Here is a 72,089-nt window from a genome sequence, read left to right as displayed (position 1 = left end):
TTCCTGGAATATAGACAGATGGATGGACGGACACAGGTTTTGCAGACGAGTCAAAAGAAACCTTAAACATTTAGAATAGCAGTTTTTGAAAATATTTTAAGTAGATACCTAAAGGCAGATAAACATAGATAGATATTTGTTAATTAATAACAACGTGTCACATTATCAACCGAGAAAGATTTGATTCTGACAAATGATAGTCACGACTGATATTACAGTTTCTGAATTTAAATTTACTCCGACACCGACATATATATTTCACAGACAAAACATCCTCCAGACTGAGCATAGTCGCGGTACCCCCTCTGCCGCGTATACGATAATTTTACTCCCTGTTCGAGTCGAAAGTGTCTCTGTGTGACGTCCGTGTCTTTGAACGGACCAATCACGGCACGGAATTTCGCTCACCTCGTCCCGCGCACCTCCGCATTTTTGGCATCATCGGTTGGATGAAACAATTGCTCTAAACTCGGTCTAAAGGATTCCTAGTCTATGATATACTTATACCAAAGACATATGTAACTTCGTATAAGATGAATAAAGTCTAAGAAAAAAACGTGCCTCGGAAATCAAGAAAAAGTCATTCTCGAATAGATGGCGCCATTACTTTAGCCTATTCTCGGCTAGATGGCGTTGACACCGTTTGATATTTAACAATTTTAACACATATCAGTGAAAGAACATGGGTCAGTATGGAACAATAAAAATTAAAAATCATTTATCGGTATACATATTTTGATTAATCTATACATTTTCAATTTTATTTTAAGTTTTAATCGTGTGTCGATAGATGGTAGTAAATGTACAGTCAAGGAATTTAAATTCCGACCCATTTCGTACTTTGTCACAGTGACAATCAATATGAAAGCCGCTAGAGACCTCATACGGTTGTCACTGTGACAAAGTACGAAATGGGTCGGAATTTAAATTCCTTGACTGTACCGTGGCTACAAAATTTATTATGGCAATAGCCCTCTATACTATCTATTCTCTTTGCTTATACGTATAAGCGCCTAGGAACCCATTCCTCATGAGAAGACACGTGAAACCCAAAACCGTTTCTTTGTTCGGAATTTAGATTCCCGCAACTATCCTCACGTACGGAGGTACCTATAGCGTAAAGCAGTGGTTCCCAACCTCTGGTCTGTGCACAGCTGGTCTATGATAGTTTTTGGTGGAGAATGGTGGGGGTAAGGATAGAATCACAATTACTTACTACTGCTTTAATTAGGTACTAATTACTTATTTTATAGTAACTGGAAAGTCTGAGTTCACTTGCAAAATAATCATAATCATTTTACGGTTAAGTACTTCCCAATTGCTAGGATTCTTTTTCGCCGGATTTACTTTAGGACGTCACAATCCGAATAGGTATAAGAGAATCCAATGCAACAAGAATCCGGGAAATTGGGAACTACGATCCGAGTATAACCAGTTTCTATTATTTCTTTCTACAATATCAACCATGAAACCACGACAATGGCAGGCGTGGCTCACTCCGCGATTTCGTCGCTTTGCTACAGGTAGCTAAAAGTTCATCCATTCGACCCCAATTTTGGGGTTTGCCATAAGCCGCGCGTGGCGCTGTCGCCGCCTAGCGGCCATATCTGTGCTGATCGTGACAGACGCGTTTTGTTAGAGAGTGAGTCTTCTGTACCTAGTAGGTACTATTATTTATTCTGTGACAATGGTCCGCTATTAGTTCATTATATTAATTATACATACAAATATACTGATTGACTACGCGTTCCTTGAGGTTTCTATTATATTAAATGAATATATAAGTACAAAGTGCAACTCATATAACACTTCTAATCTTTTACAAAAATCAGTACACATATTTCGATAAAACATAAAATTATTTTGAAAAGATATCCTAAGAAATATCTCAAGTAGTCATTGACAGAAATAGTTTGGCAAACGCATAACGCAACCCCGCGACGAATTTTCTAATCGCGTCCGCAGGGTGGGAAACATCATATTTCACACCAAGGGGCGGAGATGAGTTTTTTACGCATTACTGCTACACACGGAACCAAATTGAACGAATACGTCGCACTAATAAATTCTAATTCCGATTATTTGTAAGGGTTTTTGTTAGCGTCAGCAGGGTTATGAGATTTCGGAATGAGATTTCCTGGAAAATGGTGGCGATTATCATGAAATGTAATGTAAGTCCCAGGCATTTTCTTAGTATAATAAAGTTCACAAGGAATTGCTTAATCCGAAATAGGTACGAAATAAACAACAACGGATCATGTCGCAGGCTGATACTGATACCTAATATAAAAATCAAATGCGCTAAGTTTTACGTATGTATGTAAAATATATACGTACGTTTATTTTAAAACAACACTCTTTTTGTGCAGCCAAAAACACTAAGTAAACCAACAAACAACATGGTATGACGCATGAAACAAAAATTTAAACGACATTTTCTTTCACAATTTCCAAGCAACATTGCCCCTCATTTCTTTGCATTGCGATAATGTAGGCATAAATCAGAGCGAGTCCGGCGAAGGATCAAAGCCTCTATATATCAGGCTAATGCTGATATGATATGTTAAATAAATAGCGCCGCCCACAGGATATTGGGTCTGCCCGGGAATCGAAAATGAATGTGACGCGTAAACAAAGTGGGTATCGGAAAAATGAGAGTTTTTCGTTGTGTTAACTATGCGTCGTGAGCGTGTGACGTACTTTGTCACTTTAATCATTTCTCTGGCCCGCAGAGTAATGAAATTATTATAAAGGTGATTTTAAACACAATTAAAGAGCCTATAAACATTTTGTTAAGCCGTCGTACTGCTGAGTAGAAACGCTGTTAAGAATTCAATAAGTATAGAAATTCAAAGTGGTACTTAATTAAATAATTATTCCTATGCATACCTTTAAGGGCCACTCCACACTAGCGTCTTTCGAGCATCGTCATCTTGCCAGAGCCCGCGCAACAGCGACGCAACTTTTGCGTTGCGTCAACGTAGTTTCGGCGCGATGGCAGCAGCGTTTATCGAGCGCCAGCATCCCATCAGCGTCCACGCAACGTCGACGCGACGTCTCTAGCGTCTTTCGAATGTCGGCGTCTTGCCAGCGTCTTGTCAGCGCCCGCGTCAGGGCAAGAACGCTGTGCAAAACGCTAGCTGGCCCTAACTAAATGTGTCTCTATTAATTACATTTATGTAACATTGCTTAAGTACTTACGTAATTATTATTACAAAACATTATTAAAATGATTACGAAAACGTATTCACGAGCCGATAGAAAACCGGCGGATACACGACATCAGAATATATTCCCTACCCAGGTACCTAATCTAGTTTAGTATGTGAGGTGTGCCTCAGGATGGATGTGTTGGTTTTGCGCCCCTGATAAGTAGGCCTCCCTAATATTTCGTTCTGAAATGCTAAATAAATTGAATTTTCTGTAGCGGGGTTAAGTTTCAATGGGACGTCGGGGTAGTTTTCTTAAAATGTTCTCATTATAACAGTCATATATCGCTTTCATTACGATAAAGTTGATATTGTAAGTTACAAGCAGAGTGCTAGCTCATAAAACATAATATTTTATGTTAATGTGTGTTTGTTTAATTAACACGACTACTCTTCCCGTGGTTGGCACCCGTAATATGGCTATTGATACAAGTAAATTAATTAATACTTAATAATTTATTCTAAGGCCTGATTCGAAACAAATTTGACAAATTCAGAGTGATTTTTCTTGGATATTTTCTAGCTTACTTTATATATACACTACGACATTATAATTATCAGAATCACAAAATTATTATACCAAAAAAATTTTTTTTTATCAATTCTAAGATGATCAAAAAAATCAAATAAACGCCGCCGTCTTTTTAATTAGGCGCCAAATTGCTGTCAAAAACTTGATAAGTATGGAAGAAACTTGCACATAACTAATTTCCAACATAACCTGTTACCTAATATTATACCAATACTGAAAGGTAATTTCATTGCAATATCCATGAAACAATGAGGATCTAGACATATCTTCAAATATCTGGCGTATCAGGAATTTCGTCGATGTGGTGTCAGTTACCGGGCATTGGTTACTTTTCGACAGAGAAATCGACACCAACATCACTAAAAGAAACGGTTCGCAGCTTTAGTTTAATAATGCGGATTTCCAATATTACTTTGATAATATTTGGAGATGATCCACGATGTTTATGAGGCAATCAGCATGCTTAAGCCAGTACCCTCGAAATCGGACCAAAAAACTTGATTCAACAAAGTCCCACAGTATTGACCTATTGAACGGTATGGAGTGGAGTGTCCAAGGAATTAGTTCGTTAAAACAACAAAAACTATATGCAATATAATATTTCAAAATAAACATTGTTCTTGATAGGACTCAAACTAAGAAACTGTCAAAAAACACTGTCGGATGTATGATGGAGGGCATACAACAAAACTAACGACAGGAGCGGGAAGAAATGGAAAATGATGAATTTACTTATAAATAACAATTTTTAAACAAATTTTCAATAAATTATGGAAAAACAAATCTTGATTCAGCTAGCTTCAGTACCATTAATAGGGTTTTCAATTTGGCAGATTGAATTCGAATCAGGCCTTAAGTAATACCTATTAAAAGATTCTTCAATATTATTATGATTATAGCGGCAAATTACTATAAATATTACAATATTTACATAGCCAAGCCAATGCTCCGATCATTATGGTGTGATTATAGTTCAAAGGTCTTTATTTTCTTTTCCAAAATGTACTACTAAACCTTATTCAGACAACTTAGTAAACTTTGTAAAATTTTGCTCTCTTCTAACAAACACAAATTTCAAAACGACAGATGAGGACAAACGATGATCAAAGGCTTGTTAAACTTGACATGCGTTTATGAATAACGCCATTAGTGTTTTACATACTGAATTTTCCCTTTAAAATTCAAAACTATTCCAAAAATATTACACGTCAACACAACGCCTTACGTAGAATAAAACAATAGTTACCCAGCCAGGGCGCTCCACCTTTTAGTGTCAAAAGTGTGAGAAGAATATGGGTAAACAAATCCTCCAATTTCCATCACATTTATTCGAGGCTGACGTCACCCTACCTCCCCCCACCCCGTTATAGAGAGGAACGTGTAATTTCTTTGTAGATAGTGTGAACCGGCACACCCCATTGGCCCCGGTGTACATACTTATAAAGATAGCAAATATGTTGTCAACGGTAGATGGATCTGTGGGCCAAATTGTTGTATGTCTTTAGTGTAAAGCCATCGATTTCATGTGGGTTAAGGGGTATTAAACTGTTGTGATTATAAAGAAAACATCGTCAGAAAAAGTCTTTAGGCCAATAAGTTTTTGTTGTGGTTGATATTAAATTTAATACCTATAGACAATCGTTGTCGATCTTGCATGAGCTATATTTTACTACAGTTAAACATCATTAGGAAATATACTTACTAATTATAACTAATAAGCTGCTAATAGTTATAAGAAATTCTTGAATTTATAGTGCATAACTGTGAATAATATAGCTCAATTAGTTAATAATGATACCTAATTAATAAGCAATAATAATGATTACAATTAATAAATAAAAACCGGGCAAGCGCGAGTCGGACACGCGCACGAAGGGTTCCGTACCATAATGCAAAAAAAAATGGAAAAAAAGCAAAAAAACGGTCACCTATCCAAGTACTGACCACGCCCGACGTTGCTTAACTTTGGTCAAAAATCATGTTTGTTGTATGGGAGCCCCATTTAAATCTTTATTTTATTCTGTTTTTAGTATTTGTTGTAATAGCGGCAACAGAAATACATCATCTGTGAAAATTTCAACTGTCTAGCTATCACGGTTCGTGAGATACAGCCTGGTGACAGACGGACGGACGGACGGACGGACAGCGAAGTCTTAGTAATAGGGTCCCGTTTTACCCTTTGGGTACGGAACCCTAAAAAGCCTCCGAATAATCAGATAATCAGCTTTTTCTGAACTTTATTTTCGGAATACAACGGTATACGAGTAACCTAACTAATAACGTCCACTAATGTCTTTGCTTGATCATACTCATAATTCTAAGCACCAATTCACTAAAAGCTTATACATATCAAGATTCCATAATCACAACTCAAGGAAGGCATATTTCACGGCAACCAAGAATTGCGAATCTACAAAAAACAGCACATAAAACGTTATATTTACTATAACATACGTAATATTATCCAGTAAATTTAGGAAAAGGAAAGGACTTAATGGAAAGGCCGGTCCAAGCTTATCTAAGAAAGCGTAAAATTTATGTTAATGACACCCCAAGAAGGAAATAACGTAACGTTAAACCAAAGGAGAAGAAAGCATATTCCGTCGATAACGTGTCCCCGTTAAATGAGCATGAAAGTGACTATTCTCAAGGATAGGTGACATTTGGGATAATTTAATCTAGTGCACTAGAATTTACAGTTTAAGGGGCCAATTCGAACTTCTATTTCGATATGACAATAATGTCATTTTGCTATCAATCTTGCGTGCATATGCCTCGTACTTGTTCATATAGGTACATTATTTTGATATAATAATTTTAATATCGAATTGGCCTCTAAGTCGAAAATTAAGTGATCGGAGTGCGATATTTGTTTCGAAAGCAATTATTTATAACTATCATATTTATGTAGGTAAATAATTTCGAATGCTTATGGAAATTGGTTTTATATTAGCCTATGTCAAATAAGATTTGACATATGATGGAAGTCTCTCAAAAAAATGGAAGCAGGTACGTATATTTGCAATCTCTATGAAATATAAATCACTGGAAAATTAATGAAAATAGTTTCGGTGTGAAGATATTATTCGTATTATACATATTTAATTGTACGTATGTATATTGTTGGTTTAAGGTGGTTTAAACGCATAGGTTAGACAATTTAATGAGATTACTTTGAGGAAAAAAAACCGGGCAAGTGCGAGTCGGACTCGCGCACGAAGAGTTCCGTACCATAATGCAAATAAGGCAAAAAAAACGGTCACCTATCCAAGTACTGACCCCGCCCTACGTTGCTTAACTTCGGTCAAAAATTACGTTTGTTGTATGGGAGCCCCACTTAAATCTTTATTGTATTATGTTTTTAGTATTTGTTGTTATAGCGGCAACAGAAATACATCATCTGTGAAAATTTCAACTGTCTAGCTATCACGGTTCGTGAGATACAGCCTGGTGACAGACGGACGGACGGACGGACAGCAGAGTCTTAGTAATAGGGTCCCGTTTTACCCTGTGAGTACGGAACCCTAAAAAACGAATTTACTTCTAATTTATAGGTAGTGATATCATGTGGACTATAAGGTTCGGCCACGAAAGCCATAAAGCAAAGTTAAACTAAATGCATGAATTTCTAGCTCAACGAATGTAGCTTTTAAAATTCTTAACTTAACTACTGTTGCATCTCAGCAAACTGGTTTGTTTTTGTCATATCGATTGATATGAAGATAACCCCCAAAAACTAGAAGAGCACGCAAAAAACGTAGCTCGAAGCGACCAATTCATTCGTTCCCATATCCGGTTATCGCCGGTTTATCATACGCCCGGGGGCCCACTCTGACTCCACGCGAGATTATTTTAAGCTTCAACCCTTAACGTTTTGATTAAACTGCCATTTCGGGGGAACCTTTTACAGTGGCCGTTGCTGGGAATTAGGTATAAAAGAGAATGAGGTAGCTAAGTGGCAGGTTTTCCGGATTTTCTTTGGATGACACAAGGAAGATTATAGTTTATATATGTAGTTTAAAAAAAAATTTTAATTGGTTTTTTATCGTTCTTGCAGTTTGAAAACAAATTATTTAACACTGTACGAGTACTCAATTTGAAGCAAGTGTATGCTGTTTTTTTAGTGTTAAAGTATAGGTATCAATTTTTTTTAACTTTGACCACAGTAGGTAAGTTTTGATGTTTTCCACCCCTAAAAAAACTGTTTTTTTTTTCGATATACCGCTGTTTTTTTTTTCAATAAGATTTTCTTAAAAAGCAGAACGCAGCGGACTTACGATATGTTCATATACATATATAGATAGAACGACACTAAACAGCGGTTATTCACATAATTAATACCAAAAGACTAAGTTAAATATTTTAATGTATGGCTGCCTACAATTACATATTACACAGAAGTGTTATTGTTTTCTTAACCGTATTTTAAAAATATCTTCACTTTATCTCCATATATGCGAGCAAGCCATGGCAGTTACCTGAATTTAAAATTAATAGCTTTCCTTGTTTCACAACGAGAGCAATCATGCGAGGAGTCGTATTTCGAAACATGTGTTTGAATTTACACAAAGGTACTCAAAACGAATTGTGTGCATGTACTCACTCGCTCTAATGCTCGACATACATGGGTGCAAATGTAATCTGATACACGTTGAATTGGTATAGTGTTTGGGATGATTTTTTGTTCCTGAATACGACTCGGCTCGCAAGAGAAGGTCTCATTTTCTCTCTTTCCTTTATAATTGACGACCGGTCTGGCCTAGTGGGTAGTGACCCTGCCTGCGAAGCCGATGGTCCTGGGTTCGAATCCCAGTAAGGGCATTTATTTGTATGATGATACAGATATTTGTTCCTGAGTCATGGGTGTTTTCTATGTATTTAAGTATGTATTTGTATATTATATATATCGTTGTCTGAGTACCCACAACACAAGCCTTCTTGAGCTTACTGTGGGACTTAGTCAATCTGTGTAAGAATGTCCTAAAATATTTATTTATTTTTATTTATTTAATTTTCTCGCCCCACGGCGGGTCGCGGAAAAATGCAGAGCGCGTTAAGAGGGCGTAGAGGAGGGTAAATTTTCAGATTCTGTCAAATTACCCCATTTCACACACAAACGCAGCTCACGCACACTACCTCAATTTACTGGGACAGGTCAGTGACCCCTAATGTTTTTTTAAAGGTGCTGTTTCGAGTTTAGTGTTAACTACTAACCTTCTTTGAGGAATTCAAACTGTCACAGCTTTCCTTTGTGAGAAGACAGAGAAAAAACACTTTTTTATATATAGCTTTCCTTGTTTGTTCATGTCATGTCATAGGTATGTGACGTATTAGGTAATTAATTATTTTCGTTGTTGACTTTTGTATTAAGATAGGTTCAAAACGGCGACCCTCTTAACTGTCCATCGGTGGACCTTATGCCTTTTGTAATAAGGTTTACGGACTGTCAGTTAATAGTGTGGTGGTGGGCAATGGTAGGTATGCGGTTTGTAGACAGACCGAATTAAACCTAGGAGTTTTATTATTAAAGATATAAGAAATCATCTACTTTACCTACTCGAAAAAAGTGGACTATAACTAAAATTATCCCGTTATTAGTTATAGGTCTTGTAACATATTTTTTTACAACTAAAGACGCTTATTATATTTCACTTATAACTTAATTTTTAAAGCTCTGTTAATAATAAAGCTTTAAAAACATCTAATAAAATTCAGGTACTACACTTATACTTTTGTAAGTCAGTAAGTGATGCTTACTTAAAACTTATTGGGAAATCAAATAACTCATAATTATAGGTAATTATGAGTTATTAAAATATATAAATTTACTATTTCATCTCATTTCATCCCAATCCGCATTGGGCTAGCGTGGGGACTATAGCCCAAGCCCTCTCACGCATGAGACGAGGCCTGTGCTCAGCAGTGGAGCGTATATAGGCCGAAATGATGATGATGATTTCATCTCATACGTTCAATAAGGCCCAGGACCGGGCCTTGTCACCCGCACTGACAGAGGGCCTTTTTAGCCCTACATAATATTAAAGAGCTGTGTCCCGGATAGTATTTTTTTCTGTTAGTTAGTTAGTTCTGGTCCATGACGCGTCCTGAAGTAACTTATACAGTGTGTAATCGTTAAGTGTAGCCAGGCTATAATTCCGTAAATATAACAGATATCAGAAAACTTCAAATTGATATCAAAAGTGCATTACCCAATGAGTAAAATTACATTTATAACTTTTTTTAAATAAAAGTAGAAATATCTCAAACATTAACTTCAAACCCTCCCATACATTTAGTACGACGACTCACCCCTCAAAGAACGTCGGTGTCGTAAGAGACAAAACTGCTTGTCTATTAATATTAATATTAATGTATTTTACTCATTGGATTACGCGCTCTCTATATCAATTCGAAATTTTCTGATATCTGTTATATTTACGGAATTATAGCCTGACTACACTTAACGATTACACCCTGTATATCATTATATAGTTTATAGCCTATATCGATAGAATATATCGTTCTTATGAGCGTATTTGGTGGGCATACCTTATTAGTAAAAAGGTCTACTGCTTTATACTCGGAGTAATTAACAATGGAGCCGCCATTAACAGGCGTTCCCCTCTGTCGAAAATAGGCGGCCAATGGTCAACCACATGTCAACCATATGTATGGACTGATGTTTGGCTGACTTGACGTACCTATACATTTGATGTGCCCCTCCCCCGCAAAAAACGGCAGACTATTTTGTACCGAAAATTTTAGACATGGCGTCTCCGTTGGTTATATCCTCTAAGGCTTTATAATAGGGTGGCACTGGTGGCAGAAACTCATTTCATTTGTAAAATTATCACCTGTAATTTATCTGTAAAATATAAAAACATTGTATTCACACTTTTCAAATGCCAGATGATTATTTTATTTTATTTTATTTCAATATTTAATGTTTGACTTGCCACGTGCGGTGCCACAATTATTATTCAGAAAAAATATATGAGTGCCTATTTTAAAGTGATACTTTTTAGAATGGAGAATAAATGAGCAAAATTTAACAATTTTTTTATTTAGTACAAATCACCACACTGTGATTGTAAAAAAATACATATAATATTCATTTATTGTGCAAAAATCAGTTTATTTGTATGAATCGTTATGCATACCTATAACGATTATTTAAAAACTGAATTCCTCGTCCCTAGATTACACAAAAATGATATATAACTTGCCCTAGTTGCTAAGAGCATGAAGAAATATAGCATAGATTGGACCGGGGAGCCGACCATTTCCCCTCTTCCCTTATTTTTGGTATACGGTACGATCTCGTTGCTACCGGACCTTATCAGCCCATTATTTGGTAATAACGGTATGCAAGGCATCTAACACAACTAATAAAACCTCCATGAACAGAAATGGGTGACATATTTTATAAGATTTGACAGTATTCAAGACGAATCTTCAGATTCAGAATCATTAAACGGCAATTAAGCCACTAGTATTGGGTTGCCTATAATCATTTTTCTGTGAATGTACTCGTAAACCTCTATCCGTTAGTATGCGATTCATTAATGGACGCACCATGGCCCAAATCGGGACACAGTTCTTTAACACGTAATGTTAATAATCAGTGAACATTATTAATTACGCTCAAATGCTTAAGTTTCAGTACAGGTAAAAGTACATATGAGCTGTACTTTTAATTGTTAGTACAATCGGCATCAAATAGATAGTGACGGCCAAAGTGACCAAATATAGTTATAGGATCTAAATGTGAACGAATAAGGTCAGGTGAGGCATATAATAAGGCCCACCTTTATATTAACTGAAATAGTTTTATTAATAATCAGGATATAATGACCAAACCAATTCAATATATATTTCTCATTTGTTCATGTTTCTTACACTGTTACTGTTACTGTTACCGACACAAACACCAGAGAGGAGGAGATCAAAATACGCATCCAAAACGCCCTGCGGTGCAGTGCAGCCCTCCACAAAGTGTTGGTGTCCGGGCTTCTCAGCAAACATACAAAGTTACGGATATATAAAACCGTTATACGGCCTATCCTAATGTATGGCTGTGAGGCCTGGTCCCTAACACTAAAAGAAGAAGGTCAGCTCCTGGTAGCAGAGAGAAAAGTTTATCGCAAGATCCTGGGACCTATTCAGAGAGATAACGGCACCTGGAGGATCTGGAAAAATGCCAAGATCGAGGAGTTAGTGGCCGAACCCAATATCATCGGCGAAACGAAAGCGCACAGACTTCGCTGGTTCGGTCACCTACTCTGAATGGGAGAGGATCGGGCTGTCAAGAAGGCGTTCTTGGGACGACCGACTGGTAGCCGTCCGGTGGGTCGGCCCAGGTATCGCTGGGAAGACAGTGTGGCGGCGGATCTACTTCAGCTTCGCGTCAGTAACTGGCAGGAAGTTGCGCAGGATCGGGACAGGTGGCACGCTCTCGTTTCGGAGGCCAAGACTCTCTTTGGATCGCTGAGCCAAAATAGTTAGTTAGTTCATGTTTCTTAATATACCAAAATAGTTATAAAAATATTCCGGCGCTTTTAAAAAATCAATTTTATAAAAAAAACATACCATGTTGGTTCGGGTTCGGAACCGGGCCTTGTTACTGGCACTGACAGTGGGCCTTCTTACAATTAGTCATAGTACAAGTTCAAGAATAACAGAAAATACTACCGGGCCTTATTAGCTTTTATCATGAATTAATTTCATCTTAAATTTAAAATGGTCTATAGTAAAATACGGCCTACATGAGTCATGGAAAAACAAATTGTATTTTATTTAGTACCTATATGTTGTTCAAAATCTTCAGTAAGCTAACTTATAAGAGTCTATCTATTGTAATTAATCTAGATTGACAGTTTACTTAGCAAATTGTACTTTTACCTTTAGGTTTTATGTCGGAAATATTTCACCCAATTTGTACTGAAACATAAGCATTTGAGCGTAATTAATGATGTTTACTGATTGTTAATCTTAAATATACCTATTATGTAGGGCACTTAAATTATTTTAGCGGACCAAGCGGATGTGTATGTTTGTGGACCACTTTTTTATTTAAATAATTAAATTGTAATTCATTCAAAAAAAGTTATTACAACTAGGGATTTAGATACCTCACCTACCTTATTACAAAGCATTACAAAAATGTCCAAAGGCCAAAGCCACGCCGATAAGACTTAAGACCTCATAAACGACTTCATAAATATAAAAGTTCACTGAAAAAACCCAAATTCATTTCTGATAATTTTATTTCGTTACTGAGTTATCGTTTTGCACCGAATATCAATGAAATAAAAGCACGTTGTTGTTTGATAGATACATTTATATAAACATCGTCACATGAAACCAATATAGGTACTCGTAAACCAGACCACTGCGATGCTACTGGCTTTAAATATCTTTCTTTCAACTGATGATATAGCCACAAAAACCCGCTGAAACTGCAGGTCGAGTCTTGATTTCAATTTCTTGATGATATATCATTGCATTAACTTTCAAAGCACATGATAGCTCTTAGAATAGCAACAAAACTGGTTGAAACTAAGAATTTTATTGCTGAAATTATGTGAACAATATTGCTTCGTCTTCATAAATAAAATTTTAATAGTTTATATTGTTTAGGCTAAAATGTGAAGAATTTTGTTGATAAATTGTTTATCTAGTATATTGACATTATGTCATATATGTTTTTAAAATGACGTAATATGAATACCAGCACAATGAAAATTTATTCCAATAAGAAATAACAAATCTTCAAACTTTTTTCATTTTAAGTGAATTAGGAAGAAGCTAATTACACTGATTTGGTTGTATTAATATATTTTATTAAATAATTTGTCATATGTTTTAAGTATTATGACTTGTGAATAAAAATAAATCGAAATTTTAATGACTCTAGATCTCCGTGTGACGTTATTTATTTACCCTATTTATTTTGAACACAGTTTTTCACTGGTATCATCATTCGTATACGGACATGAATTTCTGTCAATATATATGCCAAATCGAACTGTCAACTTGGGAGAAAGAAGTACGCGTCCGCTTCCAACGGCCCACAGCGGGCATCTGAGGAGAAGGAGAATTTGACAGATATGGCGGATGTATGGAAATTATACGAAAGTTTACGTTTACGATTGAATTTCTCTGTAGCCTTTAAGAGGAAAAATAGGAAAAGCCTGATTCGTTGTAGTCCAGTTATCTGGCTTTCGAAATCACTCGATTTTATAGCATGAGCATCGATTTTTTTATACAAATTTTACTAAACGCTGACACTCGTTCATCACGTTTTAGGTACAACTTTGCATTAGTGTATTTATTATATTGTAAAACATTTCAGATTTTCAAGGGTGATTCGTTGTAAACACACTCTTTGGGATAATAATGACATTTATTATAATTTTTTTTATCAAGAGATGTGAACGCTAGCGACTAAACGGTGACTGCCTTTTTCGCTGATTTTGCTCGATGCAGTCTTAAGGCGCGTTGCAATTTTTACATGTTAGACGTATGGGATGAGCCTAGCCTTTTGTATTAGGTTTCGTGTTTAGAATTAAGTTGAATATTTGACAGGGGCGACCGGCAAAGACGTGAAAAGAGTTTTATCTTTACAAAAGTCGTTGGGTCTCGACAGTTTTCAGTCTGTTTTAAGTATGTTACTGCCAAAGTATAAGACCAAGCACATATGTTTTTAGGTGGCCAATATAAGTAATGGATAGCTGATGAATTTTAATATTGTTAATACGGTCATATTAAATTGTCTTTCAAATTTTAGTGTTTGTTCCTTTTTAATTTTATCAAAGGTTAGCTGTACGGATATGATAGTCGTTCTTGATGTCTACGACATCAGCATGTTAAAACGGTGTCCGTCACTTTCTACCCTACGCGGGGTTAAAAAGTGACAGTTATTTTATCACGTGGATAAAGCCATCCATAATACCTACGCCTGCTGGAAAATCCCTTCTCTCTTTTAGTGATAATTTACTTCCATCTTTTACTTTGTCTACTTTATGTAAACTTGTTGCTGTGCAATAAAGTGATACATACCTACATATTTTCACCATACCTACCTGCTTTATACGTTTAGGCTCCTCTTCACGTTGGGCCAACACCAACACCAACGAGGGACGCATTTATGCGTTAGAGGGAGCAAGTGATATTGCTATCTCATTCTACCGCATGGCTGCGTCCCTCGTTGGCGTTGGCGTTGGCCCAACGTGAAGAGGAGCCTTTTAAGACCACCACGCTTGTACAATAAAAGATAAACAAACAAATCCGAAAATGTCATCAAGGCCCCCCTAGAATTCTAAAAGGATGTCCACAATCCCGTAAAAGCAACCTCACACTTAATGATCCCAAACGGGCTACAGGAGAATACTTCCATTGATTTATACCACTAACATCCAGTCTCAAGCCATTTGCAATCCGAACTATTCCAAATAAAAAGGAATTCCACGTACAAAAACCTGGGGGAGAGAAATAAAAAATACAATAATTCATAATGGTGCCTGGCACTTAATAACTGCCTGACACCATTGGGAAATATAATTTAATTTTTCTTTCACTCCATCTTACTTTTTCGCATTGGAAAACGTTCCGCGATCTCTTTCGAACATTTTAGCCCCCCTCTTCCCTGGAAAGTTCGGTCCTTGGGTTCTGGACAAGAGATTATGATTATGCATTATATGATTTATATATATGGTAGTAAGGTTGAGTTTATTGCTTATACGCCGATTGGAAAGGATTTTTACTATTATTTAAAGGTAGGTACCTAATTAAATAGTTCTTTTCCATCCCAGATTTTTGTTTTGTGTAAAGTTTGTAGCGTACCTAGCTTGTTAATGTATTTCATTTTTATTTTTTTAACTATGTTATATGTAGGTATATAATTTTATTTTGTTTTGTAGATGTAATATGGGTTCTTAAGACCCATTAATTATTTTTATGGGTCTTAAAAACCCTTGTTTATGGGTCTTGAAATAAATGATTTTAATTTAATTTTTTTTAAACTCGTCATTTTAACGTTGTTCAAAAAATTCATTTTCGTTGGTAAGGATATCATAGATAGACAAAAGGTTAACATTTCTTGATACTACTAATCGACGCATACCTATGACTAAAGACAAAATCTAGTTAGCCCCAAGCAACGTACGTATATAAAATATAATAATATATCGTATATCCAAGCCATCTCCAAATATTCCCATCCTAAACATATTCAGATACCAACAATTTCCGCTAGCAATCATTCAACATACCTTAACGAAGATATACATTTCTACCGATATGTAGTTTTATGTAGGGAGAAGGTGGGGTTATATTATTATGGATGGCGGGTCGCTCTTACCAACATTAGAATATTACGCTCGCACCTGGTCCCAGGCGACCCCGTAAATATATGTAGTTTTTGTCTAGTTTTACGGATATCTATATCGCTAACAGCAAAGTGAGATTTTTGCTTACAAATACAGATTCTAGGCGAGATTGTAGGGATTACGTAACTGTGTACTGGAAATGCACCAAGGATTCAAATTAAAAGGCACAAAATAATATTAATGTGATATGGCAGACAAGGTACAGTCAACGTTAAAAGACGCAGATCAATCAGAGTACCTAACCTACGCGTCAAAAGTATAGAGCTACTATTTTCAAACCGCTTATCAAAAAAGAATTATATCTCTAATCTCTCAATGCAGAACGATTATAGTGAATCTAATTTATAAATTCGACAGGGGGTCCCTTTGTTTCCCATAAAGTTGGATTTTCGTAAGATCATTCTATAGATGGGTTAGGTTAGGTTTGTTTTATGGCAATCCTGAAAAGTTACGCGTTTATGAGAAAAACCAATTATGACTAACGAAAATCGGACAAACAATACATTATGACTTAAAACTATTTGGGAAACAATAGAGACCCGACAGTAATAGAGACTTTTGAACTCGAACCGTGTAGATTTATTTCTAATAATATATAAAAAATGTCAATAATCCTAATATGAATGCACCTAGCACCATTTAGAGTGTAAAGAAACATGACAGTAAATATAATAATAATAATAATAAGTGTCAAAAGGGCCTCTACGTGTTGGCTTCGGCTCCGCGCACGCCTCCCAAAGGTCCGGAACACCATTGTTCCGTGATGGGAAAGACATACAATAATAATAATAAGGCCCTCACGGGACCCGATGTGGACCTGCTCGCGTCGGTGAACTGGTTACGATTCGGGGACCTCTTCGGAGAAACCGCGGGTTTTGCCTGTGCAATTGCAGACGAAGTGATGATGACGAACAACTATCGGAAATATATCCTGAAGGACGGTACGGTCGACATTTGTCGGGCATGCCGCCGTCCCGGAGAGTCACTCAGGCATATCATTTCCGGTTGTTCTCATCTTGCTAACGGCGAGTACTTGCACAGACATAATCTCGTAGCCAGGATTATTCACCAGCAACTTGCTCTTCTATATGGCCTTGTGGACTGCGAAGTACCGTACTACAAGTACTCACCTGCGCCTGTTCTCGAGAATGGTCGTGCCACGCTCTATTGGGATCGATCTATCATCACTGACAGGACTATTGTAGCCAATAAGCCTGATATTGTGATAATAGATCGATCGCAACGTCGGGCCATGCTCGTTGACATCACCATCCCCCATGATGAGAATCTCGTGAAGGCCGAGAAGGACAAGTCCAGTAAGTACCTAGACTTGGCTCACGAGATAACCACCATGTGGGATGTTGATTCGACGATCATTGTCCCGATAGTCGTTTCAGTGAACGGTTTAATAGCGAAGAGTCTCGACCAACATCTCGAGAGACTCTCGCTAGGTGGTTGGATCAAGGGACAGATGCAGAAGGCGGTGATCTTGGACACGGCGCGGATAGTACGTCGGTTCCTCTCTCTGCAGCCCTGACCACCGGTAGCTTGGGCCTTGCCCCGCTGCTGGCGGCACCCTAGGTTAGGTTTTTTATAATGTGTTTATATGTATTTTTATTGTTTTGTAAGTGTTTTTATATTTTACTTTTATATTCATATTATAAAAATACCTAACCTAAGACGATAAATAAATAAAGAGAAAATAACCCCGCGGGGGCAGCTTGTGGCGAGCTGACGGTGAGTGGCGACACCGCGGACCCCTATTCCAGAAGGCCCTGTCATCTGGCCCTCGCCTCTGTGCTTGCCTTGATTGGCCGGCCAGAGTGGAGTCGCAAGAGCGGGACCTATGCTCCAGGTTGGAAGTGTAAAATGTCATAACGCCGGCGGCCCTTGAACGGATTACCGGGATCTGGCTACCGCAGACTCACCTCTCAACAACTTCATAGCCACTCCAAAGTGTTGCCCTGTTGTCGCACTGTGCGTGCGGCCATTGCGGGGCCCACTCAATGAGTAGGCGAGTCACCACCTGTCTTACACAATTTTGAGACTGATTGTCACGGCAGGTGTCCGCTAGTCTCTCCCATAGCCCATTATCCAGTCCATCCAACTTTCAAATCTATAGCCTATGACCTTAGTTCCCATCGCAGCACAAAAGTGCTGTACTGCACCTGGCGGGGACCATCTCCGGATGTATCACATTGTGCGTTCGGGGATGGTATCCGCCACGTGTATCCCTTGCTTTTAGATTAAAGTGTCTTAAAGGGCCTCTGCGCTGTTGGCTTCGGCCCCACGTACGCCTCCCAAAGGTCCGGGACCCCATGGTCCCGAGATATGGAAAAGACATACAAATAATAATAATATATTCTTTATTGTGCACCACATAATGAAAAGGAATACAGAAAAAGAACAGATATTACATTAGGTAACAACAGGCGGTCTTATCGCTCAAAAGCGATCTCTTCCAGACAACCTTTGGGTAGCAGGAAACCAATAACTTACAACAATGAACGGGTAGTGCAGATACGAGATTACGTAGAATACTAATAGAATAGCCTCACATATCAAGAATAAATATAAAAGATATATTAAAGAATTATTCTAAGTAAATACAATAAATATATAAAATACATATATATATATATATATATATATATATATATATACATATATACATACATAAATAAATAAAGGCAAATTAAGGCAATGACAGATAATGGGATTTTAAAAGGTTTTTAAATATGGAAAGCGATTTGGCGCATCTTATATCCGACGGCAAAGCATTCCACAATCGAACAGCCCGAAAAGTGAAGGAGGTATTATAAAATTTAGAAGAAGAAGAAGGAGGAGCAAGGAGATGCTTCTCCGCACACCGCGCAGAAGAGAGATATTTAAAACGTTCTTTAAGGTAAGGGGGGGTAGTGGGGTTGAAGAGAATGAAATGAAATATTAAAGCAATACATTTTTAAACTTTCAATATTTTCATGGCAAATTGTTTTGCTCATGATTTATTACATACGTTTATACGATAAGTACAACCCGGTAATTTTGATGGATCGTTCTCCAAATTTCATAAGTAAGGTGTATTCGGGTAATACCGAATGTCGGATAATTCCGAAATTCAGATGAAAATCACCCTTAATTCCATCATAATAAAAGTCTCTTTTCGGAATCATACGACAGTTTTCGACATTCGGAATTACCCGAGTAAACCCTACACAATAAAAGCGCTAGAAATCTCTACTATAGAACTGTTAGGTTAAATATACCTACTTAAAAATTAACTCTAAACGAACTACTTACTACTTCTCATAGCACTGAATGCGTTTAGCTATATGAATTACAAATTCGTTTATTTTTAAAATATACGCCACCTAGCGGACATTTGATGAACTTATAGAACGCGGTAACTGTTAATAACTAACTAGTTGAGTTCTCTAGGTGAGGTGCGTTATTGCAGATTGCAGGTCTTTTGACTAGATGGCGCTAATATTAAGATATCGTTTTCCATACTTATCAATGTAGGAATTAATTAGGGTTCCGTACCCAAAGGGTAAAACGGGACCCTATTACTAAGACTTCGCTGTCCGTCCGTCTATCCGTCTGTCTGTCACCAGGCTGTATCTCACGAACCGTGATAGCTAGACAGTTGAAATTTTCACAGATGATGTATTTCTGTTGCCGCTATAACAACAAATACTAAAAACAGAATAAAATTAAGATTTAAATGGGGCTCCCATACAACAAACCTGATTTTTGACCAAAGTTAAGCAACGTCGGGAGTGGTCAGTACTTGGATGGGTGACCGTTTTTTTTTCGTTTTTTTTTTAATTATGGTACGGAACCCTTCGTGCGCGAGTCTGACTCGCACTTGCCCGGTTTTTAAAAGTTTTAACCTATGATGAAAAATGTAATTATTTACTTCGCAGCTCGCACAAGTTTTCTTGAAATAATGATACCATTTTATACTTCAGTAGATAGTATCTTCATCATTCATTTTCATAAATTATGTACTTACACTTATTGAACCTTTTTTTCTTGTTTTTTTTTACGGTTACATAGCCAAAATGGCAAAAAGAGGCCAGTCTTTTTACTCGGTGACTATGATTCTTTAACACACAAAAGAAATATCAACGGTAGGTGTTTGGCACTACGACGATTAGGCACTTGTCCCACCAAGCGCGAGTAAGCGATTAATTATCGGCGATTTTCTCGCCCAAGAAACGAACAAAAGATTAGGATCCTGTGTTAGTAAAAGAGACATAGGGTACATCGCCAATTACTAGCCACCCCCCAATTACTGGCCACTTAATTTGATTTCTATTTATAGGTGAACAAAGTTCATTTTAGTATATAAGGTACGAAAATCCAATTATTAGCCAGTTTTCAATTACTGGCCACCTATTCCAAAAATGAATTCTATTTACAGATAAATAAAACTCATTTTCAGTATAAGGAAAATGGCCAGTAACTGAAATTTATCCACAACCCACTCGTTCAATAACTGGCCGCCTCTTACAAAAATGAGTTCTATTCACCTATACACAGAATTCATTTTAGTATAGGTGGCCAGTAATTGAAAACTGGCTAATAATTGGCGATGTACCCTATATATTAATAGTTCATCGCTGGCTGTTCACACTGCCGGCGAGAACACTCGCTCTACTAGTTTGTCGCCGTGATAAGATAAAACTAGCTCAGCGGTACTCGCTCGGCGATGCTCGCTTCGTAGTTTGAACAATTACCTATGCGACGTCTGCGTGTTCGGCTACACTGCACCGCCCGAGCGAGTGACGCGAGTAATAGCCCGTTGCACTCGAACACTCGCCTATAGCCGAGCGCCAAAACTATTGGAGCTAACACTCGCTTCTCGCTGCTCGCCCACTCGTTTCTAGTTTATCGTTCTACTCGCTTATTGCTCACCGTCGGCGGTGGGACAAGTGCCTTATGATTATTATGAATAACATCGTGAATGTGTTTCGAAGAATTTTGGATCCGAAAAAAAAATTCCTCATAATTCGAAATAAAATTCTTCTACTTCTACTCTTAAATGGCCCCCCATTTAATCCCATTGCTAGGTCACAAAATAGATAAGTACAGAAGTCAATCACATGTATGTACTTTACTTTTCATACCTACGCTCGGCGGTCGCTCTAGGGTTGCGATTGTTGCGAACTATGACTTATGCACAAAAAACTATCGTGGTAGTGGCACTCGTATCTATCATATCGTATCTCGTATTTAGTTGTTTGATTTATTGTAGAGGATGAAACGGGAAGAATGGAAATATAAATTAATAATAACATTAATAACTCAAATAGGTATTTTAATTTTAATGTCATTGTTATATTAAAAATTTGCCACAGATAATATCTTGCGATGATTCCGAGATTGGCGAAATACACGATTATTATATTTTTATGTGTAATAAATTCGCATTCTCATGTACAATGTAATAAATTCGCATACGCATTCTCTCTAAAACCACTGGTAGCTTAAAAAAACGGCAATTCACCGTTTAAGGTGGTTCGCCTAGGTTACTCAAAACTTAACTCTCGCTAGATGGCACCACTTTTGCAAAATTTCAGATTTTATTTTTTTGTGAAATGGTCTTGGTATTTGTATACTTAAAAGTATGTTTCGCGCACTCTTTAAGTAAATATTGAACTATTAAAATAAACATTGAATACTTCATTGTGCAAAAACCACCTTTTTAATTCGACGGAGTGTTGCTGTCACGCTTTTTCCTACTATTACTCACACATGCAAACAGTGTTTCCGTCATCCTTGTAGTAGACAATTTCACACAACGTAAGTATGTTGCAATAGCGTAACGGTATGTTCGTGGAAATACGTGCAAGAGGATTGGGGTTCAAGACTGGTGCGAGTAGGTAATTTCTTTTTGTTTCTCCTTTGTGTTATCTTACCTTTAAACGAGCAATTATTAGATATATAATTATTTATTTATATATTTGGATGGTATCAGAAACGGCTCTAACGATTTCGATGAAATTTGCTATAAGGGGTTTGATCTCTTAGCTAGGTCTATGAGAAAACGCGCATTTTTGGGTTTTTATGTTTTGTAAGCTTTGGTCGGTCTCCCAGATATTCAATCTCCGCTTGGCAACTAATCCCAGAATTGGCATGCGCACTAGTTTTTACGAAATCGACTGCCCTGACCTACCAACCCAGAGAGTAAACTTATTTGGATTAGTCCGGTTTCCTCACATTGTTTTCTTTCACCGAAAAATAGGTATCGGTGTATAAATAGGTAGGTATCAAATGCTATTTCGTACAAAAGTTCGAAAAATCATTGGTACGAGCCGGGGTTAGAACCCGCGACCTCCGAATTGCTTTCCGCTAGGCCAGCAGCGCTTCCCCCACATACTCAGTGTTATCAGGTTTTTTAAAAATCAAAAACGATTACTTATGAAAGCAGAAGAATATAAATGATCGTATTAGATTTATAATTGTTACATATTTGCCGTAACTTATTTTTAATATGTGTTTTTCAATTAAAAGACACGTCAAGATTCCATTATTTTTAACCACAGGAAATTTTATACACTTCTTTTTAGGGTTCCGTACCCAAAGGGTAAAACGGGACCCTATTACTAAGACTTCGCTGTCCGTCCGTCCGTCCGTCTGTCACCAGGCTGTATCTCACGAACCGTGATAGCGTAGCGTTCACAGATAACGTATTTCTGTTGCCGCTATAACAACAAATACTAAAAACAGAATAAAATAAAGATTTAAGTGGGGCTCCCATACAACAAACGTGATTTTTGACCAAAGTTAAGCAACGTCGGGCGGGGTCAGTACTTGGATGGGTGACCGTTTTCTTTTTGCATTTTGTCCGTTTTTTTTTTGCTTTATGGTACGGAACCCTTCGTGCGCGAGTCCGACTCGCACTTGCCCGTTTTTTTTTTGCTTTTTTTTGTTTTTTTTTGCATTATGGCACGGAACGGAACCCTTCGTGCGCGAGTCCGACTCGCACTTGCCCGGTTTTTATTGCAGTGAGGATGTCCTGATTGTAAAAATCAGAGAGATTAGGTAGAGTATAATTTCTAATTATCTTTGTAAAAATAAAACAATACGTGTAGCCCATACTTAATAATCGATTTATGATAATAAGAAAAATTAAATAAAAAAAAAAACAATACGAAATTTAGGTGTAACAAAAATACAAAAAGTTATGTTCCATCATACAATTACTGGGGATCGAACCGGGAATCTTCCGTTTGCAAGCAAAAAAGCGACTGCTTGCATAACACGCCATGATAGTTCTTAGCTAAGCTGACGAACTTCTCGCTTAGGTCAATTAACTACCTGTCAAATATCAGTGTCAATAAAATTGCACTAAACATGACGGCACTCCAAATTCGAGCCGTGGTCAGCCCGGCAACGTCGGAAATGGTATGGCAACGTCGCAAATGTATCTGTACACGACATTTGTGACACACACATACGTAAAATTGATGAAAAGTTAACTATGATTTTTGCATGATTTCTGTATGAAACATTGTTTTCCTGTTAATTTCGCGCAAACGAATATTCGAAAGAAGATAAATGCGGAAATATTTGTGTACTAATAGTGTGTAGTTACTTAATGAGCTTTGATTGAATTTTGTATGAAAAGCGAACCACCTTAATGTTGAATTTAAACAACCGTCCACTGTACAGTTATAATAACTTTTTGTTTTGTTTCTCCATTATTGCACAAAAAAGTTCACAGACGCGTGTCTCAAGCGGATGGCACTCGCGCTCGCACTGGTCCCAACTGGTCCGAGATATCGTGACCGTGAGCAGTGTCTATGTGTGCGTTGCTCGAGCGCGCTTTGTATGTAGGTTGATTTCTGTACCTATCTGTTTTGTGGCTAGGTACCTAAAATCTAGCAACTATCTTCACAGGCACAATGATATTAATTAGCATTACTTTTATTTGTTTGAATATTATTTGACGTAATATTACACTACCGTGAATTAAATAAGAACGACTAATAAGCCTTTAAGATAAGATTATTTGCTTCCATTTAGTCTAAAAACAATTGTTGTCTCTCAATTTCATTGCTTCAAAAGTTACCTACATACGTATCGAGTTTACTTACCTTAAAAACGTGTATTTTCGATTTTTGTATAGACGATTAACAATACATATAAAATATATTAAGAACGGGTCACTCACATATGTTACCCCGTGAGTGACCCGTTCTTAATATATATAATATCAAATATGTCTGTGTCTCACTGAATTTTTGTTATGAAGATTAACAATATTTTTTATGATCTATAGGTATTATAAACGACTTTAGGTAACTCACGCTACATTGCTGCAGTCTTCGATAGTTCGATATAGCTAGAGTTAGACCAAGTTAAGTTAGCAGCGATATTGACGGCCCAGACTGTGCAAGTATTATTTTAAACGTCAAACTTACTTAATTATGACGTTTAAATAACACTCGGGCAGTCTGTGCTATGAAAATCGCTGCCATTTTAGCTTGGTCGGACTCTAGTATGTTTTGGCAAGCAATATAAACAGCAAACTGTAGTGTATTTGCCATAAGATTGAAGTGAAATCCAGCTTTATCTCTTATATCTCCTTTATTAGGTATTGTTAGACGCACTGATAATAACTATTTGAACCGGGACGTTTTACAAGAAACACGTTTACCAGTTTAAAGCAAAAATGAAGAACAGCACCTTGGTGTACCCTATTTATTTCAATGTGGCGGAATACGGCCTGTTTGGTATAATTTTGGGTGGAATAGTGGCAATTGTTATATATTTTAATGTTGTTAATAGAAAAAATAAGACGGTGGCCGGGTTTCTGTTTGGCGGGAAAAATATGTCGATCTTCTCTGTTTCGTTGGCTCTTATTGCGAGGTAAGTTTTTAAAATGACAAGATATTTATTTGAACTGCTATATTTCTTCAGCTCCTGAGACACAGAGATGAATTGTTTTTGGAGTATTTTAGTCAATAAAAGTTCGATTTAGATTTTGGAGTAGGTATGTACAAAAAACCGGGCAAGTGCGAGTCGGACTCGCGCACGAAGGGTTCCGTACCATAATGCAACAAAAAAAAAAGGCAAAAAGAACGGTCACCCATCTAAATACTGACCACTCCCGACGTTGCTTAACTTTGGTTAAAAATCACGTTTGTTGTATGGGAGCCCCATTTAAATCTTTATTTTTTTCTGTTTTTAGTATTTGTTGTTATTATAGCGGCAACAGAAATACATCATCTGTGAAAATTTCAACTGTCTAGCGCTCACGGTTCGTGAGATACAGCCTGGTGACAGACGGACGGACGGACGGACGGACGGACGGACGTACGGACGGACGGATGGACAGCGAAGTCTTAATAATAGGGTCCCGTTTTACCCTTTGGGTACGGAACCCTAAAATATTTAGGTACGCGATTAAAATAAACGTTCGTTGGGCTAAATAGGAAATTTAACATTTACATTAATTTACTTCCAAATTATTCATAGTTTTAATATTGGTTCAATTTTAAGTTTCATAGTATTTTAATCTTGAATAAAAAAGGCTTTGTTTCTAAAAGACTATAAAGTTAAAAATTGCACACTAACAACTTTCGGAACTTTTACCAAGGGTTATTCACGGTAAAGCTAAGAGCATTATTAAAGATTTTACTAAGTATCCCTATGTTTATCTCGTTACTCTACTGCCTACTGCTGTTTTTTAATGAACTTTTTCCTTCTTCATTCCGCACAATATTCGGTTTTCCATTGACTTCATTGTAAGACTCAAACATTTCTACCTCTGTTCTTCGCAACGTCAAGCTATTATTGCTTTAATGTCTCACTGTATACTTACATTATTACATATTAATTCCAGCCATCTAACAAGTATCACATTGCTCGGCGTGCCCGTAGAGATATACTTGAGGGGCACACAATACTGGGCATCGGCGCTGTCCCTTATCTTAGTGACTATTCTAACAGCTGTGATATATTTACCAGGTAAATAATGAATGTTTGATTCATGTCTGCTTCGTGTAGTGTTTTGTTTTTGAAAAATATTTAACTTGTTGCAACGCAGCTGCAGCATGTGTACGAGTAATTGCGTGAATTTGATAAGAACAGTAAACTGTTACTCGAAGATTAAGTAACGACCATTTTAGTCGAGATATTTTCACGCTCAAAACCAGTGAGAGAGCCTAGTAGTTTGAGGTTGAAGGTAATGTCTTCTACATTCTACTTACCTACTTTTAGATATTTTTGACCACCTTGCTCGCATCAATATATCTGATGGATACTAGCGACTGTACTTAAACTATTTCCATTGTGAAATTTTCTTATACCACATTTAGTGACCCGGTTTGTACCTGACCTTAGCTTATTTTTCTCAGTTTTCCATCGACTGCAACTGTCATCAAGCTTCGAATACTTGGAAATAAGGTTCTCCACACACACGCGAACCATCGCTGCGGTGTTGTTCGTTGTCAGCAAGCTAATGCTTCTGCCAATAGTGCCTTACGTTCCGATGTTGGCGTTCAGATTAGGTGAGTTATTCTTGAGATAAGATACTGGACTCAGTCAAGCCGGTGAGTTGTGACAACAAGGAATCTACCTTTATGAGCTCATTAAAAGTACACACTGGGTAACATTACACTTCAAAATATAGGTTGTATTTGAAAAGGTTCATGATGGGACAACTATGAGCTTGTATATGTAGCAAACACCTAATTATTTTAAAACACCTTTGTAGTAAGTACTCATACAAACAGCAACACTGTTAACTGTCCATCGGTGGACCTTATGCCTTTTGTATTAAGGTTTACGAACTGTCAGTTAACATTGTAGGCTATGGTACAGTCAAAAATATGGGTGCACAAATCATCTCAAAAATATGTTCCATATCCCTTATGTCAGCGAATTAAAAACTGTGGAACATATTTTTGAATAAGTTGGCTACACCCATATTTTTACAGTTAACTGTACAAAGGAAGAATTGAAAGTAGAGTAACAACGAGCGCGAGAGGACCATTTAGTAATTATATAATCGTTTTCAGTTACAGACCCTCTAGCAGGCCGCGCGACCGCCGTAGTTTGCGTCCTTTGCGCGACGTTCACAGCGGTAGGCGGCCTGCAAGCTATAGTCAGCATTGGGATGCTGACGGTCTTCCTATCATTGGCTGGTACGGCGCTGCCGGCTGGGTTAGCATTGCTGCCAATGGGGATAAAGAGGATGTGGGAGATTGCTAGTCATGGTGACCGGTTGGTGCTATATGAGTAAGTACTTACTTACTCCGTTGGCTCAGTGACCCAAAATGAGACTTGGCCTCCGACACAAGACACCGCCACTTTTCTCGGTCCTGTGCGACCTCTCGCCAATTGCTGACTCGAAGTTCGCGCAGGTCCGCCTCCACCATGTCGCACCAGCGATATCTGGGGCGTCCGATAGGACGCCTTCCTGCTGGACGGCCCAGGTATGCTCTTTTCACGTTCCGATCTTCATCCATTCTCTCAAGGTGGCCCAACCAACGGAGTCTGTGAGCTTTAGTCTCTCCCATGATGTTAGGTGCAGCCACTAGGTCTTCGATCTCACGGTTCGTAAGGACTGACCAGCTTCCGTCCGGTCTTTTTTTATATGAGTAAGTGATTATGATTATTTGATTAATAATGATAAATTGTTTAAGTACTATGAAATATAATATAGCTGAACCTTCAAGTGACCGAAGCATTCCAAGCTAATAGTCTTGCAAATACAGTGTGTAGACAACGACTACATTAGTTGCTTTCTTTTTACGATGATGTTCAAGACTATTGGAGGTCTACAAGCTGTTAGTCAACATCAAGATGCTAACATTCTTCTTATCATTGAACTGGCATGACGCATTTTAAATTGTAAACGTATTAGCGACACCGTACTATTACCCGTACCTCTCTATTTATGTACCTACTTATTTTATTCGCTTGATAGTATTATTTATATGATAGTATTATGTATGTTGTTAAGAATCTAGACTCCTTCACTAAGAATTCTGATGTCCATAACTATAATACTAGAAATAAAAACAAGCTTGCTATCAGAAAGTTTCGTGTTCGTAAAGTACAGAAGTCATTCGTTGGGCAATGCATTCATTTTTATAACAAGTTACCTGAGGATGCTTTAAGATTACCCTTTCCAGCTCTTAAGAATTACTTAAAAAAGTCATTGATGTTGAAGGCTTATTACAGAGTCGAGGACTACTTGACAGACAAACATGCATGGTCCAAACCAGAAACTGTAATAACGACAAGTAGCAATTAAAAGCATTGTATTATGTGTAGAGTTAAAGGTGACTCAGCTCAGGTAAAAAGCACATCAACTTGTATGAAAGCATCTCATAACAATCAGTCAGATTCATATAATATGTATTCTCATTTCTTTTATTGATTTTATTTCTTTTCCTTTTGTAAGAATTTGATATGTTTTCTGAAAGAGCTACGTATTTGTATAAAGTTATGTACTCACTGAGTATAATTGCATGAATTCTATAGTAATTTAAATTGTATTTTTCTTAATTACTCGTAATGCATGTTAATTAAAAGATGTAGTAATGTTTTGAAAAGATGTGTCCCGCCGAGTTTGTTGCCGGTCCCATATTGGGATACCCTCCTCCAATTGAGGGGGGATTTAAATCTTCTCGGGGCAGAGGTGTACGGTTGGAGCCGGTAAAGGTTTATTTGACGTTCATAAGCGCATTGTAATATGCCTACTTGAATAAACTATTTTTTATCTTTTATCTTTATCTTTTATTTTGTTTCAGTCCCGACCCCGAAATGGCGCACCACACGTCTTTCCTAACCGTTACTCTAGCCCTAAGCACAAATTGGCTCTGGAAGGTAGCCCTCAGCCAGTCATCTCTGCAGAAACTCCAGGCAGTACCGACAATAGCCAAAGCCAGGATTTGTCTGGCGATCTCCTGCTTGGGAGTTATTTTGATGAAACTACTGTCATGTCTGCTTGGGCTGGCTATGTATGCCTGGTTTGCGGGCTGTGACCCTTTATTGTCTGGGCAGATTAAGAAACATGAGCAGGTAATTCAATGATTTCTGCATAACTCGTTGAAGACTGCTTTGAATGCATAAAATCATTGTCTAAAATCTTGATCAAAATCAGACTAATCAGAGTTACTTCGCTAAAGTAATAGCTAGACGATATAAAGTTCACTCTTCCGTCATATACATCTTACATAAAATTAGCGATATAAAGATATAACAAGAAAATAAATCTACTCACCTGTTGGCATAAAACGTTGCCTAGTCTATATTGTAGATACGCTAAAAACCCACGACATACTTTACTTTACTAAAAGTTACACAATATTTACACTATACACAAAACTTTATTAATTTTCTTTTACTTTCAAACTCAACACAAACACATATTTATTAAATATTTTATAAAATAATTATTGCCCGAGAACTAGGTACAATTTTAAAAGAAGTCGCGTCACTGGTTGACGTTAGTGGCTTTTTTTCTTCTCTCTGAAAAACTTTTTGTACAAAAGGTTAATAATTAAATATACAACAGCTTTGGTCTTCGATAAGTTTTTAACTAACAAGTTTTGAAATTTAAATATACAGTCATTTTATATTTTTATTGAGTTTTTACATCCTAACATTGCATTAACTTTTACATTTCAGCTGGTACCACAATTTTTACACAGCTTGTCAAGCATGTTTCCTGGAATATGTGGTATTTTTATCATCGCCATTTTCAGCGCCACTACGGGGTAAGAATAATAAAAAATCGTTATACATACCCCAGACTTACATGAATTATTTCCCAAAGATTACGACGACATCTTACGCCTCCTATGGCAATAAGATTAGGTTACTTACCCTATCCTCGTAAGACCCAAACCAATTGTAGTGCTTTAGAACTTGGAACTTTCTTTTGTTTCAATAAGAGTTCATAACTCGAATTTAATTTGTACTTGTACAAGTACGCGAGGACTTACGAGGCTATAGTTTTAGATTTTGATTTAGATTCATTTATTCCTCAATAAGTATTACATGTTTGTATTACAACCGAATATAAAGATGAATACATATTAAGATCGTCAACACATATACAAATGAATCTAATAAATAATATTTACATGCTATAATTGTTTTAAATGACACTCATTTCTGTTTTCAGGTGTATTGCCTCTATTATAAATTCAGTATCGGGAGTCATTTTTGAAGAGTTCATTAGACCTTGGATGCCACAGAGCACAAGTGAAATTGCGTGCTGTAAAATGATGAAGGTAAAACTGGTTGTTCTTGACATATCAACATCTTCTCTATAACTCTGTATCTTCAGTTATTCCAATAAAAATAAACCAAATATTTATGCATAACATTTATTGGTAAACCAACCAAATACAAAACCGCCTGGATCTGTCACTGAACGACCTGACTTTAACCTACATTATTTGATGGTTTAATGTTTTCATCTACCCTCAACTGGCATTGTCCCCGTAGTCTGGTCTACCGTTTCTTCCAAGAAAAGGTAGCGACCTAGGTCGACAATGACATCAACATAAACGTTCAAACATGTTGTCCATGCCTTTAGCCATGTCTTTAGTGTTAGACCAAGGAAAGTCTGCATCTGCAGAGACTTTGATAGTTCATGCTAGTGTTATTTATACGTTATATGTCTTAATTTCATAGAAGTTTGACGTTTAAAATGACACTTGCACTGCGTGGGCTATCAAAATCACTGCAGACTTTTCTCCGTCTGACTCTAACCACCTTTACCTTTAAGCAGGCGTGGCTCACTCCACGATTTAGTTGCTTTGCAACAGGTAGCAACTCCCGGTACAAATACACACGTCCCACACCAATTTTGGTGGCTAGCCATAAGCCGCGGTCATATCTGTCCTCATCGAAACAGACGCGTTTTGTTAGAGAGTGAATCTTCTGTACCTAGTACTATTATTTATTATATGCCTTAAGACAAGTATTTTATAAAGCGTGTTTTCAGCTCCTCTGCGTTTTAGTAGGGGCGTACTGCACAGGTGTGGTGTGGAGCGCGAGAGAGCTGGATCGGCTGCAACACGTCGCTTTCGGGGTGACAGGAGTCACTGCCGGCACTCTGCTGGGACTGTTCACTCTGGGAATTGTTTTCTCTAGAGCTAATTGTTCTGTGAGTAACTGAGTATGCTAGTCGATCTAAGCTATGCCGTATGTATCTATGTTACTGAGGTCAAAATTACATTACAGGTGTATATTTTGCTAAAATTAGAAGGATACTAAAAGTCAATGTGAGAATTAATTACTTTGCCACTTTTCTTTCAGTATTTTTCGTTTATAAATTTGCCAGTAAATATTAACAATATCATACCTCCGTATCACACAATTTTTTTAGTGACTAAAACGTAATGAGATTTGACATCAGCGCCATCTTGTCGTTACAAACAGTTTTATTGAGGCAACAAGCATGGCGCTCGCCTTGTGCGTTGTATTTGGACTTCTCTTTGTTCTGAGTTTTAAGCACCGCCTCATAGATGGCAGCTCTAGTAACAAAACTAACGTTGGAAAATACCTATATATTTGGTAGGTAGGTATTCTTTTTACTTATGAAAAACCGGTGACAATACAAAATACAATAATTATGATCACATGGAGCTGATCCGATGAAAAAGGCCGAAGGTGACATTCATTTTCGGTTTGTTGCATTTTGCAATCATCTCGACGTATATAACGTATAAGTACCTAGACGCTTCTAAAAAAAGTAAGGTGTATTCGGGTAATACCGAATGTCGGTTAATTCCGACATTCAGATGAATGACCCTTAATTCCATCATAATAAAAGTCTCTTTTCGGAATTATCCGACAGTTTTCGACATTCGGAATTACCCGAGTAAACCTTACAGCCAGCAATAAACTCTCATATCAAAAATGACATTTAAGGACAAAAAATATAACTTGTAATCTTATATCATATATCAATTCTAGGGAGCCTTAAGCGGCTGCCTGCTGAGCCTACTGCTCTGCGGTTGGCTCCTCATCGGGGCAGAGAATGCGCTAGCCTCGGGGGCGTTGACCTTTCAGGGGAAGCATCTAGCTACCACGGGGTGCGGCAGAGTCAACTTTACGCATATCTTGGTTAATCTTACCAGTAGCTTGCCTAGTGCCGCGTAAGTACTTGTTTTGTTGATTTTTTTTATTTTGTTATGGAGTAATAAAAAAACTAAATGCGTCCAATTGGGTTGTCATTTTCCATATACCGGGTGTGGCCTGTAACACGAGCAAATAATTAAAACATAGATTGTCCTCCTCAAACGGTGACACTTTTTTTAACAACTTTTAAAAATTATGAAGTACTAGCTTAGACTCCCTATTTTTCAAACAAAATAAATATTATCTTCAATGGACGCCATCGCCATGCCATATCATTGTGATTGACGTTCCTTGTCACGCCTTAAACATAACAAAATTCGCAATACATTGCGTCTTAGAATAATCTTTGTCTTAGTGTATTAAAAATCAAATCCAGAAGTTATTTTTAAAAGTCGCTGAAATGTTGGTCAGTATGAGGAGTACAGTCTACAGTTTATTTTTTTGCTCATATTACAGGCCACACCCGGTATGTGATATATGTCGTATGGTGGTTGTAATAGAAAAAAAAAACATACATACAGAACTCCTAACCTAGGTTTCCTAGAGGGATTCTTCAAAAAAGTAATGTAAAGGTTTCTAAATGGTCTGTGCAGCGTGCATGTTCAAAACTTATAAATCCTTTTAAAACGATTAAATAGCTTTTTTATACAGAACTCAGAAGCAATGCGATAAGATAACAAATGCAAACAGTTCCATTTTTATATTCCAGAAACCAAATCCCTACAAAACCGCTTCAGTCCCTCTTCAAAATTTCCTTCACTTACTGTCCATTTGCTGGGGTGATGTCAGTACTCCTCATTGGAGTACCAATGAGCTACCTCACAGGAAAATCAAGAACCGAATCCATAAACCCTGACGTCTTCTGCCCACTTACACAGAGCTTCCTACACAAATCACAAATGAGGAGTCCAACGGAATCATTGGAAGTCAGACCGCCAGACACGCAAGAAGTGTATGAAGCACTAGACGAAGCATTAAAACAATTGAAAGACGTTATAGACCGATAAAAATCCGGATACCGTCAAAAGTTGGAGAAGGTGGAAAATTTGCTATGGATGGGCGACACAGTTTGATCTGTAACTCTTTCGGCAGAGGTGTTACATGGTACTTTTTATAACTACCGGAAGAAAATAAAGTTTTTAATTTTTTATTTGTTTTTCAATACCTAGTTATTTACGAAACAAGTGCGGAAAAGAGGACCATATGTACTGTAATAGTACATTACTACAGAGGCCGGGACGAAAGGGGTTGCCGGCCGAAGACATATAGACGGCCGAGCGAAGCGAGGCCGGATAGGTCTGAGCGCGGGCAACCCCATTTCCCGCCGAGGTATGTATAGTGCTTTTCTCAAACATGCAATGAAATAAATAAAATAAAAAATCCACGAAACCCAAGTTTTATTTATAGAAAAAACTAAAAGTAAACTACACCCAAAATATAACCAACACGTACCTATATCATTATCACGCGTATGTTTTACACGAGTCGTGTATTTTTACTACCCGTATATTTTCATGTATCTTTGATTTTTTCGCCTTGTATTCGTCTGACTGTCGTTTTCGTCACATAAGTTTACATAGTCTTTCATGTTGATATCATGTTTCACATACATCGTTGCTTTATGCATGGAGTAAATAAGTATAATTTCCACAGTGTTGACGAATTTGTAGTTACATTCATTTAAAATATGCCACAAAACTGTTTCTAATAAACTGTAAGCCATTTTTCTTAGTTTCTCAAATAATAAAATTGCCATAAGTAACCATATACATACTTCGTCTTTAACTTGGCGGCAGAGGCAGCAAGTTATTTAAAATCAATTCTGCTTACGGTGCCAATTCCAAAACCTACGATTACAATTAATATTAATTTCATTATTTCGTCGGAACTCATATTAAAGTCAAAAAATCATCAACGCACCATAAATCCAATAAAACAGAATGAATATTTTTCAACTTTACCTCCATAACAATTTAAAAAATATAACTACGCGTGTTTGAGTAGACCTTCTTACCGCTAACGTTTAGATGAAATATTTTAAATGTTTTTATTCGTGTAGTTAAATTTATAATTTAAAATTATAAAATTATAGAATGTATTATTTATTAAGTTCATGTTGATTTTATACAAATAAAACTGTAAATTATAACAAACATTGTTTTTTGTTTTTTTTTTATAGGCATAGTGGCAGAGTGTCATTACGAACCATAAAGCAAATACTGCCTCTAGTTTTTTTAAATGGATGAATGCCACGATGCTGTGTCACAAATATCTGTGAAATGAAAATTAAAAAGAGGACTTTGCCGGTCTAGGCCTGCAAGATGTGTATGAAATTCCATTAACGACCTTTTGTCCTAGCCGCACCTGAAACGTCATACTTCGCAGCCTATTATAAGGAACATAACATCAATATTTCATTGCATGTTTGAGAAAAATATATTTTTAACCTCCCTGTCCTTTCTGCTCACCTTAACCTCTAGCAACCTATATCTTGAAGACTGTTAAAAAACTATGTTTACGCATTGCACAATGCACATGTGTGGTTTAGGTATTTTAGACATGTAAGTATGGTATACAATAGCTGTTTATTCATGTTAATTCGTATTGATTGACATCTGCAAAGAAATTATTTTTTACTATTACCGCCCACTTTATTTATATATTAAATTAAATGTCAGTTTATAATAATTTGTGTAATGTGACTAATGTGACAATTATGAAAAGTGATCTTAATTATGTAGACATCTATAAAAATTTAAGCATGCAGTGCTTGCTGTTTCAGGAATTAATTTCGTTAGTCATAACTTCCCGAAAATGTATAATGTATAATTGTGAAAGTCATCAGCTGCACTGCAATTGGAAGTTTAAGGAACGGGATCCATCCAAACACGTAGAAAATAGCTTTTATTATAGACTATCTCCTGCCGCGTAATTTTGAAGTTCGTTTAAAATATTTTTCATCGTCATCATCATAAAGGAATCGGGAAACAAACATAGAAAAACTAAATAAAAAAAAGGTCCCGACGAATTCTGAACCTCCCTTTTGAAGTCGGTTAAAAGTCAATTAATGGTCTCATGGCCCTGGTTCCACAACGAGTCAAACATAAAATTTGATTAGTGTCCAAATAAAGTACAATTGTGGCTGGGCAGAGTAGTAGTAGGACCATGGTTTGCAAATTTTTAGAGGCGTATAAATTGCAGTTTTGTTGATGACGCAACTCTAAATACTTACTCTTGTGTATTTTTTTGACATTGGGGCGGATCGGATGGATAAGTACATAATTACAATTGAGTTGCTGCCTAGGCATTTAAAGAGAAGGTTAGCTGCATGTACTCTTAATGTCATTCTACGCATGCCCGCGAGCAGTAATATTGTTTCTCCGGAGTCATACTTCTTAAGGAACAGTTTTTTCGAAGTTAGCAGCTCAAGGTAAGAATCAACTTGAACAATTTCTTTGGATTTAAATGAAGAATATTATTTATTTGTCCTAATAACACATACTTACCTACTGTACGTGTACAGCATAAATTTAATTCGTTTAGTAGCAGACCTGCATATTACAGATTATAAAAAATAATGGAAAATGAGAATGAACATGGGGACGTGGTGCTGTCGGGACTGTCAGGCCGTCTGCCCGAATGTGACAACATAGAGGAGTTCACAGCCAAGCTGTTTGCTGGCGTCGACCTCATCACCGCTGATGAACGCCGCTGGAAGCCTGGTGAGCATTGTCCGCTGTCTGCTATTCCGTGGCCTGTCTATTTCAATGCTGATAATCTTGTTTTACAAATCAGAGACAAGTAATTTAATAATAAATGGCGCGACAACGGCTAAACCGAATTTTTTGACAAATATTTCTATTAACATGGTTTTCTTTAAATAGAAGTAGACTTAGGATTTAGGGGATAGTTGCACAAAAGATCCCTACGGGTCGAAGTGTATCCGCAAGGGCCCCCGAAAACAATAAGATATAATTTTTAAGAAAAAAAAACCGACTTCTATGGGGGCCGGTGAAAGATTATTGTAGATGGTATAGGTATAATATGTAGAAAAGGAGGTAAAACCACCCACGTTTCTACTAGCATTTCGCTTCTGTAAGGGTCGTAGTTCTAGCCTAACCTAACCCACTTCTCTGATAGCAGTTCGGTTCTGTGAGGATCGCAGTTCAAACCTAACCTAACCCACTTAACGGCGCATGCGGTGCGGTGTACGGGGGTTTAAGCGGGAGGGGTTAGTGAGATTGGCATCATCATACTTATATACTTACACATTTTATGGTAGGTAATCATAGTGGTTTATTTAGAAGGTATCATAGTGGTTTTCCGGGTCAAGGTCCGGGTCCGAGTCCGGGTCTGTGTCCGGGTCCGAGTCCGGGTCCGAGCCCGGGTCCGAGTCCAGGTCCGGTCCGGGTCCGAGTCCGGGTCCCAGTCCAAGTCAAAATCGAAATTCGTAATCACCAAATGTGTACTATGCGTTGTTGAAGAGTTCTATTCTGGTCATCATCAGCAGTTCCATTTCATCTAATGCGACAGTTTTTAATGTAAATGCTTGATTTTATGATGAAAATACAAAAAAATCTATGCGTATGCCTTTAATATTTGAGGAGTTCCCTCGATTCCTTATGGATCCCATCATCAGAACTCGAGCTTGACAAAAATGTGGCTTAAAAACTTAACTTGCTTAACAAACATAACGAAGAGGAAAAATCGCCAAACGTGAACTATGCGTCGTTGAAGAGTTCTGTTCTGATCATCATCAGCAGTTCCACTTCATCAAATGCGACAGTTTTTAATGAAAATGCTTAATTTTCTGATGTAAATACAAAAATCTCTATACGCATGCCTTTAAAGATAAAGATAAAGATCATTTATTTGTATTAAACATTACCAGTTACAAAGGTGTTCTTAAAAGTTATGGTGGTAGGTTTTCATGTTTAACCTCATTTGGTATACAAAAGGGTAGGTAACTAAAAACTAAAATTATACATATTAATTTAACCTGTGTCAAAAAATTCACCCATACTATAAAAGTTTTTGTTGTTAAGCCATTCATTTAATTTCTGTTTAAATAAGATAATATTCATAGTGCGGAATTCGATTGGTATTTTGTTGTATACATTTACATTATTAACAAGACAACTTTTTTTATGTTTTGCCAATCGAGAATGGGCATCAGGTAGTAGTCTGTCTGGGTCTCGACAAGAACGAGGATGACTGTCACATGCTTTTTTAAACATGGACTTGTACTTGTGGACAAATATGCACATTTCATATACGTAGAGCGCTTAATACTTGAGGAGTTCCCTCGATTCCTTATGGATCCCATCATCAGAACTCGAGCTTGACAAAAATGTGCATTAAAAACTTAACTTGCTTAACAAACATAACGAAGAGGAAAAATCGCGAAACGTGAACTATGCGTCGTTGAAGAGTTCTGTTCTGATCATCATCAGCAGTTCCACTTCATCAAATGCGACAGTTTTTAATGAAAATGCTTGATTTTTTGATGTAATTACAAAAATCTCTATACGCATGCCTTTAAGATTTGAGGAGTTCTCTCGATTCCTCATGGATCCCATCATCAGAACTCGAGCTTGACAAAAATGTAGCTTAAAAACTGAACTTGCTTAACAAACATAACGAAGAGGACAAATCGCCAACCGTGAACTATGCGTCATTGAGGAACTCCTCAAACCGTTCTGATCATCATCAGCAGTTCCACTTCATCAAATGTCACTTTTTTGGATGTACATGCTTGATTTGATGATAAAAACCCAAAAATCACTATATGTATGCCTTTAAGATTTGAGGAGTTCCCTCGATTCCTCATGGAACCCATCATCAGAACTGGGTTTTGACAGAAACGGGACCAATCTGTATACATATACATTCAATCAAAAAAAAAAATTTCAAAATCGGTCCAGTAATGACGGAGATATGGAGTAACAAACATAAAAAAAAAATAATAATAATAGGCATTGTCACTCAGGCATATTATCTCCGGTTGTTCTCATCTTGCTAACGGCGAGTACTTGCACAGACATAATCTCGTAGCCAGAATTATTCACCAGCAACTTGCCCTCCTATACGGCCTTGTGGACCGTGAAGTGCCGTACTACAAGTACTCACCTGCGCCAGTTCTCGAAAATGGTCGTGCCACGCTCTATTGGGATCGATCTATCATCACTGACAGGACTATTGTAGCCAATAAGCCTGACATCGTGCTGATAGATCGATCGCAGCGCCGGGCTGTGCTCGTCGACGTCACCATCCCCCATGATGAGAATCTCGTGAAGGCCGAGAAGGACAAGTCCAGCAAGTACCTAGACTTAGCTCACGAGATAACCGCCATGTGGGATGTTGACTCGACGATCATTGTTCCTATAGTCGTGTCAGCGAACGGTCTCATAGCGAAGAGTCTCGACCAACACCTAGAGAGACTCTCGCTAGGTGGTTGGATCAAGGGTCAGATGCAGAAGGCGGTAATTTTGGACACGGCGCGTATAGTACGTCGATTCCTCACTCTGCGGCCCTGACCACCGGCAGCTTGGGCCCTGCCCCGCTGCCGGCGGCACCCTAGGTTAGGTTTTTTATAATGTGTTTATAATTTTTTTTTTATTGTTTGTAAGTGTTTTTATATTTTACTTTTATATCCATATTATAATTAACCTAACTTAAGAAGAAAAATAAATAAAGAGTATAATAATAATAAAAAAAACATACAACCGAATTGATAACCTCCTCCTTTGGGATTTGGAAGTCGGTTAAAAATAAGGGTACTGTTTGTTCCGAAAACCATTAATTCCCTGGAATTTCTTAAGTACTGACCTAATTCTATTTCTTTGAAAAAAAAAAACTATACATGTCTTAATATTCAGGAATGTACGGGTTACCACCACGCTTCGGAAAGCTGAAAGACCTGGCGCACTTCGACGCAGCGTTCTTTGGAGTGCACCCTAAACAGGCAGACTTTATGGACCCGCAACTGCGACTGCTGTTGGAAGTTACACACGAGGCCATAGTGGATGCCGGATACAACCCTGCTGAGCTACGCGGCTCACGCACTGGTGTCTATGTGGGCCTCTCCACATCCGAAAGCTCTGGACTGTGGTGTCAAGACTTGGACAAAATCAATGGCTACAACTTAACTGGCTGCAGCAACTCCATGTTCCCCAACCGAATTTCCTTCACATTCGACCTAAAGGGGCCGTCAATATCTATAGATATCGCCTGTGCGGGCTCTATGCACGCGCTGGTGCAGGCCTGGAACGACATCCGTGCAGGCCGTTGTGACGCTGCCATAGTCGCCGGGACGAACATCTGCCTCAACCCGACCACATCACTTAGCTTCCATCGCTTAAGAATGCTCTCACCGGATGGTCGTTGCGCCGCGTTTGACGACACTGGATGCGGTTACGTACGTTCTGAAGCAGTGGTAGCAGTATTGTTACAACGACGTAGCGCTGCACGCCGCGTGTACTGCACAGTGCGCGGTGCACGGACGAACAACGATGGTTACAAGAAAGAAGGCATCAACTACCCCAACGGAAAATTGCAGTACCGTAACGCGCTTGAGACTTTTGAGGAGGCTCGACTGCGTCCGCAGGACGTCGTCTACGTGGAGGCGCACGGCACTGGCACTAAGGTGAGAGATAATCCATAAAGATGTGTTATATTACAGCTATGACATCTTGCAATGTTTAATTAATCCTAAATGTGTGCCTTAGGTAGGAGATCCAGAAGAAGGCAATGCTATCACTGAACTATTCTGCAAGGACCGGCAAGCTCCGCTGCTGATGGGTGCTGTCAAGACCAACATGGGACATCCAGAGGCGGTCTCTGGACTGTGCTCCATCGCTAAATTGGTGATAGCAATGGAACATGGCGTTATCCCCGGTAGCCTGCACTTCAAGACCCCTAATACCGATATCCCTGCGCTCACCGATGGCCGCATTAAGGTCGGTCCTACTTAGTTTGTTACAGGGTCATTCTCAGTTTTAGCATTCTCAGACTAATTACCATAGCCCTTTTGATTCCTTGGTTATTTTTAAACAATTTGACCGAAAATGAAATTAATACAAATCAATGATCAATTTAATTAGGTACTTTGGCATCATAATACTAAAAGCGAAATGAATTTGACCAACAATATTTCACGGTTGCGGCAATCAGGATATTGTAACCCTTTTGCTCCTTAGAACCTCATATTTCAAAAGTAAAATTGTCAAGCTACAGAGTTGTTACCTAGACGTAAATTACGTGTTAAAGTTTGCTAATAAAAATGTTTCTGGCTCAGATGGTGGTCGAAAATACGCCATGGCAAGGTGGCTTGGTCGCTGTGAATTCCTTTGGTTTCGGCGGAGCTAATGCGCACGTGATCCTCGAGGGTGGGCGCGGAGACCGCCCTCCGCTCGCCGGGTACCTAGCGCCGCGCCTCGTGCTCGCCTCAGGCCGCACTGAAGAGGCCGTTAATCAATTGCTACAGCTGGCCGCTTTGCACCCGCGCGATTCTGAGCTGCATGCTCTGCTAGACGTCGTGCACGCGCGCACCATACCAGGGCACCCTCACTGCGGTTACGTTGTACTGGACCCGGAGCGCGGTACGCCACCCGTGCAGGAGGTGCTCGAAAATGAGGGCGACCTACGTCCCGTGTGGTTTCTGTTCAGCGGAATGGGCTCTCAGTGGGCCGGTATGGCTCGAGAGCTGATGCGCCTACCGGTGTTCGCGGCGAGTATCGCGCGATCGGCATTGGCACTCGAGCCTTACGGCATAGACCTCAGGCATGTGATCACAGAGGCGCCAAAGTCAGACTTCGACAACATCATCAACTCATTCGTCTCCATCGCTGCTGTGCAAGTGGCGCTAGTAGACGTGCTAAGCGAGCTTGGCATTCAACCCGATGGCATAATTGGACACTCCGTTGGTGAAATCGGTAAAAAAAAAATATACTTCTTATCTTGTTTCTTAGCTTTTCACTTCCTTCGCGTCCTTAAAGTAGTTCTGGTTTTATTATATGTGAAAGGGAGGACTTGAAACTTAATATTCGATTAAAGAATTTGACCTTGAACCGTTTAAAATATCCCAAGACATAGGGATTTAATCCCGCGTTGGATGCAGGATGTGCTTACGCGGACGGGACGCTAACAGCGGAGCAGACAGTGCTGTGCGCTTACTGGCGCGGGCGCTGTACACTCGACTCGGTGCCGGCATCAGGCGCCATGGCTGCTATCGGACTTACCTGGGAAGATGTCGCACGCCGCTGCCCCGCAGACGTCGAGCTCGCCGCACACAACTGGGCTAATAGCGTGACGGTAAACTACACGGGCACCGGGCGCCATGGCCGCCACTTTCCCGCAAACATCTAATTTTTAATATTATTTTTAGTAAATAAAATTGTTAGCTATCCTTCCCAATACCTCTCTTTCTATTCTTTTTTCCACTATACCTTTACTTACTAAGGTACTTAATCTTACTTACTCTCTAAAATTGTATACCAATACAGATCTCGGGTCCTTTGGCGTCGGTAGAGAAATTTATACAGCAGTTATCAGCGGACGGCGTATTTGTGCGTATGGTGGACACTGCGGGCATAGCGTTCCACAGCTCGTACATCGCGGGCGTCGCTCCGCTTCTCCTCCAGAGACTTCAGCAGGTCATTCCCGAGCCCAAACAGCGCAGCCCGCGCTGGCTCTCCTCTTCCATACCTCAGGAACAATGGAATTCAGACTTAGGTAAGTATTGTCTGAAGTGACGGGCCTTGGTGTTGACATTTAAATTTTAAAGTGATTTTCATTTGAGTCGAGGCTTGGTCACTCGTTTCATGCTTAATCGCGAACTCCACTGCCATAATCGGTTTTTGAAAGTAAGAAAAAATAAAAACTCTTTATTCGTTTTTAAATCAATACTTACTTATTTTTTAGAGACTATGTAAGTTAGTAAGTACCTACATTTAGAAATAAGTTGAGTAACTATCCATGCAGCTATTTAATTTTACAGCTCGAATGAGCGACGCCGCATACTTCGTGAACAATCTGGTGTCTGTGGTGCAATTTGCGCCGGTACTCGCCCAGGTGCCGAAGCGGGCGCTGCTGCTGGAGATAGCGCCTCACGCGCTCCTTCAGGCCATTGTCAGGCGTGCGATGCCTAATGCTGTGCACGTGCCACTTGTGCGTCGCAACGCACCCAACGCTCTCTTGCATCTTCTTGCTGCCGTAGGCAAAGCCTACGGCGCCGGCGTTCAACCTCAGGTCGTATTTCCATTTCTTTCCAAGGTAAAGGCCAGTTCAGACGGCACAACTTGATTAAAAATAGTCAATTCGTTTATGTGGCGTGGACGCAGAAATTAAATTTAAGGACATTGGCTTGCCGATAATACGTACTAATTTTTTTTCTGGATTTCAAGTACTCGAATGTCACCATAAATTAAGTGGGTAAGGGTGGACTCTAGATTAAATTCACGCCAGTTTAATTCCTGATAAAATTTATCTATTTGACTGTCGCGTCTGAACTGAACTGGCCTTCAGATTTCTAAAGTGATCCTTTAACTAATTAATTTTCTATTTAATACATATAAGGTAGCACATTTGTACCCGCGTGTATCGTGGCCGGTGTCCCGCGGTACGCCTACACTGGCGTCTCATATCGGCTGGGACCACCGCGTCGAGTGGAGTGTATGTGACTTCATGAAGGTTAAAGAAAACCTTATTGAGTACGACCTCGACAAGCCTGAAGACGCCTTTATCTCAGGACACAACATTGATGGCAGAATCCTCTTTCCTGCGACCGGATACTTGGTGAGTTTTGATCTGATTGATTTTTGTCAGATGAAGTATGTACTATTTAATACGTATGCCCGATGATACTCTTCAAACGTAACTTAATATAATTTCATTCAATGCAGAACATTTTACGATGACCTAACATTTGATGAACAGATGCTGGTGTGGCGTACCATAGCAAAGATTAACAAAATGGAAATAGAACAGGCAGCGGTTGTGTTTGAAAATGTACATTTTCGCCGTGCCACTATTTTGTCACGCCTTGCTCCGGTGCGCTTTCTTGTATCGCTGTTAAGTGGTTCAGGCGAGTTCGAGGTCTGCGAGGGTGGCGAAGTGGTGTTCACGGGTAAAGCGTGGCTGACCGACAACCCCGCCTCCGAACGCTTGCCAGTCACTGTGCTGGATGAGGAAATAACTGAAAAGGAATACATGCCCTCGCTAACTTCGGAAGACATTTATAAGGAGCTACGCCTTCGTGGATATAACTACAAGGACTTGTTTCGCGGTATTAAATCTTCAGACGCGCGCGGCACACGTGGCGAACTTAAATGGGAAGGCAATTGGATCTCGTTCATGGACACGATAATACAATATTCCCTCATCGGCATCGATAAGCGTATTTTGTATTTGCCGACCCGTCTGCAGCGAGTAGTGATCGACCCTGCGGCGCAGCGTGAGGCTGCCACAAAAGATGTCGTGTCAGTCCAGCTGTACCGTAACCTAAATGTTATTGTTGCCGGCGGCGTCGAGTTGCGCGGTGTGCAGACCTCGTTGGCACCACGCCGCACCAACATTCAAGCGGCGCCTATATTGGAGAAGTACGTGTTCCTACCGCTGGGGGCCGAGGATGTCGAGAGCTATGCGCTCGGCGCCGCAGTGCAGCTGGCGTTCGAAAACTGCAACGTGTTTAAGTTGAAACTTGCTGAACAAGCGCTTTGGCGGCCTGTGAAGGCGCTTCTGCTGCCACGTGTAGTGAAAGGTAAGACAAAGACAAAATTTAGCAATTTAATCTGTATAGTGTAAATCACAATACATAAATAATCTATCAAAGAACGTTTGAAATAAACAGGAGTTAGTATAAGGGTACAGGATAAAGGTACCGTTTGGATTCATCACTTCATCAGACACCAGTATTACTGTTACAGTACTTATTGCCGCGTGACATTACTGCCACCTGTATTGCTGCCGCAAATGCCAAAATCGATATCGCTGCTTATTTTTCTACTACTACTATGCAAACACTAGCTTCACTAACGCCACATTTCTACACCACCAGTTTTGGAAACCATGCCGGCGGTGCGCGTTGATGCAACGCTGGTAGCAGATGAAGGCGCACAACAGTATGCTGCTACTATGGAACCGCTTGGAATAAAGGTACGCAATGTAGACAATGTAGTAAGGAGTAGAAAAATACAAACCGATTAGGCGAAAAGAAGATGTCGGTGGTAATTTACGATAGTGGTGTTTTTCGTATGGTTTCTCGTTTGTTAGAACTAAATAATAATACGATATTTATTTTAATGCAATTTATAAAGTTACACTTCAACTTTTTCATTAAATAAAAAAAAATGTCATTCGAGTCACTTAGCGGTTGTTTTCAGGTGGTGGCGACCACCGCGTTAGCGACCGATTTCCACGTGGTGATGGGCTCCAACGTCTTGTCACGGCACGGCGAACTATCTGCGTTGGCAGCGGCGAGCATCGCTAACGGCTTTGTATTGCTGGAGGAGGCGTTGCATGCGCTCGACGAGCCGGCGATTCAGGCAGCTACTGCCGACGCAGGCCTCACACTGGTAATATTGTGTAACTTGCATTGACGTATATATAGGTATCTATGGACTGGCCTTACTGGCACTAAAAATGATACTAATTCAGCGGTGTTACTCACGAATTCCAGCCAATCATGCAGTCTATCGCAACTAGTTGCGACCAATAGCGCGCGTGATGCGAACTCATCAACCAATCGCGCGCGTGATGCGAACTCATCAACCAATCGCATTGTAGCAGAGTCACACCGTTGTACTGGCCACTGTCATGCCTCATTATTATTGCCCGTAAAGCCAGTCCCTAGATACGAGTATCTATGTCAATGGTAACTTGATTTCCTGATTGCGTTTATGTATTCCAGTCTGCTGTGGTTAAAATAAGTATTGTTTATAAAGGTATCTCGACGTCGCTCAGAATCGTTCGAATACCTGCTGCTGAAGCGCGCAGCAGCCGTGCCTACGGCAAAATTCGTCATTGAAGTGCATGACGAGGACTACACCTGGGTAGACCAGCTAAAGGCAGCTATGAATAGCGCTGAGAACCTGCGCGTTTATATGTGGTCGCGCGCGCCAGGCTCTGGTGTGCTGGGCCTTGGGACGTGCTTGCGACGCGAGCCCGGCGGCGACCGGCTGCGCGTGTACTACCTTCCAGAAGCGGCGTATCCGTTCGATCCCGATGCATCAGCGTACAGCGCACAGGTGCGCCGCGACCTGGCTTTCAATGTACTGCGCGCCGGCGTTTGGGGAACCTACCGCCACCTGCCGCTTGATGACCCGACACAAAATAAGCAAGAGGTTGGTTACTAAGCTACAGTTGTTTAGTATTTAATATTATTATGAGGTAAATTAAAAATTTCACACATTATTACGTCCATAAAATTAGGTATGTACATCAATATCAAATAACAAATAAAACTTAAAGCTAATTAGCTAAATAAATAAATAAAAATCACCCGCTTTCGGGAAACTCCCCAAAATGCTGGCGATATTCCCAATCTGAATCACCAGGCCTAGCCTATGAGCAAAGAACGAGCCCGTGCAGTAAATATTATATACATATATGTAGGTAGTGTTTATAATTTAGTATTAACACATAGAACAAATGACAAAAACCTCTCCTTATCTTTTAGAATTGTATATCATAATATAAGTAAAGCCGGACCAGTTATATATGACCGTAGTTCTGTACAAAGCGACCAACTTTTTATTTTTGTCAAAGTGACTTACACCCTAACTCAGTAGCATTGGTCGCTTTCTGCATTGATAAAAAAATTGAGTTGGTCGTTTTCTGCATAACTATGGTCATATGATCATTATCAAGAGGGCGCTGTTACGTATGGGGTCACAGTTCAGTATAGTTTGAAAAAAATTGTTCAGTGCAATTCCGCAACATAGCGCGTGATCATATATTTCTGATCAGGCTTTATAATATTATGATATGTTTGTCAATATGCAAGGACAAGGCTTCTAGTCGGTTCTCGGTGGCAGGTGGAACACGCTTACGTGAACGCGTTGACGCGCGGTGACTTGTCATCTCTACGCTGGATCGAGAGCGACCTGCGACATGCGGTGAATGTGCCGCGGCCGCACACTGACCTTTGCACTGTCCACTACTCGTCTATCAACTTTCGCGATATCATGATGGCTACCGGCAAGCTGCCGCCCGACACACTACCGGCTCATCTTGCTGATAAGGTACCCCCATTACTTGTCAAAACCAAACCTTCACTAAAATTATATGTTTGTACCTATAGAAGACAACTAAAACATTTATATTTAAGAAACGCTTTTATAATTCACTATAGTGAATTTGACCAATCAGGTATCGCCGTGATAAGGAAGACCAAAGACCAAAAAATTTAACATAAGACATCAACGAGTTTCTTTTCCAGTAAAAAGAAGCTCGTTGATGTATTTTGTTTACAGTAAACTTCGTGGCCTAAACACGGTACTCGACTAAAACGCTCTCTATTATATATCACGATTGTATAAAACAGGTCCTGTAGGCTATTCTTATAGTAAATATTGAGTTACAGCACAATATAACAAGGAAAGGCAAGGAAGTTTAATTTTACAGGAGTGTCTACTCGGGTTCGAGTTCAGCGGGTATTCATCGACTGGCAAGCGCGTAATGGGTGTAGTTCAAACAATGGGTATGGCGACTACGGTGCTGGCCGACGTGACACTTATGTGGGAGGTGCCTGAGCAATGGTCCCTAGAGGAGGCGGCGACCGTGCCAGTCGCGTATGCGACCGCGTACTACGCGCTGGTGATGCGCGGGCGCATGCGGCGTGGTGAGGCTGTGCTGGTGCATGCTGGCGCTGGTGGCTTGGGCCAGGCTGCAATTTCAATAGCACTGCATGCCGGCTGTACCGTTTATACCACCGTGGGCTCGCCCTCCAAACGTGCCTACCTGCGTGAGCGCTTCCCGCAGCTGCCGGATGCTAACATTGCCAACTCGCGCGACAGCTCGTTTGAACACGTTATACTGCGTCGCACGTGCGGTCGTGGCGTCGACCTCGTGCTCAACTCACTTGCGGGCGACCAGCTGCAGGCGTCGCTGCGCTGTCTCGGCCGTGGTGGTCGTTTCCTCGAGGTCGGCAAATTTGACCTGAGCGCTAACACGGCGCTCGGCATGGCTGTGCTGCTGAACAACACCACAGTTCACGGCGTTTTTTTAGACGCGTTGTTTAGTGAGAACGGGGATAACCCAGAAAAGGTGGAATTAAGGCGTTGCGTAAAAGAAGGCATTGCCAACGGTGCTGTTCGCCCGTTGCCAACCACTGTTTACGACTATGACCAGGTCGAGGATGCCTTCCGGTGAGTTCTCGGTATAAATCGACTCTATGTATAATTGTATATTTTATGTTGGCTATTCAACCGATAACGGCTGTCTTGGCTTGGCTTGTAGGTACATGTCGATGGGAAAGCACATAGGCAAGGTTCTGATTCGCGTGCGCAAGGAAGAACCAGTTAGTAAAACTACGACGAAACAGCTACTGCCAGCAATTCCTCGTGTATATATGCATCCTAGGAAGAGCTACGTGGTTATCGGTGAGTAACAGCTTTTTTATCATTTTCAAATTTTAAAGATATGCTTTTTGTCATTTTCTATCCCCGCTTTCATTTTGGTTGCAGGTGGACTAGGTGGTTTCGGTCTGGAGCTGTGCGAGTGGTTAATTGGCCGTGGCGCGCGCACGCTCGTGCTCAACTCACGCAAGGGTGTGTGCACTGGTTACCAATCTTGGTGTATCCGCAGGTGACTATCATAATTTTAAAATATTTTATATGTAAACTGAGCAGTGCATCAACATTATACTTACGTAACCGTTAATTATTTTGTATTTTTTCTAGATGGTGCGCCTCGGGAGTCTGCGTATTAGTGTCAAACGCCGATGCGACGACAGTGGCGGGCGCACGAGCGCTGCTGCAGGAGGCGTCTTCAGCTGCGCCAGTTGGTGGCATCTTCAACCTCGCCGCTGTGTTGCGTGATGCCCTCCTTGACAACCAGACACAGGACACCTTCAGTGCCGTCGCCAAACCTAAGATTGATGGTCAGTAGGCACCTCATTTATTAGGTTAGAAAGGTTTCTAATAAATTATGTTCATTATTAATTGAATTTTTGTTAACAGTGACTCGCAACCTGGATTTATTGTCACGCTCGCTGGCATCGGAGCTAGATCATTTCGTGACATTTTCATCGGTGTCATGTGGGCGCGGAAATGCGGGCCAGAGCAACTATGGTTTCGCCAACAGCGCCATGGAACGGCTTTGTGAGCGGCGGCGCGCGGACGGGTTACCGGCGCTAGCGATACAGTGGGGTGCCATCGGCGACGTGGGACTCGTGGCTACCATGTTCGGAGAAGATACAGAAGTAGGAGGCACCGTGCCGCAGCGCATCGCGTCCTGCCTGGCTACGCTGGGAACGCTGCTGCTTGCATCGCAAGCCGTAGTCTCGTCCATGGTACTGGCCGACCAGCGGCGCAGCCAGGAAAAGCCTGCGCAGAACCTCGTGCACGCTTTAGCTAATGTGCTCGGTAATAAAATATGCTTAGATTAATAAATTAGTGTAATTAGCCGAAGCCCGAAAAGCAAACAACATAAATCTCTTATTAGCTATTCGATTACTTTAACCTACTTCAGATTCAGATGATGACTATAAATTATAAGATGCTTATACTGAAAGATAACCTCACTATAAAATACATTAATTAAGGTAATTATTTGGCCGCAGGTATCCGGGACGTAAACAAGATGTCTTCGACGGCGACCTTGACGGAGCTAGGGCTGGATTCGTTGATGCTCGCAGAGATCAAGCAGGTGCTCGAACGCAACTATGACGTGGTGCTCGGCGCGCAGGAGATCCGCGCGCTCACGTTCACCAAACTGCGGAGCATGGCAGCTGAAACCGACGGCTTAAGCAACACCACCGCAGAGAAAAAGGAAACATTAACACCAACAACATCTACAAGCAATGATGAGGCACAGCCGCTGTTGTTATAAATAATTGGTTTAACAGCGGCTTTGCGGGTCCGGACCCGAGACGCCCTTCTTGCATCGACTGTGCCCAGCGCTAAAATGCAAATATTGCAAAATGCAAATTGCGCCATTTACAAATTTTACAATCAACCGATGTTATACATAGTTCTAGATATTGGGAGTTATCAGTCTTCTACATTTACTTATGTATGTTTTATTTACACTGTCTTTATTTTCAAAGTATCAACGATATTCTTTTTTGAGGAGCCATTTTAGTATTTAATAAATTTAACTAATTTAATTTTGTTTCGAAAATGATGGAAGGTTATTCGTATTCATAAAAGTGCTTTACTATCTGTACTTATGTCAGGACACGACAGTTAAAGTTTGACTAGTAACGCCATCTGTTCGTAACTATATAAATTATTTGAGTAATAAATCGTGGCGCTTGATTTAGCCTTGGCAAAAAGAATAGATAGTATAGAGGGGTCCTGTCATTGTCAATTTTGTAGTCACGGTACATTTACTGCCATCTATCGACACACGATTAAAACTTAAAATAAAATTGAAAATGTATAAAATAATCAAAATATGTTTACGGATAAATGATTCCTAATTTTTATTGTTCCATACTGACCCATGTTCTTTCACTGATATGTGTTAAAATTGTTAAATACCAAACGGTGTCGTTAACGCCATCTAGCCGAGAATAGTAAAAAGGTAATGGCGCCATCTATTCGAGAAGGACTTTTCCTTGGCCGTCCGAGGCACGTTTTTTTCTTAGACTTTATTTATCTTATACGGAGTTATATATATCTCTGGCCTTGGGTTGTGCATTTGTGTTTTCGTCGTTATACATACAGATGGCAGTTTAAATAGCAAAAGTTGAAAAAGTCTTTTTTTGCCAGTTGATTTTGCCAATTCGACTATGAAACTTAATAAAACTGAAGAACACAAATAGCGTACCTACCCACATATTTCAGACGCCGCACACAATTTTATTACAATCGGCAATTATTTCAAAAATTTAGAAACGTGGAAAATATTTATTGGTAATTTACTTTCACTAACACCTGGTTCCTGAACATTTCTTAAATTAATATCGTACAACTCGGCAAATGTTAACCACGTATGCCTCATACATTTTAATATTGTTTCCCAAGCTTCTATATAAAAATATATTCTAACCTTCTCGTCTTTGATAACGACGAGATTTAAAGAAATCATGATCTAAATACATCGTTTTACCGTCATAAAAAATTTACGTAAATAACGTTGCAAATTTATACGCTTGATATGCTCAATTACTCTCTTAGGCCCTTATAATGTGGAATACTGAAAGCCGTTACGCTTTTAAGCCGCTACGCTGGTGTGACGCCGGCATTAGGTACTTCTTTCTTTTATTTTGCAAACAGATTTTTAACCTCAACGCGGAAAATTATCATTTTTTATAACACGTTTTCAGGTTTTAAAAGGTTTTATACTCTTATTGTTCATAACCGAACACAAGTTGAGTATATTTAGGTATATAAAAACTCTTTAGGTTCTTTTTTACTCTATTATTATCTATGATAAGAAACAACTGAATAGAAACAAGGTAGAAGAGATTTAGTTGTCATGGTATGAAAATGTAAGTTTTTGTGGAGAAAAATATATTTTGTAGTTGCAGTGAGTTGTTTTATTGTGGAGACACGGTCAGGACCAGGGCCCCTTTAAATTGTCTCGCACATTAAATTGGTCCTTCGAGAGCTGTTTTAATTAAATTGCTCCTTCAAGAGCTGTTTCAAGAAGATTGCATTTTGCAAATAAAGATGAAAAGATGATGAAAAGTTTGAAATCAAGATGATCAAGGTGATGATACATCAACGATGATGAATTTTCAGTAGCTGTTCTTCTTTTCAAGAGAACGACTTCATTCTTAAACAAGACAAAGAACGAGCATTTCGTCTGTTCGGAACGTCGTGATTTTCAACAGAGCTAGTTCGTGCGGCGGCATCAAGCGATTGCTGTGTTGGTGTATGGTTTATTATACTAGTTTCCGTCGCGGTGGGGCGACCTGCGGCAAACGGTCTTCGACGAGCTGCTAGCACCTGAAGTATCCGAACGCGACGGGTCAACGACCGCAGAACTGTCACCGGTCACCGGCGCCTTGTGTTGTTGGTTGTGTTGTGGTGGACGTAAATCTTGTTTATTTAATATAATTAATAGTTAACTGTAGAATATAAAGCTGGAAGATTGTCATACAAGTGTTCTGCATAAGTTCGTAAATGTATTTAGGGTCAAAATGGCTCAGTTAAAGGAATTAAAGGCCAATCGCGGATATGTAAAAGGCGCGATTAGTAGGTTAGAAACATTTTGTACCTCAAACGAATTCGCTGCAGCAACACTTGAAGTGCTTGCTCAAAAAAGAGAAAGGTTGCTCAAAGCATTTAGTGATTACGAAGTATACAATAGAGCAATCCTTGCTATTGAGCCTGAGGATGGTGAGTCGTATGAATTATACGAATCTAAATGCGATTTATGTATCGCCATGTTAAATACGCGCCTACATCCTGCAGGTCCACCTGCGGCACAAGCTACTGCATCGACATCTTCCGGACTAGAAGCAGGTAAATTTAAAAAACTTCCGTGCATTAATATTAAAACTTTTGATGGCCAGAGTGTGATGGACTATCATCCATTCATAAATATGTTCAAAGCTGTCATTGATATGGATGCAAAACTGAGTTCCTGCGAAAAACTGTACTATTTACGGTCGTTTTTGGCAGGAGGAGCTTTAGATTTAATAAAGCATTTAATGCTTACAAATGATAGCTATGAGGTTGCTTTGAAACTCCTTGATGATAGGTACAATAACATACCTAAAATTGTAAATTTTCATGTAAATAGCATTCTTGACATGCCAGTTTTGACAAAATGTACAGCTTCTGGGCTGCGTTCCATAGTGTCAACTGTAAATATGCATCTTGCAGCATTAAAAAACTTGAATGAAAAAGTTGAGTTCTGGGATACTATATTGGTCAATATTTTGTCTAGGAAGATTGATTCCTACACTTATCGTGGATTTCATCTTGAGCGTGATATGAAAGAGGTTCCTAATTTGTGTGAATTGCTTACTTTCCTAGAAAAAAGAGCAATTGCGTTGGAAGCCACAATGACGGAGGAGCCTAAAAAGCCGGTGAAATCTGTTGTGAGTGCAGCGGCGGCCACTGGAGTCTCATGTAAGTATTGCCAAGATTCTCATAAAATATATGAATGTGCCAAGTTTAAGTTGCGCCCTTATAAGGAGCGGTGTGAGTTTGTTGATGCAAACAATTTATGTAAATTGTGTCTCAATGGTCATAGAGGTAGATGTTTAATGAGATTGAAATGTGCAACTTGTCATGAATTACACAACACTCTGTTGCATTCGCCAAACAAAGGTAAGGTAACTAATGTTTCCTTGGCTGATGAACCCTCTCAGAATGTAAATAATAATAGTAAATCAAATGATGGTTGCTTGCCTACCGACTCGTCCACAAATGTGAGCTTGTCTGCTAGACCTCGGAATGCAAGTGTATTGCTTCCGTCTATAATTGTGAAGTTGAAGAAAAAAGATGGTACTTTTACTCGTGCTAGAGCACTTCTGGACTCTTGCTCGCAGATACATTTTGCTACTGAAAAACTGATTGAGGAAGTAGGTATTTCTACATATGATACTGATGAGGTAGTGACTGGTGTGTGTGAAAGAGACAATAATATTGCGCAAAAGGCTGATTTAGTTATTTACTCTACTGTGGGTGATTTTAAAGTTGATGTGTCATGCTGTGTGACAAGAAAGATTACTTGTGCCCTTCCGCAGCAAACATTTGACACGTCTCAGTTTGACTTTCCATCCTATGCCCAGTTGGCTGATGAGAAGTTCAATGAATCAAATGAGAATTCACTATTATTAGGTGCCGACGTCTTTTTCCAGGCGTTCCAGTATGTGTGCCGGCAGCTGACACCTGTGGGTCCATATTTGGTGAAGACGAGGTTCGGTCATATAGTAGGCGGGGCGCTGCCCTTCCCTGCTGGCAAGAAGTCTATAAGTAACTATTGTGTTACATCTAAAGGTAATCCCGTTAATTTTAATGTAGCTAGGGATGATTTGCAACCACCTTTCCCATATGTTAAACAAAGTGAGGTTTGTTTGCTGTCAAACGATTGTCAACCTTCTGAAGACATTGTTGATATTATGTCCAAATTTTGGGATTGTGAAAAAGTACCTGATATCATTAGGGAAACCGGTACAGAGGCGGAGCAGGCGGAACAGATTTTTCAGGAGTCTGTTAAATTAGAAAATGACAAGTTCACTGTAGCCTTGCCGGTGAAGATTGAGTTAGACAGGTTAAACTTAGGTGATTCTTTTAGTAGCGCCTTGCAACGACTTTTCAATTTAGAAAAGCGGTTGTCACGCGATCCGGAGTTGGGTAAAAAGTATAAAAAATTCATACAGGATTACATTGACCAAGCTCATGCTAAATATTTTGACATGTCTAATTATGACTTAAGTGCAGGTAATGTCATGTTTCTGCCCCACCACCCTGTGATTAGTTCCAGTAAAACGACACCAGTTAGGGCTGTTTTTGAAGCTTGTGCCGTCACAAAAAATGGTATATGTTTAAATGACATTTTGTTAAATGGTCCGGTGGTTCAAAAGGATCTTTTTGAAATTCTGATTTTGTTCAGAACTTTCAAGTATGTATTATTGTGTGATATAAAGGCTATGTATCGCCAAATTTTGATTGAGGATAAGTATCGTTGTTTGCAAAATATCTTGTGGCGCGATTCTCCTGACGAGTCAGTCAAATGTGTACAGTTGCAGACAGTTACATATGGTTTAAAGAATTCTGCGTTCTTAGCATGTAGGTGTTTGGTAGAATTAGCCCGAAGGTATGAAAGTCAATATCCTTTGGCTTCGTTTGTGTTGAAGCACACTTGTTATGTTGATGATATTCAGTGTGGTTCTAATGATTTGAATGAGCTTGCGCAGATGAAAAAGGAGTTGATAGGGCTAATGAAGTTGGCTAGTCTGTCTCTACACAAATGGTGTTCTAATAACCAAGAAATTTTAAGCGACATACCGGTTGAATTGCATCAACTCGATAGTAGGAGCTTTGATAAAAATAATGAGTATGTTAAAACTCTTGGATTGACATATGACGTCATTACTGATACTCTCGACATGAAGTGTCCTGTTAAAGAGGTTCAAGAAAAGTACACGAAGCGGCAGATGCTTAGCTTCATAAGTAAATTTTTTGATCCTTTAGGATTGTGTGGCCCTGTGTTAGTGCAGGCAAAGATATTAATGCAACAGGTTTGGTTTGAATCGTTGAAATGGGATGAAGTTTTACCTCAAGGTCTTAACAAAAAATGGGTTGACTTTGCCAATAGCTTAGTTCAAATGTCCAGCATCTCGATCGCTAGGAATATTAATGTTCAAGGAGCGCAATCGTTAGAATTAGTGGGATTTTCTGATGCTTCTAATGCTGCTCATGGATGTTGTTTGTACTTACGTGTCATTGATGCTGACAACAAGGTTTCGGTGAATCTTTTGTGCTCGAAGACGCGCATCAATCCTAAGGCTAAATCCTTGACCATCCCAAAATTGGAACTGAATGCTGCCCTGTTACTTGCTATTCTAGTTCGGAAGGTGTATAATGCTCTGTCCTTAAAATACTCAGTGAGTGTTCACCTTTATAGTGATTCCATGATTTTACTAGCTTGGTTAAGAACATTACCGGTAAAGCTTAACGTGTACGTAGGTAACAGAGTTGATAAGATTAACAAGCTATCCTCCGACTTTGAATGGCATTATGTAAATACTCATGATAACGCCGCAGATATATTATCTCGTGGTGTAGAGCCCCAATTATTGGAAAAATGTGACATTTGGTGGCATGGGCCAAAGGTTTTTTCTGACCCTACTTACCATCATAAACCTGTAGAGCATGATATTCTAAAATATGATGTACCAGAGCTAAAGCCTACAACTCAAGCCTGTCATACTTGTGCAGATGTAAGTGTAAGTTCTAGCTCGTTGGATGCTTTGATACAGAAATATTCAAATATAAACAAATTGACAAGGATTGTAGGTTATCTCCTTAGATTTGTATTTAACTGTAAAAATGTAAATATTAACAAACGTCAGGGACATTTATCTCCCCAAAAATTAAACCTTAACTAACTTCAGCATCAACGCTAAATTATAAACAACTCGAATACTTCATTTTGTTGGCCGCAACAGCGCTGATCCACCGAGCACGGACTCGGCCGCAACTTCGACGTCGCCGCCGCCTACAGCGCCTACAGCGGCTACTACACCTACCGTAGAGATCGTAAACCACGTAAAAGCGACGGACACTAAAGTGTATTTGAAGGTAGTGCCAATTAAAGTTCACGGTCCTAATGGCGTTTTCAGTGTGAACGCATTCATCGACGACGGATCTTCGGTAACGATGGTTAGCCGCGAGCTCGCCGCCCGCGCCGGGTTGCGCGGGCGCCCTCAATCTATGTTCGTCAGTGGTGCGTGGAAAGGTGACGACTCAGTGCATGACACTACAGTGTATAATGTCGATATATCAAGTGAAAATGATGAAGTGTTTAGTATTAAGGCTCGTGGTGTAACAGATTTGGATTTGCCAGAACAAAATGTATCCCATATTAACCTAGACAAGTATTCTCACCTTAGAGCACTAAAAAATAAGTTGTCTCAAAATGTTGATATGAAGCCCGAAGTTTTGATAGGGCAAGATAATTGTCATTTATTTATTCCTTTAGAGGTATGTGTAGGTAAACGTTATGAGCCGTTAGCTACCCGAACACCCCTAGGTTGGTCCGTGCATGGCCCAGTGCGGGTTCCGCGCGTTGAAAGCTCAGCCATGCAAGCACACACGACGCTGCTCTTGTCCGGCGCACCTGTGGTCGAATCTGAACTCGGCCTCCGCGAGTTGCACGAGGTGGTGAGGCGCTCTTTTAGTATAGAGGCCATGGGTGTAACAGGTAAGCCAAGGCAGAACAGTGACGACGTGTCCGCTCAAACAAAGCTCGAGGAAACTGCGACTCTCATTAACGGTAGGTGGCAAGTAGGATTACCTTGGAAGGACGACAACTGCAAATTACCTGAAAGCTTTCCTATGGCTTTCAAAAGGCTACAAGGTGTAGAACGAAAAATGGCTGCAAATGAAGAGTTCGCTCAAAGGTATCGCGAGCGCGTTAGCCATTTACTTGATAATGACTTTGCTAGGGAAGTGGAGAAGCCGCAGCCGACGCCAAAGACCTGGTACCTTCCTCATTTTGGGGTGGATAACCCAAACAAAAAGAAGCTCAGACTCGTGTTTGACGCGGCCGCTGAATGTGAAGGTATGTCACTTAATGATCACCTACTTACAGGGCCAGATTTACTTTCATCTCTGTTCGGAATAATGGTTCGATTTCGTGAGAACAGAGTGGGAGTGACTGGAGACATAAAGGATATGTTTTTAAGGGTAAAGATAAGACCTGAAGACCAAGATGCTTTGCGTTTTCTATGGAGAGGTACGCCTAATGAGCCCGTGAAAACATATTCTATGACTTCACTCATTTTTGGCGCCAATTGCGCACCTTTCATTGCGCAATTCATAAAAAATAAAAATGCGCTACGGTTTGAATCAACACATCCTTCAGCCGTCGCTGCTATTTGTGAGCAGCACTATATGGATGACTACATACAAAGTCTACCGGATGAATCTACCGCGATTGATATGGTGAAGGATATAATTAATATTCACAAAGAGGGTGGGTTCGAAATTCGGAATTTCACGAGCAATAACTTGGATGTGTTGAAAAGTGTGCCTACCGAGGCTTTAGGCGATGCTGCTGTAAAATTCAAAATAGGTCAGCAATATGAAGGCGAACGAACACTCGGGCTCATTTGGTACCCAGGGACGGACGAACTAGGTTTCGACGTGTCGTTGAAGCGTGTGCCACTTGATATATTGAAAGGTGAGCAAAGACCAACTAAAAGGCTAATGTTGAAAGTCATTATGTCAATATTCGACGTGTTTGGCTTTTTGGCTCCTTTTACCATTCAAGGCAAGATAATGCTGCAAGATACGTGGAAATCGCATGTCGGCTGGGATGACACCATTCCTGACGCCACATTTGATAAGTGGAGAAAGTGGCTCGAGCTGCTGCAGGTAATAAATCAAATTCGAGTACCCAGATGTTATCACCAGGCAGCGACAACAGGCAGCGTAGCATTGCTACGAGAGCCACCATCCATTACAAACGCTGCACCATCTCCACTGACGGGCGTCAGCGCAAGTGCTGCTGCAACAAGGTGTGAGTATAATAATCTGCAGTTGCATACGTTTTGTGATGCGTCAACAAAAGCAATGGCTGCCGTGTCATACTGGCGATGGAAGGACAAGTTTGGAAACACCTGTGTAGCGTTAGTGGCTAGCAAATGTAGAGTTTGTCCAGTCAAACCATTGACAGTGCCCAGATGTGAGTTACAAAGTGCTCTTTTAGCTGCCAGATTAGCAGATACACTGTTAAAAGAGCACAAACTCAAAGCAACGCGTAGATACTTTTGGAGTGATGCCACTACCGTGTTGCACTGGATAAAAAATGACACACGCAATTACAAGACTTTTGTTGCGAATAGATTGGGTGAAATCGACGAGCTTACGCGTGCATCAGAGTGGAGGTACGTACCTACTAAATTAAATATTGCCGACACAGCTACACGTGAGGTCTACGATGAATCCATTTTTCAAAACGAATGGTTCAACGGTCCTACATTTTTGTACGGTGAAGAATCTACATGGCCGCAAGACTTAGTGGAACGAGATGTAAATGTTTCAAATCTAGAACGCGTAACATTGGTCCATGAAACTACTCAACACTCGTCTCTTCTGGATCCTCATCGTTTTTCGTCTTGGTTGCGGCTTAAGAGAGCTACTGCAGCGGTTCTTAAGTTTGTAAACAGGTGTAAAAAACGTACAAGTGAAGAGGACTGCGAGACAATGGAACGAGCGGAGCGTCTTATATTGAAACAAGCCCAGCGAGAGTCTTTTGGCCAAGAGATTGCAGCAATAAAATCAGGTAAGTGTATAGAACGCAGTAGCAGAATACGTACCTTATCACCATTTTTAGACGAGTTCGACGTGCTACGATGTGGTGGCCGAATTGACGCCGCACTAGATGTTGCACATGATGTAAAAAGACCAGTCATCCTTGACGGTAAGCATCACGTAGCGCGACTATTAGCTAAACATTACCATGAAAAGGCTGCTCACGATCAACAGGAGACTGTAGTAAATAATCTCAAGCAGAGATACTGGATAGTGCAGCTGAGGTCTACTGTTAAGTTTGTAGCTTCACGCTGCATGATATGCAGACTGAGGAAAGCCAAACCTGAAGTTCCCAGGATGGGGGACTTACCAGCTGCGCGTATGGCTCACCATCAGAGGCCGTTTACATACAGCGGATGTGATCTGTTTGGCCCGATGGAGGTGACAGTAGGAAGACACCGCGAAAACAGGTTTGGTGTACTTTTTACTTGTCTGACGGTAAGAGCCGTCCATATAGAAATAGTTCATACTCTGACAACGGATTCTATGATAATGGCACTTCGGCGGATGGCGGCACGAAGAGGTTGGCCGCGATATTTATATTCCGATAACGGTACTAACCTGCGGGGCGCTGATTCGGAATTGAAGAAAGCTGTTCAGGAACTAGATGATGAAGTCTTGAAAAGAGAAGCTGCGAACGAAGGAATCCAGTGGTCGTTTATTCCACCCGCTAGTCCCCATTGGGGTGGGGCATGGGAACGTCTGGTGCGTAGTGTAAAGACTTCACTAAAGGTAATTTTAAAAGAAAGAGCGCCCAAAGATGAAACTTTGAGCACTCTTATAGCCGAGGTAGAAAACATAGTGAACTGTAGACCCTTAACTCACGTATCTGTTGAACCTGGAAGTGATGAGGCTTTGACGCCAAATCATTTCCTCCTCGGTACGTCGTCCAGCTTACCTGTATTAGGTTGTTTTAATGATAACGACTTACATCTCCGGAAGCAATGGCGCAAGTCACAGCTTCTAGCAGATATGTTTTGGCAGCGTTGGGTCAGAGAGTACTTGCCGGTTTTGATACCACGACAAAAATGGAACCAGGAACAGAGGCCTCTGCAGGTAGGTGACCTGGTGCTGATAGTGGACCCTGGAGCTCGCCGAAACGTGTGGTTAAAAGGTGTGGTAAGTCAAGTATTCCCGGGAGCAGATGGTCGGGTGCGCATGGTTGAGCTGAAGACTAAATCGGGAACGTTGAGGCGTTCGGCAACACGCGTTGCGAGAATCCCAATAGTAAATGAGTGCTGAGCCAGCACTGGGGTGGGGAATGTAGGCGACGGACCTATACCAACCTCCGTGCTGCGCGCGTGCTGGCCGGTAAGAATGCCGCGGCCAGCGCGCGTCTTTTGTTTTTGTAAATATTTTTTCACTGTGAGTTTCTCTATGCGAATGGTAGCAACTAATGTTTTGTGTTTTGCACATCGTTTGAATTTAAATGTGTAAATTGCCTCTAGTTTTGTATATATTCTGTGTACTTTATGTGTTGTGTAAATACTGTGTAAAAATAAACTGTACATATTAAACTTTTCGCGTATTTTTCGTCATCGGCGGCCCGATTGCCTACAAAAGTGGTCACTTCGAGCCGGATTGGAAACATGCATGCTGTTATGGTGAATGCGCAATGTGCTACGCGTAAGCTCGTCGATTTCACCCAATCTATTCGCAACAAAAGTCTTGTAATTGCGTGCTTTGCTGACGTTTGTTAATATTTACATTTTTACAGTTAAATACAAATCTAAGGAGATAACCTACAATCCTTGTCAATTTGTTTATATTTGAATATTTCTGTATCAAAGCATCCAACGAGCTAGAACTTACACTTACATCTGCACAAGTATGACAGGCTTGAGTTGTAGGCTTTAGCTCTGGTACATCATATTTTAGAATATCATGCTCTACAGGTTTATGATGGTAAGTAGGGTCAGAAAAAAACTTTGGCCCATGCCACCAAATGTCACATTTTTCCAATAATTGGGGCTCTACACCACGAGATAATATATCTGCGGCGTTATCATGAGTATTTACATAATGCCATTCAAAGTCGGAGGATAGCTTGTTAATCTTATCAACTCTGTTACCTACGTACACGTTAAGCTTTACCGGTAATGTTCTTAACCAAGCTAGTAAAATCATGGAATCACTATAAAGGTGAACACTCACTGAGTATTTTAAGGACAGAGCATTATACACCTTCCGAACTAGAATAGCAAGTAACAGGGCAGCATTCAGTTCCAATTTTGGGATGGTCAAGGATTTAGCCTTAGGATTGATGCGCGTCTTCGAGCACAAAAGATTCACCGAAACCTTGTTGTCAGCATCAATGACACGTAAGTACAAACAACATCCATGAGCAGCATTAGAAGCATCAGAAAATCCCACTAATTCTAACGATTGCGCTCCTTGAACATTAATATTCCTAGCGATCGAGATGCTGGACATTTGAACTAAGCTATTGGCAAAGTCAACCCATTTTTTGTTAAGACCTTGAGGTAAAACTTCATCCCATTTCAACGATTCAAACCAAACCTGTTGCATTAATATCTTTGCCTGCACTAACACAGGGCCACACAATCCTAAAGGATCAAAAAATTTACTTATGAAGCTAAGCATCTGCCGCTTCGTGTACTTTTCTTGAACCTCTTTAACAGGACACTTCATGTCGAGAGTATCAGTAATGACGTCATATGTCAATCCAAGAGTTTTAACATACTCATTATTTTTATCAAAGCTCCTACTATCGAGTTGATGCAATTCAACCGGTATGTCGCTTAAAATTTCTTGGTTATTAGAACACCATTTGTGTAGAGACAGACTAGCCAACTTCATTAGCCCTAAAAAAGGAGTTGATGTGGTTCTAATGATTTGAATGAGCTTGCGCAGATGAAAAAGGAGTTGACATCTGCGCAAGCTCATTCAAATCATTAGAACCACACTGAATATCATCAACATAACAAGTGTGCTTCAACACAAACGAAGCCAAAGGATATTGACTTTCATACCTTCGGGCTAATTCTACCAAACACCTACATGCTAAGAACGCAGAATTCTTTAAACCATATGTAACTGTCTGCAACTGTACACATTTGACTGACTCGTCAGGAGAATCGCGCCACAAGATATTTTGCAAACAACGATACTTATCCTCAATCAAAATTTGGCGATACATAGCCTTTATATCACACAATAATACATACTTGAAAGTTCTGAACAAAATCAGAATTTCAAAAAGATCCTTTTGAACCACCGGACCATTTAACAAAATGTCATTTAAACATATACCATTTTTTGTGACGGCACAAGCTTCAAAAACAGCCCTAACTGGTGTCGTTTTACTGGAACTAATCACAGGGTGGTGGGGCAGAAACATGACATTACCTGCACTTAAGTCATAATTAGACATGTCAAAATATTTAGCATGAGCTTGGTCAATGTAATCCTGTATGAATTTTTTATACTTTTTACCCAACTCCGGATCGCGTGACAACCGCTTTTCTAAATTGAAAAGTCGTTGCAAGGCGCTACTAAAAGAATCACCTAAGTTTAACCTGTCTAACTCAATCTTCACCGGCAAGGCTACAGTGAACTTGTCATTTTCTAATTTAACAGACTCCTGAAAAATCTGTTCCGCCTGCTCCGCCTCTGTACCGGTTTCCCTAATGATATCAGGTACTTTTTCACAATCCCAAAATTTGGACATAATATCAACAATGTCTTCAGAAGGTTGACAATCGTTTGACAGCAAACAAACCTCACTTTGTTTAACATATGGGAAAGGTGGTTGCAAATCATCCCTAGCTACATTAAAATTAACGGGATTACCTTTAGATGTAACACAATAGTTACTTATAGACTTCTTGCCAGCAGGGAAGGGCAGCGCCCCGCCTACTATATGACCGAACCTCGTCTTCACCAAATATGGACCCACAGGTGTCAGCTGCCGGCACACATACTGGAACGCCTGGAAAAAGACGTCGGCACCTAATAATAGTGAATTCTCATTTGATTCATTGAACTTCTCATCAGCCAACTGGGCATAGGATGGAAAGTCAAACTGAGACGTGTCAAATGTTTGCTGCGGAAGGGCACAAGTAATCTTTCTTGTCACACAGCATGACACATCAACTTTAAAATCACCCACAGTAGAGTAAATAACTAAATCAGCCTTTTGCGCAATATTATTGTCTCTTTCACACACACCAGTCACTACCTCATCAGTATCATATGTAGAAATACCTACTTCCTCAATCAGTTTTTCAGTAGCAAAATGTATCTGCGAGCAAGAGTCCAGAAGTGCTCTAGCACGAGTAAAAGTACCATCTTTTTTCTTCAACTTCACAATTATAGACGGAAGCAATACACTTGCATTCCGAGGTCTAGCAGACAAGCTCACATTTGTGGACGAGTCGGTAGGCAAGCAACCATCATTTGATTTACTATTATTATTTACATTCTGAGAGGGTTCATCAGCCAAGGAAACATTAGTTACCTTACCTTTGTTTGGCGAATGCAACAGAGTGTTGTGTAATTCATGACAAGTTGCACATTTCAATCTCATTAAACATCTACCTCTATGACCATTGAGACACAATTTACATAAATTGTTTGCATCAACAAACTCACACCGCTCCTTATAAGGGCGCAACTTAAACTTGGCACATTCATATATTTTATGAGAATCTTGGCAATACTTACATGAGACTCCAGTGGCCGCCGCTGCACTCACAACAGATTTCACCGGCTTTTTAGGCTCCTCCGTCATTGTGGCTTCCAACGCAATTGCTCTTTTTTCTAGGAAAGTAAGCAATTCACACAAATTAGGAACCTCTTTCATATCACGCTCAAGATGAAATCCACGATAAGTGTAGGAATCAATCTTCCTAGACAAAATATTGACCAATATAGTATCCCAGAACTCAACTTTTTCATTCAAGTTTTTTAATGCTGCAAGATGCATATTTACAGTTGACACTATGGAACGCAGCCCAGAAGCTGTACATTTTGTCAAAACTGGCATGTCAAGAATGCTATTTACATGAAAATTTACAATTTTAGGTATGTTATTGTACCTATCATCAAGGAGTTTCAAAGCAACCTCATAGCTATCATTTGTAAGCATTAAATGCTTTATTAAATCTAAAGCTCCTCCTGCCAAAAACGACCGTAAATAGTACAGTTTTTCGCAGGAACTCAGTTTTGCATCCATATCAATGACAGCTTTGAACATATTTATGAATGGATGATAGTCCATCACACTCTGGCCATCAAAAGTTTTAATATTAATGCACGGAAGTTTTTTAAATTTACCTGCTTCTAGTCCGGAAGATGTCGATGCAGTAGCTTGTGCCGCAGGTGGACCTGCAGGATGTAGGCGCGTATTTAACATGGCGATACATAAATCGCATTTAGATTCGTATAATTCATACGACTCACCATCCTCAGTATATAAACAAATTGACAAGGATTGTAGGTTATCTCCTTAGATTTGTATTTAACTGTAAAAATGTAAATATTAACAAACGTCAGGGACATTTATCTCCCCAAGAATTAGACTCTGCGTTGCGTATGATAATTAAATGTGAGCAAAGAAAGTTCTTTTATAATGATATTGAAGACTTAAATAATAAGTTGCCATTAAAGTCTGGCTTAAATAGTTTACATCCTTTTCTTGATTCTGAGGGATTGTTACGTGTAGGTGGTAGATTGCAAAATGCAGGATTGTCCTATGACCAAAAGCACCCGATTATATTGCCCAAAGGTTCTCATGTCACAAAAATAATAATTCATAATGAACACTTGAGGTTGAAACATGCTGGTGCCACTTTGTTACTGAGTACTCTAAATGAAAAATATTGGATTTTGAATGCCAACAGAGAACTAAAGTCCGTTTTGTATAAATGTATAAAATGTTTTAGACTTAAGGCAAAAAATGCTACTCAATTAATGGGTTCTCTACCACTTGATCGTGTAAATATGACCCGTCCATTTCAAATAGTGGGCACGGACTATGCCGGTCCTTTCTATGTAAAGCAGACTAGAATTAGGAAACCTGTGATCACAAAGGCTTATGTTGTGATATTTGTATGCTTTGTTACAAAAGCCATTCACGTTGAATTGGCATCTGACATGACAACTGATACTTTTTTAGGGTGTCTTAAAAGATTTATATCTCGTAGAAACAAACCTACTAAAATATATTGTGACAATGCAGCCTATTATAAAGGCGCGGAAAATGTTCTTAAGGAATTGTATGACCTTCAAAATTCCGCTAATCACCAATCGGCTGTGGTTGACTTTTCTAGTTCTGAAAGAATATCCTTTCATTTCATTCCTTCTTATTCCCCAGTGTTTGGTGGTTTGTGGGAAGCTGGTATTAAAAGTGTTAAATATCACATGAAACGTGTAATTGGTAATACGGTGTTTACCTATGAGCAAATGTACACAATTTTGGTTCAAATCGAAGCCATTTTGAACTCTAGGCCGTTGACCCCTATGTCTAGGGATCCTAGTGATATGACCTATTTAACTCCTGGACATTTTCTCACTGGTAGTTCACTGACTTCTTATCCAGAAACGGATATTACAGATGTAAATATCGGTAGATTAAGTTTTTGGAAACAATGTGTTCAATTGCAGCAACATTTTTGGCGGCAATGGCATAAGCAGTACTTGGTTATGCTGCAGAGTAGGCCGAAGTGGAGAAATGAGTCTCCCAATTTAGAAATAGGCACTTTAGTTTTGTTGAGGGAAGATAATACCTCTCCTTTGTGTTGGCCAGTAGGTCGAATTGTTGATGTACAACCTGGTAAAGATGGTAAGGTTCGAGCCTTGCATGTAAAAACAGCAAAAGGTTTCATTGTTAAAACGAGTGTTGCCAAGGTGTGTCCTTTACCAATTGATTACAGTTAGGTAAACTGTTTTGTTCATTTGTTTATAATTTAGCGTTGATGCTGAAGTTAGTTAAGGTTTAATTTTTGTTGATTGTTAACATTGTAAATGTTGTTTTTTGGCTAGGCCCCCAACATGTTCATAACCGAACACAAGTTGAGTATATTTAGGTGTATAAAAACTCTTTAGGTTCTTTTTTACTCTATTATTATCTATGATAAGAAACAACTGAATAGAAACAAGGTAGAAGAGATTTAGTTGTCATGGTATGAAAATGTAAGTTTTTGTGGAGAAAAATATATTTTGTAGTTGCAGTGAGTTGTTTTATTGTGGAGACACGGTCAGGACCAGGGCCCCTTTAAATTGTCTCGCACACTTATTATCTTTCTGCTTTTACCGCAAAATTATAATGTATGTACTGTTTTGTGGCGTGTTTGTATCTTTTTTTATCCTGTTTGGCACACAGAGTAAAGATATATTATAAAAGTGCTTTGTTTAAAAATGCAATCGTTAATGTCTACTTTAATAGGTATTCGCTAAGTAAGAATGTTTATAAGCAATATTGGTGTTATTACCTATTAATAAATAAATTCAAAACACTTTAATTTATAATTTATCATTGGTATAATTTTTAGAACATAAAATCTTAAAAATATTATTACTTTTAACTCTCTGAATGCCTAATCAGGATGTGATTATATAATAAAATTCTCCTCAAATGATTTATTGCAACTGAAACTTTACTAACTGCAAAAAACCCCGTGCTAGAAATTAAAAATAATACTTAAATACTTAAATTTAGTCCTTTAAGTACATTAAAATATTCTACGTAGTTCGATGAGACAAACCCTCCAAATTGCTGAGAACGTAAAAATCATTCCATGAAAAGCATATCAGCCATTTAGTGAGCGACAGAACTCGTTGTCCTAAAAGTGCTGTGTCCGATGAGTCCGATCTGTCCATTCCACATTTCATAGGATTTTAATGGTCTGACGATTAGCGCCGTTTCAGCCATTCGCATGCCTGGCCATGGGCGATGGGAGAGGCATGGCCCATTAATTCCTGAACGAGATATGACGTATGTGTCTAGCCACTTCGATCCCTGATTCTAATTTGTTAATTAAAACAGAACAAAACATACATATGGTATAGGTAAAAAAACTTAGCTGAATGCAGATACTCTCCTTATCATTTTGTTTTTGATTTACCTGTTTGAAACTTATTTGTTTCAATTGGCCAGGTTAGCCCTTGAATTGACTGCAATTACATTAACACATCTAATAACCTATTCAGTAATAAGATAAATTGTCAGTACCAAATATAACGCAACACAGTCCATCATTATTGTCGGATAAAGATAAATTATTATTTTACATTAGTTCATCAAGTCGATGATTGTTATTGATACATAGGCTGCCTTTTATATTTCGGGATTTGAATAAACTAGTGCTGCCATCTGCCATTTGAGGTTATAAACATGTAGTTTAACATTTTGGCGGCAATATGTAGAAAAAAAAAGTTATGACTCGACCGTGTTTTGTTTTTAATTGTCATTTGAAAAAATATCGCAACGGCTACCAAGGAATTGACTCGCGAACATTTTCGAGCGATTATTTTTCACAATTTTCGACGCGGCCTCAGTCAACAACAATGCATGGATGAACTTTTTTCGACTTTCGGAGATGAAGCACCGTCAAGGACGAGTGTTTATCGTTGGTTTGCAGAGTTTGTTCGTGGCCGTAGTTCGCTTGTGGACGAGTTTCGCGAAGGTCGTCCAAAATCAGTGGTTGTTCCGGAAAACATTGACTCTGTGCGTGAATTAATATTGCAAGACCGTCACGTGACTTATCGAGAGATTGAGGCGTCCTTGGGCATTAGTGGGACCAGCATACAAACAATATTGCATGAACATTTAGCAGTCAAGAAAGTTTGTTCGTGATGGATACCACATAATTTGACCGGTGCTCAAAAACAGGCTCGCGTGGATTGGTGCAAAGAAATGCTAAAAAAAATACAGCGGCGGGGCTTCGAAACATGTGTATGATATTGTCACAGGTGACGAATCGTGGATCTACTCGTATGAACCGGAAAATAAACGGCAGTCGACGGTGTGGGTCTTTCAAGGTGAACCAAATCCAACAAAAGTTGTTCGTGCACGTAGTACTGCAAAACAAATGGTTGCCTGTTTTTTTGGAAAAACTGGGCATATTGCAACCGTTCCCTTAGAAAAATGTAGAACAGTTAATTCTGAATGGTATATAACCATTTGTTTGCCAGAGGTGATTGAAAAGGTCAGGGAAACCAATCACCGCAGACGGATTATACTGCACCACGATAATGCGAGCCCCCACCAGTCGGCACAAACATCCGCCTTTTTAAAAGCTCAAAATATCGATTTAATGGGTCACCCGCCGTATAGTCCTGATTTGGCTCCCAATGATTTCTTTTTGTTCCCGCACATTAAGGACAAACTGCGCGGTCAGCGTTTTTTAACCTCTGAAGCAGCGGTCGATGCGTTCAAAACGCACGTTTTAGAGGTGTCCCCATCGGAGTGGTTGAACTGTTATAAAAACTGGTTTACCCGAATGAAAAAATGCGTAGACCTCAAAGGAGAATATTTTGAAAAACAATAAAGCCATTTCTGTTAGTATAATGTTGTTAATAATTTCAAATCCCGAAATATAAAAGGCAACCCTCGTAACATCCGAAAATTCGTCGGTAGACCACAGTAATCACTCATGCTTTAATAAATTATCAAACGCATTAAAACATTATTATTTTCAATTCAACATTGTCTGTCATGAAAATGAATCGATCCAGTAATACAATTATGTCTGCTTATTTCATTTGTACCTACCAGGGAGTCAAAAGGCTGGCCCAGCAAACAGAATAGTGGCGATTATTACTCCACCCACAAGAGCATAGCTCTTCAATATTGATGATGATGATTTCATTTATAGGTAGGTATTTTATTTATGTACTATTTACATAGTTTCATAGAGTTTGATGACCATTATCATCTTTAACGTAGGTATAATTATCGAAATCTTTTGAAGTCAGTTAAGTCAGAAGATATAGTTGGAAAACAGAATGATACTCGTCACTTATGTATGCACTTTAGAGGTCCACTCACTCACATACCTACTTCATATTCATAACTATTCTTAACTAATACGGAGGAATTTTTTGGAAGATACAAATTAATCTCGCCCTGTTGATATTACAACGAACGAACTATCAATTTTCCTGAAAAGCGCATGAGACTATAAAACTATAATTAGTATCGCAAAGTTCTAATTCAAACAACACTCCCAAGCCTGGAAATGGGGTGAAAAGCAATTTCTCCTCTTCATTACCACTGCATACATTTCTTTTTTCAAGTCACTCGAAGGCACTCGCAATTTTCTAGCCTAAAAAGTAACAAATGGGCCTGACAAAGTTTCACCTCTGCCGTTGGTATTATAATTTACCGTCTTACACCTAAGTTATTAAGGATGAGAATATGACGAACTGGAGATAAAATATGCGCCGTTGTGATTCTGCAGTGGTACTCGAGACTGTAGGCACTCAGACTGGCGGTCTAGGAATTAATGCAGCGTGTCTAAAACCTAGCACGCACCTCTTGTGCTGTTTTTCCTTTGTTTCATGGAAAACAAAATGTATGTGGCTGCAAAGAGACTGGGCTTGGGTTTTTTCAGGCGGAACAAACCTATCAGCGCACTGGCAGTTTTTTCACGTGGATTTTCGCAGCTGGAGAGTTCTGTTAAATTGGCAAGAAAAAAAGTATCGTAACTAAGGCAGAGTTAAAACCAGTGCCTTATAAGCAAACCACTTCGTCAATCGCTCACATATAATCGTGTTGACTTGTAACCTTTTTATAAACTTGATGAAACTTATACCATGATATTTTGGATTAAGTCTAGGATGCAAAGAATTCTGTACAATTTAAATTCGTATTAAAAAAAATTGGAGGTATGTGCATTTTAAGATTATGTACTTCATTTACTATTAATTCATTGAGTGTTCTTGCAAAATGTGTGTTTGGGTACGAGTTTCTATTGGTCGGTCTTAGTTATAGTCTAGTATTGGTTTTTTTTTTTAATTAGACCCTGTACTTGTACTTAGGGCATACTGAAAATTCCTGGACTGGCCACTTAGAAAAAATAAGTAGTCAGAATCCAGAAACTCTCAGTATTTGGTTCCGAATTAGAAAGTACGTTACTATTTTGTCTATTGTTTGTGGCTTTCTACTGTGGCATGTAATTAGGTTTACATTTTAATACCACTTATATTCTAGGTGAGATTATGTTTAAGGAAACAACATAATCTACATTGTACTAGTTACGTATATTCTGTCTATATTATTTTTCACTTGCATGTTTCTGTTTTATCTCCTTAACCCTTATCTTGGCAAGGCTCAAAATATCTTAAATATCTTTTTTAGTTTTTTTTCACCTATTGAGCATACTAGACTATTAAAAAATAAGAAAAAAAATCCAGGATTTTCCAGTTTCGGAAAATCATATGTATCATATTTGATACAATGCCAATAACTCGACAAAATAGTTACCTACTTTTTAGAAGAAAAATGAAGATATAAATAAAAATAAAACATGTAATGCAACAGAAATTAGCATTTACTGCTAATTAAACGCAATCTAAAGCATCAGATGACTATTAAACCTGTAAAAATAAATTATATCTACGAATACCTGATCACATGGGCGGAAAATTAGATCCCGTAAAGTTTAAAAAAAGTCGTCAGCAAAAAGTTGAGTAAAATATGAAAAGTAGACAAATAATTAAAAGTAAAAAAAAATACATTTTTTTTACTTTGGGGCCATTTTTTGCCATACACATATTTTTCCGTGCTACGGGCTACGGCGTAGCAATAATGCTACAGCGTACAAATATATAGTTAAATAACATCTAGTACTTAAAAAAATCAAAGTTTAATAACTAAATAATACGACAATTAATATTAAATAATTGAAGCATGTTTTGTAACCCCACAAAAATAAAAAAAATAAAAAATAATGTAAAAATATTTTGACGATAACTTGGCAATGTATTAAATGTAATACAATCCTTTCGATATGTACATTTCTAAGCAGGGACCGTTACCGGTATTCTGACTACAGGTTATTATTGAGGTATAACCGGTGTAATTTGAATTTGGGTATTTATATCACTTAAGCTCCGAATAGAGGTATTCGAATACCGGTATTCAATAGTGTTATCGGTTTAGCCAATTGACAACAAATACCACTATTTGATAGTTTACTCCTAAAGCTATTACCGGTAATAAGTAAGTGCCAATACCGGTTGTAGTAGTACCACGATTCGTTCCTTCGCTACTCGTCAAGGACGTTGTCCGGCCCGCTTGTAAAGTTGTAAATACTTAAGATTCGGATCTTAGAATGCCCGTTTTCATGTTGCTGGTGAAATTAGCTGTTAGGTGATGATTTTGACGAATAAATATTGAATAGCGTTCATTTGATTCTTTTAATTGTTTTTTTATTGTTGATTTAATTGTATTTTATTATGTATGTAGTTTATAATCTCAAAGATATGAGCGCCGATTAGACGTGCGCGCCGCCGCCATAAGGAGTCCGCGCGCCGCCGCCGCCGCCGCCGCCGGTAGTTTAAAATTCGCGCCGAATATTTTTTTATAAGACAGTATTATGCAGCGTTAAAATATGTAATAGGTTATAGTCCGATAAGAAATAGTTGAAAATTATTGCGGGCGCCACTTCCTAAAATACTTACATAAAAATGTGATCTTGACGTAAAATACTTACTTAAAAATGGCAATAATTACGTACTTACGGAATTTTTCTGGTTATATAATTGAATTTCTACTATTTTATGTCGCACCAACACCACACTAAGTCATTATTTGTCTTATTACAACTACATGCATTATTGTATACCATTGTTCAGATGTTGCTGCATCCTACGATACCCCGCTAAGTTTGATTTAATGTTAATAAAATGACGCCAATGACTGGTAAAATTTTACCACCTACGAGCTATAAACTTTTTGGAAAAATATAAAAATAATAGGTTTTACTTTAGTTCATAACATAAGTTATCATTAAGTGTATTTAACATTATCAGTAAGTGTATTTGTAATTAAAAGCAATTATTCTATATTAATTTTAAAAAAAACTTTATATTGACAAAAAAAAAACCTTATGCATATAAAGTACTGTATATTCGGCAACGTCCAAAATACTAGACGTCTTTTCATTATGCAGCGTATCTTTTTATTTACACCGAACCTGGCAACATCCAACATATTTGTCATACCTATGTTTTTTTCGAAACTATTATAAATAGATTTTTTTCATGATTTTTCTACAATAAACAACAACATACCTAATAAGATAATAACACCAAAAAAATGATACTAACACAGTATTTTAAGATTTTTTTCCCTTGTCGATTTAAGGGTTAAGCATGACTTTTCATTATACGTCTTAATATTGAAAAGTTAAAAAAATTCCACGCCGCCGCCGTGGATTTTTTGGTGGCGCGCCGTTGCCCAATTATTTTCGATCGGCGCGCACGTCTAGCGCCGCCCGATAGGCATTTAGCCGGCGAAGGTTCGCCGGTCAAAATTGGTTGGCGGTGGCGGCGAATCGGCGGCGTCAACTGATTTTCATGCGGATTTCAGCTATCAATAGAAAGATTTTTGAGGAAGCTTTAGTTTAGTACCATCAAATATTGTCACAGGAATATCCTGAGATCACACGACCTGCTGGCATACACCGCACTATACCACACAACACACAAC

At 39.2% G+C, this 72,089-nt stretch overlaps 4 protein-coding genes across 4 annotated transcripts; all 4 read left to right on the top strand.

Moving 5' to 3' along the window:
- Positions 1-24,665: 24,665 nt before the first annotated feature.
- LOC134669030 (sodium-coupled monocarboxylate transporter 2-like) lies at positions 24,666-33,359 on the top strand. The gene is made up of 10 exons (XM_063526552.1): positions 24,666-25,010; positions 25,987-26,111; positions 26,501-26,653; positions 27,164-27,383; positions 28,904-29,174; positions 29,784-29,872; positions 30,283-30,391; positions 31,111-31,272; positions 32,085-32,266; positions 32,959-33,359. Exons 1-10 carry the CDS (start codon positions 24,814-24,816, stop codon positions 33,254-33,256), a joined length of 1,806 nt encoding a protein of 601 aa, XP_063382622.1. The 5' UTR covers positions 24,666-24,813; the 3' UTR covers positions 33,257-33,359.
- Positions 33,360-35,826: 2,467 nt separating this feature from the next.
- LOC134668667 (fatty acid synthase-like) lies at positions 35,827-49,298 on the top strand. Its single transcript, XM_063526110.1, has 19 exons — positions 35,827-35,971; positions 39,128-39,894; positions 39,977-40,207; positions 40,546-41,182; positions 41,368-41,561; positions 41,753-41,981; positions 42,247-42,497; positions 42,825-43,043; positions 43,185-44,007; positions 44,305-44,420; positions 44,630-44,821; positions 45,191-45,589; positions 46,283-46,489; positions 46,872-47,614; positions 47,706-47,848; positions 47,933-48,053; positions 48,149-48,348; positions 48,428-48,832; positions 49,030-49,298. Exons 1-19 carry the CDS (start codon positions 35,827-35,829, stop codon positions 49,296-49,298), a joined length of 6,291 nt encoding a protein of 2,096 aa, XP_063382180.1.
- A 2,056-nt stretch (positions 49,299-51,354) lies between these two features.
- Positions 51,355-53,518, top strand: LOC134668561 (uncharacterized). Its single transcript, XM_063526011.1, has 3 exons — positions 51,355-51,883; positions 52,400-52,495; positions 53,230-53,518. The coding sequence occupies exons 1-3, from the start codon at positions 51,559-51,561 to the stop codon at positions 53,346-53,348; spliced, it is 540 nt and encodes a 179-aa protein (XP_063382081.1). The 5' UTR covers positions 51,355-51,558; the 3' UTR covers positions 53,349-53,518.
- Positions 53,519-56,979: 3,461 nt separating this feature from the next.
- Positions 56,980-59,653, top strand: LOC134668666 (uncharacterized). Its single transcript, XM_063526109.1, has one exon. It carries the CDS (start codon positions 56,990-56,992, stop codon positions 59,651-59,653), a length of 2,664 nt encoding a protein of 887 aa, XP_063382179.1. The 5' UTR covers positions 56,980-56,989.
- Positions 59,654-72,089: the final 12,436 nt, after the last annotated feature.

The sequence above is a fragment of the Cydia fagiglandana genome, chromosome 11 (genome assembly GCF_963556715.1).
Source record: "Cydia fagiglandana chromosome 11, ilCydFagi1.1, whole genome shotgun sequence".
NCBI classification, from domain to species: domain Eukaryota; kingdom Metazoa; phylum Arthropoda; class Insecta; order Lepidoptera; family Tortricidae; genus Cydia; species Cydia fagiglandana.
The sequence above is the reverse complement of the archived record's forward strand: the minus strand, read 5'-3'. Positions and strand labels throughout refer to the sequence as shown.

Excerpts from the sequence above, each read along its gene's own strand:
- LOC134669030 (XM_063526552.1), top strand. The coding sequence starts at position 24,814 with ATGAAGAACAGCACCTTGGTGTACCCTATTTATTTCAATGTGGCGGAA. Across the intron at positions 26,112-26,500 it reads AGCTGTGATATATTTACCAG|TTTTCCATCGACTGCAACTG; the intron begins GTAAATAATGAA and ends TATTTTTCTCAG. Across the intron at positions 32,267-32,958 it reads AGTAGCTTGCCTAGTGCCGC|AAACCAAATCCCTACAAAAC; the intron begins GTAAGTACTTGT and ends TTTATATTCCAG.
- LOC134668667 (XM_063526110.1), top strand. The coding sequence starts at position 35,827 with ATGGAAAATGAGAATGAACATGGGGACGTGGTGCTGTCGGGACTGTCA. Across the intron at positions 41,562-41,752 it reads ACTGGGCTAATAGCGTGACG|ATCTCGGGTCCTTTGGCGTC; the intron begins GTAAACTACACG and ends ATACCAATACAG. Across the intron at positions 43,044-43,184 it reads TTCCTGCGACCGGATACTTG|ATGCTGGTGTGGCGTACCAT; the intron begins GTGAGTTTTGAT and ends TTTGATGAACAG.
- LOC134668561 (XM_063526011.1), top strand. The coding sequence starts at position 51,559 with ATGGCTCAGTTAAAGGAATTAAAGGCCAATCGCGGATATGTAAAAGGC. Across the intron at positions 51,884-52,399 it reads ATCTTCCGGACTAGAAGCAG|AAAAAAGAGCAATTGCGTTG; the intron begins GTAAATTTAAAA and ends TTACTTTCCTAG. Across the intron at positions 52,496-53,229 it reads GGCGGCCACTGGAGTCTCAT|GCGTTCCAGTATGTGTGCCG; the intron begins GTAAGTATTGCC and ends GTCTTTTTCCAG.
- LOC134668666 (XM_063526109.1), top strand. The coding sequence starts at position 56,990 with ATGGATGACTACATACAAAGTCTACCGGATGAATCTACCGCGATTGAT.